The sequence below is a fragment of the Castor canadensis genome, chromosome 15 (assembly GCF_047511655.1).
Source record: "Castor canadensis chromosome 15, mCasCan1.hap1v2, whole genome shotgun sequence".
In the NCBI taxonomy this organism is placed as follows: domain Eukaryota; kingdom Metazoa; phylum Chordata; class Mammalia; order Rodentia; family Castoridae; genus Castor; species Castor canadensis.
The window spans coordinates 94,497,641-94,569,729 of NC_133400.1; the positions used below are offsets into that span (position 1 = coordinate 94,497,641).

General features: G+C 40.2%; 1 protein-coding gene, 1 long non-coding RNA gene and 1 pseudogene across 2 annotated transcripts; 2 read left to right on the forward strand and 1 right to left on the reverse strand.

Moving 5' to 3' along the window:
- Positions 1-5,191: 5,191 nt before the first annotated feature.
- On the forward strand, positions 5,192-7,893 carry LOC141417273 (isopentenyl-diphosphate delta-isomerase 2-like; annotated as a pseudogene).
- Positions 7,894-15,379: 7,486 nt separating this feature from the next.
- Positions 15,380-36,509, reverse strand: Gtpbp4 (GTP binding protein 4). Its single transcript, XM_074056758.1, has 17 exons — positions 36,358-36,509; positions 34,424-34,594; positions 32,203-32,306; positions 31,982-32,118; positions 30,754-30,854; positions 30,115-30,207; positions 29,124-29,315; positions 28,632-28,697; positions 26,048-26,137; positions 24,879-24,989; positions 23,879-23,956; positions 23,427-23,478; positions 22,995-23,095; positions 22,031-22,228; positions 19,353-19,418; positions 17,429-17,572; positions 15,380-16,080 (listed from the first exon to the last, which is right to left on the reverse strand). The coding sequence occupies exons 1-17, from the start codon at positions 36,403-36,405 to the stop codon at positions 15,928-15,930; spliced, it is 1,905 nt and encodes a 634-aa protein (XP_073912859.1). The 5' UTR covers positions 36,406-36,509; the 3' UTR covers positions 15,380-15,927.
- Positions 36,510-36,533: 24 nt separating this feature from the next.
- On the forward strand, positions 36,534-37,119 carry LOC141417553 (uncharacterized). The gene is made up of 2 exons (XR_012442203.1): positions 36,534-36,682; positions 36,966-37,119. It is a non-coding gene; the product is annotated as an uncharacterized lncRNA (long non-coding RNA).
- The last annotated feature ends 34,970 nt before the right edge of the window (positions 37,120-72,089 follow it).

Below are 72,089 nucleotides of genomic sequence, written 5' to 3' on the forward strand. Positions count from 1 at the left end.
GGCATTGACTCACATTGATTTCCTGTGCGTGGGTGTTACCTTCTAGGTTAATTCTTTTGATCTAACCTTTTCTCTAGTTCCTGGTCCCCTTCTCCTATTGGCCTCAGTTGCTTTAAGGTATCTGCTTTAGTTTCTCTGCATTAACGGCAACAAATGCTAGCTAATTTTTTAGGTGTCTTACCTATCCTCACCCCTCCCTTGTGTGCTCTCGCTTTTATCATGTGCTCAAAGTCCAATCCCCTTGTTGTGTTTGCCCTTGATCTAATGTCCACATAAGAGGGAGAACATACGATTTTTGGTCTTTTGGGCCAGGCTAACCTCACTCAGAATGATGTTCTCCAATTCCATCCATTTACCAGCGAATGATAACATTTCGTTCTTCTTCATGGCTGCATAAAATTCCATTGTGTATAGATACCACATTTTCTTAATCCATTCGTCAGTAAGTGGGACATCTTGGCTGTTTCCATAACTTGGCTATTGTGAATAGTGCTGCAATAAACATGGGTGTGCAGGTGCCTCTGGAGTAACCTGTGTCACAGTCTTTTGGGTATATCCCCAAGAGTGGTATTGCTAGATCAAATGGTATATCAATGTTTAGCGTTTTAAGTAGCCTCCAAATTTTTTTCCAGAGTGGTTGTACTAGTTTACATTCCCACCAACAGAGTAAGAGGGTTCCTTTTTCCCCGCATCCTCCCCAACACCTGTTGGTGGTGGTGTTTCTGATGATGGCTTTTCTAACAGGGGTGAGGTGGAATCTTAGTGTGGTTTTAATTTGCATTTCCTTTATTGCTAGAGATGGTGAGCATTTTTTCATGTGTTTTTTGCCATTTGAATTTCTTCTTTTGAGAACGTTCTGATTAGTTCACTTGCCCATTTCTTTATTGGTTCATTAGTTTTGGGAGAATTTAGTTTTTATCTGGAGGTATCACAATACCTGACTTCAAACTATATTACAAAGCAATAGCAATAAAAACAGCATGGTACTGGCACAAAAACAGACGTGAAGACCAGTGGAACAGAATAGAGGACCCAGATATGAAGCCACACAACTATAACCAACTTGTCTTTGACAAAGGTGCTAAAAATATACAATGGAGAAAAAGCAGCCTCTTCAACAAAAACTGCTGGGAAAACTGGTTAGCAGTCTGCAAAAAACTGAAATTAAATCCATGTATATCACCCTATACCAAGATTAACTCAAAATGGACCAAGGATCTTAATATCAGACCACAAACTCTAAAGTTGATACAGGAAAGAATAGGAAATAACTCTGGAATTAGCAGGTATAGGTAAGAACTTTCTCAATGGAACCCCAGGAGCACAGCAACTAAGAGATAGCATGGATATGGGACCTCATAAAACTAAAAAGCTTCTGTTCATCAAAAGAAATGGTCTCTAAACTGAAGACACCACCCATAGAGTGGGAGAAAATATTTGCCAGCTACACATCAGACAAAGGACTGATCACCAGAATATATAGGGAACTTAAAAAACTATTTGCTTTATTTTTTGAGACAGGTTCTCACCATCTAGCCCAGGCTGGCCTCAAACTCATGAGCCTCCTGCCTCGGCCTCACAATGATGGGAATACCAGCTTGGGTCACTATGCCCAGCTAGGTTAAGGATCTTAATTGGCTTTTATTCACAATGCTAGAGTCAAGCAATTCATCTTATGATGAATGAATTTCATGAATGAAAGGCAATGAATTTTCCCGTGATCCAAACTCTGTAGACAAACAGAAAGGCTAAGGAAAGCAGAAGCAGAGAGCAAATATGGACCAGCCATTTCAAAGTCACTTTCTTTATCCAATCAACACAGAAGGTCCTTCCTGAGCCTGCTAGCTTAACCTTGCTTGTTTGGGGATTTGGCTGTTCTTGCTCTCTCTCTCTCTCTCTCTCTCTCTCTCTCTCTCTCTCTCTCTCTCTCATCTTTCGATTTCTTTGAGGGTCGAAGAAACAACTTAGGTTTGACTGGGTGGTGTAAACTCCAACATGAGTGACTCCATTTTGGTTTGGTCTCTTCAGTGTAGAAGTTGGGTGGAAACCCATGGCCTCACCTCATATAAATTTCATTTTACAGATTCAGTTGAATGAGTGATGCCACTCTAAGCACATACTGAAAAGATAACTATGACAGAAGCATTCCGGATAATGTACTTCTGATGGGGAAACTATTAACTATTGCAGAATCATTTCCAACACCCCCACCATGCCTGCCTCCCTACTTACTCAACACGATGACTCTCATCTGCCTGGATCTGTGCACAGCTCCAAGCAGCCCAAACATGTACGTGGGCACATAGTGCATGCTCCTAGGATTGCTATTCAGAACAGGGGATAGATTTAAAGACAGCACTGTGCCCCTAAATGGTTTTAATGAGCGATTTCAACATATTGCTATCCCTGTTTACTTTTCAGCTGAGATTAGGAATAAGGAAGAGGTTGCAGATTTCTTTCTTTTCCAAACTTCAACAAGAACTACACAAGAAGAAATTTCCAAAATTGAGAAAAATCTGTCAGCAGAGATTGTGATTGCATTCATAACTGATTACATAAATTAATAGAATGCTAAATGCATTTCCCCTGAGTTTGCCCAAGGCAATGAGATAACAGAGAGAAACCCTTCCATGTTCCAGAGGAAGAAGCTAGGCCACCTAAATTTACAAAATGGTGTCAAATGCTAGTTTGGGCAAACTTCACCCATCTGCCATATCCAGGTTATTGAAATAAAAGCTGAATCCAGTGAATGTTGGAGGGGAGGTAAGGGCTCTTGGGAGAGTTGCCAATGTGACTTTGTGGGGTAGGCTGGATTTCCTTTGCTCAGGTCAATAGGGTGAATGTTCAAAACAATCCTGGAGAGCTCCCTGTGTCCCCTAGAGTGCGAGGATCACATCATAATATGCCACAAGACTGCATATGGAGAAATGAAGTAGCCACAGGTAGGAGGGGCTGTAATATACCAGGGATGGTGGGAAAGGGATGTGATATGGACAGAGTGGCTCCTCTTTACAGAGTGGGCAGCCAAGTCCCCAGTGTCCTGAGAAGATGAATCAACCACCTGTCCAGAGGAGTGAAGAGGCTTAGCCTCCACACCCTGTCTCTGCTCCAGGTGCTTCTGCTTCTGGGTTTTTCCCGTTCCAGGCTTTGGGCTGGCCTCACATCCTCCCGAGGACCCATCTCTAGATGTGTCTGGCTACCTCCTCCCCAGCTCACCTCTCAAGCTTAGGTTCAGTTTACACACCAGTGCGAATTCCAGGATGGTTTCCAGCCCTCACAGGGCAACTCCTGCCCGTTCCTCCACACGAGGAGGTAGAGGGGACGTTGGTTCTCTTGGTATTACCCCATCTCCTCCCTAATTGGACATCCCTTATTTCTGTGTGTTCTAAAACTTCACCGAACTTGACAATTGTCCATGGATTTCCATGACAACCTATCTTTTTTCTTCATTCTATGATCATGTATATTTTGTCAAACAAGTTATTTAATTTCTCAGTAGTCTTTTTTTTAGTCCTTTTAATATGTTCATCTCTGAAAGCATTTAAATCCCTTGCTATAATTATGAACACACTGTGAAATTTCCTCACTGTTAACAACTTTCTAAGCATGTTCAATGTCATCTTCATATCTCACATTTTTTTTCACAACAGTTGAGCTGTGTCCATAAGTTTTGCTGTGTGGTTTCCATCATTCTTTCACCTGTCCATCTCTGACATGGGGACACTGCTTTTCAATTTCCAACAGGATAGAATGTGTATTTATTTATTTATTTATTTATTTATTTAATTTTCTCTCAGGTGGTGTGGGCTTTGAAGAACGTGTGTTTCTTCTGACTGCCAAATTGCTGATGTTTTGGACTGTGGAGGAGCAGGTGACTAATCCATGCAGTGACTGTTTTAGAACTTGTCAAAGTTCTCTTTAGATAAGTTCTAAGGGTTTCTAGATAATAGACAATGTTTAATTGGATTCAATGTTTTAAACTTAAAGTTTTATATTTTCTAATTAACACAATTCTTCTGATTGGTAAAGCATTTGAAGTGGATTTCTCCTTTCTAGACACATACAACCAAAAAATTTAAACTGATAGCTCATCTAGTTTTAAATTTTGTATTTAATTCTTATTTAATGGATTTCCTTGGTTGCAAGTACTTTTTTTTTGGTGGTACTGGGGTTTGAACTCAGGGTCGCACGCTTGCTGTTTGAGGCACAGCCCTAGCCCCTTATTTAATTAATTTACTTGTTTTGTCCCTTTATGTGTAATCTTTTTGCGTCAATTTTAAGGTGTGTTTTAAAGGTATCTTTATTGTTCCTTTGGATTTAATGTGATCTGAGACTCTTTTTATTGGACAGTTTTATGGTTCTGATTACAGCCTTTAAGATTAATTAGAAGATCAACTATATTGATGTATTGCATACATAAAAACCTGTACTAAAATTTCAAACCTGTCTTTTTATTCTTAATCTTATTCTGACATACAGGAAAATCACAACATCCAGCACCATTCTTGATGAATTAAGATAAAGTGTGGACTGATTTCTCAACCAAGCAAATTTGGGAACATTTTTAAACAGAACACAGACACACCCGCATGTACAGTCACATATGTGTGACCAGCTGATGCTGTGACTGTCCATCTCCACTTGCAGGCTTCAAAGGTTGCACAGAACTTGCATCTTCAGAGGAGGTGAGAGCCTATGTGTCTGTTTGTCCCATGATCATCACTTTGTAGATGGCATTTTAAACCTTTCTAATCACTGCTGTACTTAATTCTCTCCAACCTATGGCCTCTCATCTCCCAACTCCTAAAGCTAACTATCCTCTATGAGGAGTTGAGTTGCTTTGAGGATGTTGGAGTTTTGATTTCTCTTATTTCCACATATCACCCAAGGTCCTTTTGGGAACAAGGCAAGCATAAAACAAAAGACAACAAATTGAAAGTGGAAACAGGCAGTGATAATGATTCTTGAATCCGCACAGATGAGTTTTATCTTGGGCCTCATTCCAAAGAGATTATTCCCACCAGCCAGTGATTTCTAAAGCCCATGGGATGCCATAAATCAGAAATGCTTTAAGGTTCCAGCATGTCACTTAATCATTCTACTTCTATTTTTGTGTAATTTTCATCGATATGAGGGATTTGACTCCATCTTCTCTTCTGCTTTGCATTTTTGCTAACCTGTGTTTGTAGGTATGTCCCAGGTAGGCACAACTCACCTTGCTAAACTGCAGAGGAAACATCTGGAGAAGATGTGTATTGTCATTGACAAGCAGGATCGGGTCACCGGAGCAGAAACAAAGAGGAACTGCCACCTGAATGAAAACATTGAGAAGGGTGAGGCAGAAGGAGGGGCTCATCCTCATTCACCCTCTAGGGTACCAGCTCTGAGCCAGGCAAGACTCTGAAGGAGGTGTTGAGAAAATGTGCCTGAGAACAAGACAGTCCATAGCATGCTGCTACTGAGGACCTTGAGATGTTCAGGGGGAAGCTCAGAAAATGGTATTTACTGTAATGTGAGCCTTTTCATTCCCTCTAATGTCCAACAAGTCCCATGCTTTAGAGTTACACTGCCACCATGTCACTCACCTGACGGGCAACCCGACAACCATAAAGTGGAGGGGCAAGGCTGGGCTTTATACTCCATCAGCCAGGGCTGCATCCTAGACTCATTCCCTGGTGTGGATTACTAACTCCTTACTCTTGTTTTTTTGGGGGTTTTGTTGTTGTTGTTGTTGTTGTTGTTTGTTTGAACCTCTGGAGTGAAATTGCCATGCTGGCTTCCTAGTGTTGTGCATAACCAGGCACTGAATAGCCAAGCATTCAGCACTGGAATAGAATGCTTACAGGGACCCCCCTGCTGCTGGGAGAGTCAACCATCCAGAGCTGGATAGGAGAATGAGAGGGGCGAAGGGGATTCATTTCCCCAGAGCCCCAGTGACACAGTTCTGTTTAACTCTTGCACACCCATTTGTAGGGCTGTTACACAGAGGCTTCAGTGTTGTCTTCTTCAACATGGAAGACCAGCTCTTGATCCAAGAAAGGTCAGATGTAAAGTACACATGTCCTGGCGAGTTTACTCACTGGAAATCTCAGGGACTATGACTTCTGACTTGTGCTTTGGGGGACACATGGAGGAATGATGGGCTAGCAAACTGATAAAGGCTCTTTTTGATTAACCAGTCCCACTCTAACTGAAAGTGGAAGGACATTAATTACCAGCATTTTACACCTGAAACTGTGTCAGGGATTTTGGAGATCCATTTGTCATAGAAATGCAACAACAACAACAAAAAAAGCTGAGGCTTATAATGCAAGCCTGTTATCACAGCACTCAGAGGCTGATCTAGGAGGATCTTGAGTTCTAGGCCAGTCTAGGCAATAGAGTGAGTTCCAGATCAGTCACAGAGATCAAAAAAGAAATAAGAAATTAAAAAAAAAAACTTAAGTAAATGCAACAAATTTGGTACAGTAAAAAGACTGTAGCTATAAAAAATTGAGGGTTTCATCTGAATAATATTAGTAGTATTAAATATTGGACCATATACTTGACTAAGAGAAATGAACTGATGACAAGGTAATAAATCAGAATTAAATCTATTTTATCCACTAAGCAATGACTAGGTAGAAATTTGGCCTGTTTAGTAAAAGTAAACTCCCAATTAAATATACCTTGTTCCAGTGCCAGTGGCTCATACCTGTAATCCTAGCTACTTGGGAGGTTGAGATCAGGAGGATTATGGTTCGAAGGCCAGCCCAGACACATAGTTTATAAGACCCCCACCTCCAAAATAACCAGAGAGAAATGAATGGAGATATGGTTCAAGTGATAGAGTGCCTGCTTTGTAATAATTCCAAAACCCTGGGTTCAAACCACAGTCCCACAGAAAAAAAAAAAAAAAAAAAGCACTTTGCCTTTTTTCCAGGGCATTTTTCTGAGTCCTGTTCTGGTCACCCATTACACAACCCTGAGGAACTGGAAGAGAAAGACAGACACCTTGGGCATGAGGAGGGTGGCCCTCAGACGTCTGCAGGCTGAGCTGGGAATTTCTCAGGAGTAGGTACACACCGATCCCCAGAAAGACATAAACATGGGCTCAGAGGAGCTTTCCAATGTAAATGTGTTCATGGATCTCACTTCCACTCATAGTCACCATGTGCCAATGATGGCACGTTTCATTCTTCATCCCAATGCATTGATTACAAAGTGGCTGCTGACAGAGCTACTACTTCCTGTAATGGAAGTCTTTCTTGTGGAACGGCAGCAAGCTTGGTCTACAGGACAGGCTGAGAAACAAATGACTAGACTAGGGAGCAAGAGGTTCTTTCTTTCCATCACTGTGCTGACAAAAAAGAAGTCCTGTGATGAAACGAATGCGTCCAGGCCCCACAGAGCTTTATTTTCTTGTGTTCTGTGTTCATACGAAGTTCATATGAGTATGAAGAAATGTAATGGTCACAGCCAAGCACTGTGACCACTTCATTATGATCTATCAGTGTTTGATCAAAGTTTAAACTCTGTGGGACACTCAGTAGGGACAGTGTATACATTTCTAGATGAAAAAAGGGATAAACTGTTTTAAATCTAGAATCTTAAGTCTTACTACTATTGAATTAACACTGAATTAACTTTGACACAAATTTCCGTAAAGGACATCATTTTTATGACATGGAATTACTATAAGATTTGTTCAGATTCTGCCTGGGAGAACACGAAATTGGCTATCTTCTGTTTGTGAGGAAGAACCTCCCAGTGAACCCAGATCCCAGGGAAGGCAAAAGCTACTGCCACATGAACCAGGAAGAGCTAGTGGAGCTCCTGGACAGGGCAGCCCAGGGACAGGAGGTCACCCCATGGTTGAGGACCATCCTTGAGGGCTTCCTATGCAAGTGGTAGGATTGTCTAGATGATGTCTTCCCATTCATGGAGACTGGCAAAGTATATGGACAATGAGGTGATGTGGAGAAGACAATTTTCCAAAGTAGGGTGTATCCTCATCCCATGGGAGCTTTTCAGGCAAACAGATGAGGGCGCAGTTACAGAAACTGAGTGCAGAACATCCTTTAATCCCTTCCACTAGGCTAAGCTTAGCTTCTCAGTCTTACCTAATTGCTCCCTTATTTTCCCGTACCCTTTAAAACTGCAATTGTACAATATGTCATTTTTCTCCTAACACTTGCCCTCTTGTGGTTTTTCTCTCCCCCTGAAGTAGTCCCTGCCCATTGCAGGTGTAGACAAGAGTTCATACAAGGACTACTGTTGTCCAGGACACCTCTGCCTGGAGTTGTGATCATCTGTCTTTGCAGATTATCCCATATACAGACACACCCTGCATGATGATAACATATATGAGAAATAAAGGAACTCTGTTTCAACGGGGTTCATAAATTTCACAAAAATTTTACCATTTGATGAGTTAAACAACCTATTAACAATTGCTCCCTGTTTTGTTTTTACATTAACCAGTACTGTCCTACAAATACAAAACATGATCCTGTTTTTATACAATTGTATGATGTCCTCCAAAATAGAGTAAGGTGTGAATCTTTTTACTAAAAATGTTATCATATTTGTATTCATTAAAATATTATCCATTTTGCAATTACTTTGACTTTAATCTTCATTATGGAAAATATGTGAAAATGCAAAAACTTGAGTCATGAGAAAGTTTAGAAAGTACTATTTTAATTAATTGATTGTTCTAAATTATTTTGACTAATGAGAAAACCACTTTTATTTCAATATTTGTCAATCTTTTGTCACTTGTAATGGGACTAGGTCATTGTCTTTAAATAAATATAAAATCGAGTGAAAACTGGTCAATCCTTCTCTGAGAATTGCCAGGCCCTCTAATGAATCCACCAGGTAGACCTTCAAGATAGAATTCATCCAGTTGGAGAGAATGGATTCTGGCCTTAGAACTCAGGTTCTCTGTCCTTTTCCCTGTCCTGTTGCAAAGTTTAGACACAAAGGCTTTCTTCTGCTGGAATTAATGGGCAGAATATATGAGTCTTTCTTTATTCATCTCTGATTTTTCTAGACTGATCTTACATGTTGGTCTTCATACCAACAACTTTTGTGCACACTGTTGAGAAGCACTGATTTACTATTCTTTTCATCCTTCTGTGCAAATGCACTCTTAGGGACATTAATGATGTTTGCAATTTCAAAGACCATAGTTAGTACATTTTTACCTTCCCTACTGTGCAAAATGCTATTTCACATTGATAGAAATAGATCCTACTTCAGATCACTGTACTCAGTACATGACCTCAAACAGAAGGAAATTTGAGATATAAAATAGCGTATGAGCAAAATAGATTACCTATCAACAGCTTTTCACACCAAAATCCCAGAAATGACAGAACAGGTAGTAAAAATACAGTTAAATATCTCTCACAAACACAAGAGATATTCTCAAGAAAACCAAAAAATGGAGGAGACATATCTTTTAAAAATATAGCTAATAATTTGTCAGAAGGAACTTCTCAAATTGGAAGCACCCACCCAGTATCAGCAGGATAAGAAGACCTAAAGAAGTTTATAATGAAATTTGTAATTCTTAAGTGCAAATCTAAGAGGATAAAAAGCTAAACAGAAAGTGGGCCTAGTGACATGCACCTGTTAGACACAGTTAGACACAGTTACTCAGAAGACTGAGGTGGGAGAGTCAATTGAGTCCAGGAGTTCAGGGCAGCCTTGGCAACCTAGAAAGACCAGATCTCTTGAAAAGAAAAATACAAACACATATTAAAATGCATATGTTTGTCCACAATATGTATCCATGTAATGTTATTTTTTTAACATTACTGGGATTAAACCCAGAGGCTCACATTTGCTAAGCAAGTACCCTACCACTGAGCTACATCCCCAAACCCATACTTTGTGTGTGTGTGTGTGTGTGTGTGTGTGTGTGTGTGTGTGTGTGTGTGTGTGTATTTTAGCTACCTGGAAAATGAGCCCAGGGCCTTGTGTATGCTAGGCAAGTGCTCCACCATTGAGCTACACCTCTAGTCCCTGTACCTATATTTCTTGGTGTTTTGTTTTTGTTGCTGCTGCTGTTGCTATTATTTTGAGACCGTCTCAAGGTCCAGGCTAGCCTTGAACTCATAATCCTTCTGCCTCAGCCTCCTGAGTGCTGGGATCTCAGCACAGGCTCAGTGTAATTATTTGGTTTGGTCCATCCACCAATTCCCCCACCACCCCCCCCCGCCCCGCCCTGTGCTTCTGATCAAGCCTAGGGCTTTACCATGCAAGGCCGCAATCTACCACTGAGCTTTATCTATATTTCTGTATCTTGCTCTTCTACAGTATAGAGGGATTGGGAAAGTTTAAATTGGAAATAGTAAGTGGAAAAGCCTGGCACCACCAAGTTTACCTGTGTGACAAAAAGGAACAAATCAACTCATGTAGCTCTCAGATGATGCATGCACTGAGACAACAGTGCACATTCATCTGTGTCCTTCCTTAAAAAACATAACTTGCATCTAGTACTGAGAAAAAATTAGGCAAATTCAAATTAAGGACCATTTATAAAGTAAAAAACATTAGAATTAAATGAAAAGCAAATAAAATCTGAGCAATGTTAGTCTAAGTGAGGCCATAAAACAGGGCCACCAGTAACGCATGAGCTAGGGTGTTCTTTTGCTCTAAGGACACTTTTGGGGCAATTTGTGAAAGCTGAATAGTCTATAGAATAGACAATAGCACTGTATTGTTAATTTTCTGTTTTCAGTAACTGCAGTCTGGTTACATAAGAAAATGCATGTGGTTTTAGGAAATACACACTAATATTTAAGGAGAAAGTGGGCGTCATGCTACAACTGATTATAGCCCAGAAGCAAATACATGTAAACATGCAGGGTTTGTTTTTGTTTAAAAGAAGTACATACAACTCTTAGCTAATAGATATGAGCAGCACTATAGGGACTTTGTCAGAGAGAATATGATTAATACTAACTTTGGAGTAAGCAGAAAACCTGAAAGTCTTTTAACTAGGGAAGTAACCGAGAGTTTGAAATAGTCACCAGTGGTGTGAAACGGGGGTTCAAAAGACAGCCTGGAAACAGTGGGGGTCAAAGAGAGGCAGCAGGAAAAGGAATCAGGAGTACAGAAATGGAAATGGGAGATTCACAGGCGAGAGCTACCATATCTCAGGGGCTGTCCTTGAGTGCCGATGAGTTGACACGGTGGCACATTTTCAGACTTCCTTCAGTGGATGGACACTGCGCAGAGTCACACAATGGCTGCATGGGACCCAGGCCTCCATTCTGCTCCAGCACCAAAAGGTGACTTAGCCAACAACCTGGGTCCAGGCCTGCTCACCCTAGTGGTAACAGTCTACCCTTTGCAGGCCCTATAAATGAGCTCCATGGTGCCTTCCTGCTGATAAGGTACATTTTAACAATATTGTCTTCCAATCTGTGAACACAGGATGCTTCCATTTTTTAAAATGTCTTCTTTGGTTTCTTTTCAGCAATGTTTTGTAGTTTTCAGTACACAAATCTTTTCATTCTCATCCTTTCTTATGCTACTACCAATGGGAATGCTCTCAATTTCCTTTTCAGATTGGTCATTACTAGGGGACAGAAACTGCCTGTTTCATGTTGACTTTGTACCTACAACTCTGCTGAAATTACTTATTAGTAATACTGTTATATGCGTAATCGTTAGAACTTTCTAGATAAAAAAACATGATGTTATCTGAGTAATTTGACTTCCTTTGATGGTTTCTTTTTTCTTCCTCTGGCAATTAGATAAGAGAACAGACAGCAGGCATCCTTGTCTTTCTGCTGATCTTAAAGTAAAGTTTTCAATCTTTAGTATGTTTGGCTGTGGGTTTCTCCGAACCTGATCTTCATCCTGTTGAGGTAGTTTCCTTCTATTTGTAGTCTGCTGACTGTTGAGAGGTTTTTACTAACTCAACTACCTAACAGGTTTATTTAGATTTTCTATTTCCTCAAGATTCAGTCTTGTTGGGTTTTGTATTTCTAAGTTTCCTATTTCATGTTACCTAACTTGTTGGTGTATACTTGTTTATAGTACTTTTATAAACTTTTTTGCTTCTATAGCATTGTGAGGTTTCTACTTTAATTTCTGCTTTTAGTAATTTGTCTTCTCAAATGTACTTGGTACTAAATGTACTTCTGTTAATCTTTTCAAAGAACCAATTCTTGGTTTCTTTGATTTCCAGTTTTTCTATTTTCCTCTTCTCTGATCTTATTTACTTCTGGTGGCTTTCTTAAGTTGTAAAGCTAATCATTGATCTGATTTTTTTTCAGATAAGCATCTCCTGATAAAATTTCCCCTTGAACAATATTGGTTTGTTGTATGGCTGGCTTACTGTACTCTATTCCTTGTTTCTGTCTGCTTGTTCTATCCACAATTGAAAGTGAGGTACTCAGCACCTATTTATTTCAGGGAGTTTTTTATATTTTTAATTTTTGCTTCACATATTTTTAAAGGTCTGTTACTAGGTGCATATTTATAATGGTTGTATCAATATTGAACATTTTATTAACACATAATGTACTTCATTGCTTCTTACAACTATTTCAATCTAGTCTGTTTTGTCTGTATGAGCATAATCACTCTTTTGACTATTTTCTTTTTTCCATTTTAATTAGTTGTATATCTGGATCTAGTCTCTTGCAGACAGGGTATATAGCTGGATCATATTTTAAGTATATTCTGTCAATGTCTTCTGACTGGGGAGATTAATTCATTTACATTTAAAGTAATTACTTAAAAAGAGGGGCTTTTGTGATCTTAGTATTTTTTGTCCCGAATTTCCAGCACTATTGTCTTTTGTGATTTTTTTTGTAGCAAAATGTTTTAACTCCCTTCTTAATTGCTTTTGTGTGTATTCTATAGCTATTTTGTGATTACCATGGAGATTTCACTTAACACTCTAGTTGCTGCACCATGGTTTCACTTATATCAATTTACACAAAATACAAAAACTTGCTTTCTATACAGTTCCATCCTCTGCATTACAGAATCACAAATTAAGCTCTAACTTTGTACATTTTGTGCTCCCAGTTATGTGTTGATTAGAAAATGAAATAGTTACAACCCAGGATATATTAGCTTTTATGATTGTTCATGTATTACTTCTACTAGATATCATTTGCTCGTCTTTTTGTCCAAGTGTCATTTTTTTTTGTCATTGTTTTTGTCCAAGTGTCATCTTTTTTTTTTTTGGTAGTACTGGGGCTTGAACTCAGGGCTTACACCTTGAGCCATTCCACCAGCCCTTTTTTTTGTTTGTGAAGATTTTTTTTTTTTTCAAGATAGGGCCTCACAAACTATTTGCCCAGGCTGCCTCAGGAGTAGCCAGAATTACAGGAGTGAGCTACCAGAGCCCAGCAAGTGTCATTTTAACCTGAATGACTCACTTTTGCACGATAAGAAATTCCTTTACTTTTTCATTACCTAGGTATGTCTTAATTTCTCCTTCATTTTCGCCAGATGTAGAATTGTTTTTTCTTTACAGTGCTCTCATACACCAATTTATTGACCCCTAGACTCCCAGATATCTGGTAAGATATCTACTAACAGTCATATTTATGATTTCTTGCATGTAACACATCACATCAAATTTGGGAAGTTATCAGTCATTATTTCTTCCAATCTCTCTCTCTCTCCTCTATTTTGAGACTGTCATAAAAGTATGTGTTGCTCTGCCTCCTCTGTTGCTCTGCAGATCCCTTAGGCTCTGTTTATTGTTCCGCATTGTTTTTTCCTATCCCTTAGACTTGTTAATTGTTCTACCTACACGTTCGCGGATTTGTTATTCCTGTTCGCATCTGCCTTTCAATTACTCCAGTGAATTTTTCATTTCAGTTACTGCACTTTTCAGTTCTGGAATGGTTCATTTTTGTTTTCTAACTTTATGCCTATTTTATTCATACCCTGAATCCTTGATTTTTCCCATGGCCTCCTTCAGCATTTTGCTCATATTTGAAACTGGTTTTTTGTTTTTTTTTTTATAGTCTTTACCTACTAAGTCTGCCATGTGGACTTCCTTAGAGACAGTTTCTGTTCATTTATTTTTTTTCCATTAATGGGCCATGCTTTCCTGTTGTGTTGAATGCCTTGTGATTTGCTGTTGCTCTTGAAAACCTGTTATTTGAATCTTAAGTGGAGACTCTGGAAATTGTATTCTCTCCTTTCCCAATCCAGGCCTGGCAAAGAGGCTCAAGCGATAGAGCACTTGCCTAGCAAGTGTGAGGCCCTAAGTTCAAATCCCAGTACTGCCAAAAAAAAACCCCAAAACAAAACAGCTCTCTAAAGTCCTAATCCATAAACATCTGACCAACCAAATGCAGAAAAAGACAGGCAGTGGCCTTTAAATTTCTTTATGCTAAAGGACTAGGGACATGGCTAAAGTGGTACAGTACCTGCCTAGCAAACATAAGTTCAAATCCCAGTACTGGGAACAAAAAAAAAATCCTTGTCAGCTTAGGTGATGGAAGTTTGTGACAATGGCAGTCCATCTCTGTGTCTGCACATCTACCATGAGAAGCAGCAAGTAGCAATCGGAACACAGAATTCCAAAATATGAAGACAAGGTCACTGGTACTCACTCTAACTTGGTAAAGATGCATTCCTCATACTTCCTACTCTATCCCCTTCCTTAAGTACCTCAAAAACAGCATCTGTCCATCTCTCATTTGTTTATTTATTTTGGGGAGACAAGGGTCTTGCTATATAGCCCAAGCTGGCCTCAAATCTGCAATCATCTTGCCTTGGCCTCCAGAGTGCTGGGATTATAGATGTGCACCACCATGCCCAGCTGAATATGCCTTAATGTAACTTTCCCAGCATATCTTTACATCCCAACATGAATACAACATTGTAAACACAATTATCCATAAGAGAAAAGACCTCTGAATTATGTTACAAAAACCCTATTCAACAGTCATACTGAGGTTCTATGTGGTATGTGACGTTTTAATTACAAAGTTGGTGGCAATAACCATATTTTTTTCTTTCTGGCAACAACCATTTTGTTTTATAGTCAAGGAGTGGTACTTTAAATCTCTCATAGTCCAGTATGTTTGTTTCACTGTGCCTGAAGGTTTTGAATTCACATACATCTCACAATTTTATCCATGTAAACCTGAAAACAGGTTCCCACTGGGTAGCTTTTGTGGTGGTGTTGAAACATTTTTGTGTTTTGCTGAACATGTGATTATTAGCAATGGTCTACTAAAACAGAGGTCACATTTAATTGCTATAATAATCTGTGCATTTTATTCCCCCCAAAAGTGTATTCTCCTTAAAAACAAAAGAAAGCTCATGTCTTTTTTCCTTTTCCATTTGGTCAAGTCAATGGTGATTTGTAACTAAACCAGAACACAACTAACTACATCAAAACTCTGTTCCTCTAGAGGTTTATTCTGGATAAAACAGCTGAAGACAGAGTACAATGATACATTGTAGGAAAAGTCTAGAAAATAAGTTACTTTAAGCATGGGGCTGTGCAGTCACAAACTTCCAAGTGTGCAGGGCATGGATGTAGCCTTCTGCTACACCCAAAAGTGAAGATGCTTTCTTCACTTGTGATGAATCAAAGTTTTCTTTTGCAAAAGGAAGTTTTTTCTCCACCAAAAACAACCAGTCACAAAAATCAAAACAAAAATAACCAGTCACACCAATAAATCTTTCTAGCTCTGCAAATGTGAAGCAATCATCACTCTATTAAATGCAGAAATACTTTCTATTCAAAATATTTATAGTATATGAAGTGACAAAAATTTCCCACACCTACACAATTTAACCAGTTTTCAATAAAGAAACAAGCATACCTTAGTTATTTCTATTGCTGTTTCAGTTAACTGACCATGATTCCAATTTTATAAAACCATACCAAACCAAAAAAACCAATCACAGCCACCGAGTCAGCCCAGTCAACTGCGAAGGACACTATCTCCTGTCCTTTTTACCAGCTTTCCTCTTTCCCGAGAGTAAATGCTTGGGTTTCATATCAAACACATGTCTATCTGCCTCCCCCTTCTTCCCCAAGCGATTCATCTTCTTCTGAGCATTCTTCATCATAGTCTTGGCTTTCTTCACCATCTACAAAGGAGGAAAAAAAATGATGTTAATCAATGAAAAACAAATTCCCACTGTGCACATTAAATTAGTAGATAATTGTGTTAATGGACAAGGTCTATCTGTAGAGACCATGTCTCTATACATAAGTCTCATTAGAAATTTACCCTCAGGTCCAACACAGTATCTACAAAATCCAACAAGAACTGCATCTAGGACAAGTTTTATTCCTACAAGAACAGGACGCTTTAGACCTAGAAGATTACAAAACCATCTGTTCTAATTCCTTACACAAAGACACACTGAAACTCAGGTTCGTGAGACAATATTATTCACATCTGACTGACAGGTGGCAATGCCAATATTAAACCCCAGATGTCCGTGGTACACACCTGTAATCCCAGCAATTCTGAAGCTGAGGCAGGAGGACCCTGAGTTTGAAGTCAGCTTGAACTATGCAGTGAGATACCATCCCAAAAAACAAAAAGCTGGGTGCCAGTGCTCATGCCTATAAACCTAGGTACTTGGAAGGCTGAGATTCGGAGGATCAAGGTTCTAGGCCAGTTTGGAGAAAAAGTTCATGAGACCCCATCTTTAAAATAACCACAGCAAAATGGACGGGAGGTGTGGCTCAAATGGCAGAGTGCCTGCTTTGCAAGCACAAAGTCCTGAGTTCAAATCCCAGTCCTACCAAAAGAAAAAACAAAAACCCACCACAGATTTCTAGACGGAAATGACATGGTGGGATGAAAGATGCAGGCTTCCATTATGCAGGCTAATTGCCAGTTTATATTTTCAGCTGTATCTGAATTTTCAGTATGTTGGAACTGAAATTTTTGTGTTTATTAAAGACATTTCAGCAAGAGATTGTGGACATCCAAAAGACACTACAAATGATTTGACAATGACTCAAACTACTAATCTGAGGAGGGGAAAATCCCTAATAATGTGAGGACAAACAGGATCCCCTAATGCTCCATCAAATCATACCCTCAGGGCTAGTTCCTCACAGGTGCTTACTGGGACTGAGGCCTCTTGATGTTAAGAGGGCCCATTTCCTAGCACTCCTCTAAATACAGGTGGGCCCTAAGCTCAGACCGCTGGTAATTTTATAAGAGCATGTTTTTGTTTATTCTCCCAAATAAGAAAGCATTAGAAAATGGTCCACCTAGGGCAAAAATTCAGGGGCTTTCGACAGGTGGGGAATCCAACTGTTCCCTGGAAAAAGCTCATTGCTAAAGGATGCCAAGAAACTAGGGATGGAGTGTACGAACAATTCCTTGCCCACCAAACAACAATTACTTGCCCTGGCCTGTGGGTAATAAGCAATGGAGGCTCTTATTTCCTTTAATTACACATCACAGAGACCAACCTTAACATCCCGAAGACCAGATACATCACGTGGAGCCCGAGAGCAACTCCGACTCCGAACTACAGAAGAAGGTGGAACAGATTCTTCCCGCTTTCTTTTCCTAGTGACACTCCGAGACCTTCTTGCCTGCAGTGCATAGTGGGTCTGAAACACACAAAAAGCAAGCTTCAGTGCTCAGGATCCTAGCCCTGCTTCCAGGTTCAGGGATAATCAAAATTACTCCAGTACGGGGAGAGGTCAGTAAGAAGGTTTAAGAGCTAATATCACTCAACCTAAATTGTTTGGATACATGTAGTCAGGTGTGGCATATTCCTATAATCCCTGCACTTGGGAGGCTGAGGTAGGAAGACTGTCAGTTCCAGGCCAGCCTGGGCTACACAGTAAGACCTGTCTGAAAAAAAGGGAAGGGAGACAGGGGGAGGGAGGAGAGAAAAAGGAAGGAAGGAAGGAAACACACATAGTTAATCTCACATTAATTTAGTAGTAAAATATTCTTCATTCAACAAAAACTGTTTTATGCCAGTTTTTCCAGACATGAAGAATTAGCTCTCCCTTAGTCCTCTATTTTGGGATTATCTATCTGAACACAAAGTGACAAGTATCAAACAGAAAGTACAACATTAAGGTTTAAGCAAACATTTAGCCTGCCTAAGATTATCTCACATCACAGCTCTGTCTCTGATTGGTCATGGAACTTTAACTTTGTTCGACACGGTCCCTTTGTCTGTAAAATAAGGATGATACAACTACCTTGAGAGGCAAGGAGGCATTAAGCCTGGCACTTAATCAAATATTAATCTACCTAATCCTATACCTTTTGGAAAGATCTTTAATACAATGTTGTCCTTGGATTTTCTAATTTCATTTCTGGGAATTTATTCTGAGAAAGTAATCCAGAACATGATTCTTTTACATAAAGATATATAGGCTCCAAGTATAATGCATCACAGAAAACACAAACCAACCAACCAACAGATTGTAACAGGTATATAAAATGCCCTCTGGTCACTGGGCTCCCAGGAAGACAATTTTTTTAAGTTCCTGTCATGTTGAGATGCTATTAAGACCTCACACTTATTGAGAAACTACAATAAAGCTAATTAAAGCAGCATGTCGACTTCAGTCACCAAAATAGAAGTCACAAAAAAGTACCCATCTTATGATCTTTAACATTCTATTCCCACTTAAATTTTTTTCCCTGATGCTAATTCTTTTACCTTTATTTCATATTTCTTAAAATTTTCTCTGTAATTTCTAAATTGACTACGTACTCTCAGATTCCCAAGATCTTGATTTTCTATATGAACAAAAATACTCAACCACATGAACACAGTCATGCGCCATGTAACAACACTCCAGACAATCATGGGCCAACACTGTAAAGCTGAAAAGCTCCTATTGCCCAGTGACATACAGCTGACATAATGTCATACTGCAATGAAACACTCATGGATGTGTGGGGATGCTGGTGTAAAGAAACCTACTGCACTGCCAGGTGTACCAAAGTGTAATATATGCAATTTCATACAGTACATAATATTTGATAATGATAAAGAAAACTGCCATCAGTTTATGTATTTACTGTACTAGACCTTTTATCACTAGGTTAGGGTGTCCTCTTACTTATTAACAAAAGGTTTACTGTACATCAGAATGCTGTCACATCAGCAGCCTCAAGTATCTCACATACAATCTCATACACAATGTCTTTACTACATCATGTTCTTTTGTGGTTGATTTGTTCTCATGTGGTTTTGTTCAATGGCCCTAAAAGCAATAGGTTATATCATACATACATGAAACATGAACACACACACCACATAGCCTAGATGTCTGCGTGACAAAATCACCAAAGATAGTTGTCTCAGAATATGACCCCACTGTTAAGTAAAGGACTGTTCGGAAATCATCCCTGCACACCTACATTGTCTTTATCATCCATGTCAATGCCAAGACTACGCATCTCATTCTCCAAATCTGTCCGCTGAACCTGAAAAGGGAAGGAAAAAAAAAGATAAAGATACTTTGTTTTTTTGTTTTGTTTTTTTGAGACAGGGTCTCACTATTAAACCCAGGCTGGCCTGGAACTCACGATCTTTCTGCTTCAGCCTCCCAAATGCTGAGATTACAGAGGTGTTACCATGCCTGGTTCAAGATACTTGTTTTAAGCAAAATTACTCTGATAAATGTTAAAAACAACAACAAAAATCCCAAAAGAAAATGTACATGTGAAACTATCATAAATATTTATTTTTTGGTTTTCACCCACAGTTTCTGCCTATAATCCTCACAGCACTGTTGCTTCCTAAGTAACTAGAACAATGAAGTTAAGGTATCTGGCATTTAGACCTTGGTTCCTGAGACAGCTTCAGAGGTAAAGCAGTCTTTTGTTATAACTGAGGCGATTCAGGCTTCAGAAAGCAAAACTTCTCTTTCTGACCTCCTCCTCCCCTCTTTTATAACTATTCCTTTTTCTCTTCAAGGAAACTATTATTTCTCTTCCCCAAAGCAGGCTGTACAAGTTAAAAACATGCTCTAAGCATATTACTGACATATGCCTATAACCCCAGTACTTGGAAGGCAGAAGCAGGAAGACTGTGAGTTCAAGGCCAGCCTGGGCTACATAGGAAACTCTTGTCTCAAAAAACAAAATCAAAAAGTTCCAGTCTTCTCTTCCCATGACTGTGTGTTTTGGAGCTTGACATCAAGAAATTTTCTACCTACCACCTGACAGTAGATCCTTACTCCCCATTTCAGAGGGAGTCCTGCTCTATACACTGGAGGAAGGAATGCTACACAAAAAGGCCAGAAAGAACCTAAAGAGACAGGATCAGTCTATTAGGACTGCAGCAGACCCTCTTGCCCAAGCTCTACTTATGTAGAGTTGGAGAGCTTCTGGACAACTGAACACATGAAGGATTTTAAGAAAGAGAACAATGGGGCTGTCAGAGTGACTCAAATGGTAAGAGCACCTACCTAGCAAGCACGGGGCCAAGTTCAAACCCCAGTGCTGCCGAAAAATAAATAAAATAAAATAAAAAAGCTGTTGCACTTGGGACCCTTCCAAATCTCACCCTATTTGTCTCTTCGCTTAGCTGTTTATCTGTATCCCTTAAAATATACTTTGTAATAAACTGGCAAGTGTTAAGTATCTAGCAAATGTAGTGTTTCCAAGTTCTGTGAGCCACTCTAACAAATTAATCAAACTCAAAGAAGCAGAATGACTTTGTAGCTGGTAAGCTGGTAAGCCAGGAGTCTGAGGCCCAGACTTGTGACTGCTGTCTGAAGTAGAGGCACTCTGGTGCCTTCAATCTGAGCCTTCAATCTGTGGTTTTACACTACCTCCAGGGAGATGGTGTCAGAACTGAATTCAATTAGAGGACACCTAGCAGTGTCTCCTACAGCACTGTTTGCTCACTGATGGAGAGAACAACCTCCCCCCACCCCCGCAACACACACATCCTGGAGTGACAAAAGTAATCTATAACACACTTGTAAGATGTATTTACTTGGGAACACTTTCATATTTTAGACAGTCCAATTAAATTCCTTGAAAATGAAACAATTACTGAGCAACTGCTATATGGAAGCCACAATGCACCTTCTTTGTCTTTTTATTCCTTACAACAACCCAATGGATAAAAGAGTGACTATCTTCATGGTACAGATGAGACCATTACAGCTGAGGTTAATGACATGCCTTAAGTCAGACTTGGGGCACCAAGTTCTTCCTTTCCAGAGACTACTGAGCACCACAAAGAGAAACAGAAAAATGTGCAAATCTGACAACAACCAGTCATCTACCACATGAATGACTCCATGTATTTTGAAATGTCTTGACTAATATCTGAGGGGCGTTTATAAAGGTAAATTATTTTTCTTTCTCTCTCGTTACATTTTAACTATCTGTACCATGTCTTCCTTCTTTGGGAACCTGCCTCTCCTTACTGCCAACTTCCTGTAGTCCAGGGAGGCAATCTACCACATGACCCAGGCCTGACCCATCACCCAGACCAGAGCATGAAGCAAGAGAGTAACATCCCAATAAAGATGGAGATGAGAAGTGGAAAGAATCCTGCCATTAACTGACAGATTGACACCTAAGGTGTGAGTGTCCCCATGCTCACCACTCATAGGAGCCAATAAATTGATTTTTGGATTTGAAGTTAAGACTAGGTTAGGTTTCTGCAAACTGCAAAAGATTACTGGTTCTGATTAATGCAGAAATGGAATAATAACAAAATGTTAACCAATGGCTTTAAGCTTGTATGAATCATAAATTATAATTTTAACTTCCACAACTACAAAACAATTGGATTTATAATAGTGCTTATTTAACCTGAAGTCACCAAGAAAGGACACAGTACTCCAAATATAAAAGCTCAGGGAAAACCATCTTGCAGGTCAATAAACACCAATGAATCAAAGCATGTGCAATATTATAGCCACAAATGGGTTAAAAAAGTAAGGGCTGGTAGAAAGACTAAAGTGGTAGAGCACCTGCCTAACAAATGGGCATAAAGTTGTATTTAGTAATTATTTACACAAGAAACCAATATGCAACAAATAGGTCCTGCCTCTCTAGAATGACATGAAATATACCTTCTTAGCAGTTCGAGGTATCCTGGGTCCTTGTGTATTCTTTTCTTTAGATTGCAGAATTTTCAACTTCTTTTTTTCTCTAATCTGTTTTGCCAGCTGTCGGATCTCCACCATTTCCTCATCTTCACTTTCAGACTCGCTGTCATATTCCCCAGCAGCTGTTCTGAGCTCTTCTTCCTTTTCTAACTCTTCCAGTTTCTTTAAAAAAAACAGTCGGAGTTCAACAAAATTAGCTTAGAACAACTTCTAAATAGATATGGCAATGTGTTTATGGCATGTTTCCCCTAAGTCTTTGATCTTTGATGATACAGTAATGCACAGCTTATTCAGAGAAAAGAGGTTCTACAAAGAAATTGGAGACACTACGAACACTCACTGAGAGCAAGTTGGTAGTTTTTTGTGTCATGTCCTTAAAATGAACTTCAAGGATAAAAATGTGCAGAAGCCACTCCCCTAATTCTCCAACTCTCCAGAAGACACATGAAATAAATTTGTACAATATCCCATTTACCCACCCTAATTCCTACAGACAATTTCACTGGTTAGAGTTAATAAGATGAAAATCAAATTTAAAAAGTATAAGCATGAACTCAAGTTTTCTTGGTAATATGGTGCCACCTGCTGCACCAGAAGGAAACATGGACAAGAGGTCTGAGAAAAAGCAAAAAAATGTATAAAACGCTGCTGATGACAGGATTGCAACAGGACAGATACAGTCCATTACAGTCTAGTGTAATGCTCCCCTCTCCAAAAGAGCCAAGATACCCCCAGTACCAGGCGAGACAGAGAAGGCAGGGTCACCAGGAGAGTGGTTATGTAGAATGGAAGCGGAGGGATGCTTTAGGGTGGGGGGGTGCAGGTAGAGAATGAAGGGAAAAAAAGGTTAGCAAAAAGTTGTGGCTGTATCTTCCAGCAGTCATAAAAAAAAAAACACCTACAGATTTAAAAGTGAAAAGTGACAGACCTTCATGATAGCAGGATCAATATAATCAGCGACATTATGGCCTTCCCAGATCTCTGGTATCTTATCATACTTCTCAGACGAATTCATTAAATCCCAATATTCTAAAGTTAAAAAAAAAAGAAGGTACTATATGCCCAGAATGAATTATAACTTACACCAAGTCATATCCCCATATAAAATGTTATTGCTAACGAGATAAGCGCTGGCCAGTGTTTACACGCTCAACATTCACACCCTGTGAAAACTGGAAGCAAAAGAAAACGACCTGGAAGATGTTTCACAGAGCTCTATCAACATGCAACTTTTATCTCCAAGAAATTAAAACCTAAAAGATATGCTAAAAGACTTTTACTCATTAAAGTACTTTCTTGCTTTTCTAAAACATTTCACATATATCTGGCATTTCAGATACCTATTACATTCTAGTCTTACTTTGAAGATCCAAAATATAATCATCTCCCATTTCCAGTTCAAGATCTCGTTCCTGCGATGGGAAAAAGAAAATTATAATCAGCTTTATTTCACCTTTTAAGTTCAAAAACACTCAGTCCTCTCCTTGCCAAAGTGAAATAATCTCTTCTCCAATCCTTTCTGTATCTATGGGGTTCAATTTCTATTTCTAGTAGGAGAGCTATTTTTGACCATCGGGTGGTCTACATATTTTATGTATTTGATTTACCTTATTTATTGTAATCTACTATCAACTGAAGAGCAGCACAAGAGCAGACTTTGGTCATGGATTCACTGCTATGTTCTGGAACCTACAGGGCTGGCTCCTGGACACACACACATTGTGTCTGATGCTCCAGGCCCGTCACTGGGGCACACATAACCATTTTGCTCCCCTCTCCACAAGAAACCTAGGCTGAGAGTCAGCAACGCACCCTTTTCTTCTTGGGCTCCTCAATTTCCATCCTCTTCCTACGTGCCACCACTCCTTCTGGAATGAAAGGAGGCCTTTCCTAAGAAGACATTAAAAGTATTTACAAGAAATGCCTGGCTGAATGTGAAAGAAACTTAAAAGAAATTAAAAAAGGAGAAGCAAATTCTCTGTCTGAGAGAGAACTAGATTCATTTAGAAAAAATAATTAGGTAAGGGAGGAAGCGGGGGGAAGGGGGGAGAAATGACCTAAACATTGTATACACATATGAAGAAGAAAAAAAAGAGAAAAAAGAAAAAATAATCAACATTACTGAGAAAATTATGTAAGAAAGAAGAGGTAAGAGATCAACCACTTGACAAGAAACTCAGATAAAAACCCAAGTATGTATGAGAATGCAATGGAAAGATATTCAATAATCAGTTCTGAGACAAATAACTATCACTGAAAACAAAGCTGGCAGCTACCTGCACCTCCTTCAGGATAACAGAGATTCAAGACAGAAAAGACTTCTATCGAAAAAAGAGATAAACTAAAAAACAAAACAAAACAAAACCTCCTGGTGTTTACCCCAGGCTGCATTGTATTCTTACGCTGACTGTTTAGAAAGAGTAAACCTACCTCATAGGTCCTTTCCCTGTTCTGTATTGTGAATGGGAAGACATCAGGGGAGGGATATGGAAATATGGAGGAAAAAGACACTTTTGAAATATTTTTGGAATGCACGGTAGGCCTTTCTATGCAAGACACAAAATCCACCAGTGATAAAAGAAATACATGTTATGAACTTTAGGCCAGGTTCATGTTAGGCAAATACTCTACCACTTGAGCTATATTCCCAACCCTTTTGTTTTTATTTTGTTTTACAGGGTCTTGCTAACTTTGCCTAGGCTGGCCTCCAATCACGATCCTCCTGTCTCAACCTCTTGAATACTAAGATTACCGGCATACACCACACCTGGCTACAATAGCTGTTATCTTACAGGCTCCTTCATCTTCTTACCTTATCGTCTCTTTTGTTTGGCACAGCTAAATGCAATCTGTTCAGCACTTCATTCACTTTATTTCCTTTCATTTTGGTTTCCACTCGATGAGCCAAAAGCCTATCACAAGCCTAATGAAGTATAAAAAAAAGGCAGAGTCACAAAGTCATACTCTGCCACACATTCTAAAGAAGAATCAAACCCCCATTCACCAACTTAGTTTGATTTGGAACTTACTATGTATTTTCCCTCAACAGGTAACTATTCTGAGACAGACCATATTCTTCAACGAAGACCAAGGGCCGACTAGAGGCAGAATCCTGAAGCAGCCCTGCCATGTCCCATGGGGGCCTCCTTCTGCACAGACTTGTGTGCTCTCTACCTGCCCTTCCTGCCCTAGATGTGCTCCCCTCTAGGCCTCTAGCAACTTGAGTAATTAGTCCCTTTCAGGTAAAAATAACATGCCGAGTAGAAAATAAAATAACACATGAAACCAACAGGACAGCTTCATCCAAGCTGTTCCTGCTTTTCAGACTACTTTTTTCTTCTGAACAGGTTCCATGACAGTACTTTCTTTTTTACTATAATTGCTATGGAAATACCAGAAGGTCAAAACACACAGTAGCAACTTTAAGTTAATATTTTCTACTGTGGAAATTATAAAGTACATTCGCCTTCCCTATCCACAGGTCCTGAGTCCATAGACTCAAACAAAAAGTAGATCTAAACTATTTGAAGAATAAAATTACTAACCATGCAGACTTTTTCTTGTCAATATAGTATAGCAGCTATTTCCATACCATTTACAATTATTATAAATAACCGAAAAATGGTTTAAAGTATGTAGACAGAACGCATGTAGATTAGGTTATGTGAAAACACTATGCCATTTCATATAAAGGACTTGAACATTTGCAGATTTTTGGCACCCACAGGGGCAAGGGAGGGGTGGTCTTGGAACCAATAACTGTCTCTTCAAATGCCATTATTCACATGGGTGGGGCAGTGCACAAGTGTTGTGTGGGTGTCTGGATCCATCTTACAGTGCACCACTCTTGTCTGGCTATGTGAGTATTCTGAATATTAGTAACTCCTAAAAAGAAAAGTACTTTTTTCCTCCTTAACTGGCTTTTCTATAGGAAAAGGAAACCAAGAAAAAGATTTCTGCCTGATTTAAGGAAGCACTGACCTCTGTTTTAACTTGAATAACACCTTCCTCAGTCAGGGTGCTGGTCTCTATTACAGGGAATCCTTCAGCCTGCAAATCTATAAATATTTTCTGGGAATTCAAAGGAAAAACAAAGCACGCATTATTGATTTCTACTTGCTTATGGAACAAATTATACTGTTCTGCAAACGGAAGTTGTAAATGTTAGTTGCTCAACATCTATGATTCATTTTTAAGCCTTAAAGAACACCTACAAGTTATTTTTCCCTATGCACCTCTGCACTTAAAAGATAACAAACAGCTAGGAGCATCAAACCAGATTACAGCCAAGTAAAACCTGAAGCTCTATGAACACTCTGTAAGATCTCACTTTCCAAAGCAGAAACTCAGGCAAGGTCTCAATCATTTCTTTTTCTTTTTCCAAGACAGTACCTTGGCATGTATATAGCTCTGAACTATGTAGCACAGGATGGCTTTGAAATCATGAGCCTCCCACGTGTTGGTATTATACATGTGTACCACCATGCCCAGCCAAGATCAATTTTTTTTAAAAAACCGTTTTTAATGTTATTTCTTATTTAAAAAACAAAATCAGCCTCTATTGCCCAAGATAATTCCTTAAGAACAACCAAAGCTTTCATGAATCTAGCAACGTATGAACCACTAAGACTCTAAAAGAAGGGACTTGATTTGTGTCCTCTATTGAATGTCCATTTATACCTAACCATAAACATGACCCAATGATACTGAAGCCAATCATGATTGTGAACAACATCTATTACCATCACCACAGGGACCAAAGCAATAGTTTCAGAGAAAACCATGATAGAGGCACTAATTCTGCCACTTAGCAATGTGTGGCGCCGAGGGAAGCCAGTCCCTAACTCTACCCGTGCATTTGATAATAACTGTTGTGTTGTCATGGTGTGATGACAACAGACATGTTATAGGGCCAATAAATAAAGGGCAGCTCTAAAATAGAAGTGCTAATGAAGCAATGATATTGTTAATAGCATCCAATGTAGACTTGTTTCCCAATTTCATGGAATCTCAACAACAGAAGATGCAAACATTGTCTACACTAGACAAACAGAAAGGTGACCTCACTTTCCTAACACACAGCTGGCAAGTGGTGAAGCTGGGATCTGAAGCCTCAGCACCTGATCACAGCTTTTTTTTTTAACCTCACTTCTATCTTTCTGGCGCCACCTACTCTACCTTTTTCTCCATTCTCCAATATGTTTTAGACTAAAAAACTGAGATTATTTAAAAAATCCAAGGGTTCTTTCAAAGACAAATTAGTTGTCTGACATCAGTGTTCATATAATTAGTAATCTAAAGAATGCACTGAGAGTTGGCTGCCAGTGGCTCACGCCTATAATCCTAGCTACTCAAGGGGCAGAGATCAGGAGGATCACAGTTCAAAGTAAGCCTGGGCAAATAATTCGCAAGACCCTAACTTGAAAAAAACCCATCACAAAAAAAAAAAAGGGCTGGTGGAGTGGCTCAAGGTGTAGGCCAAGTTCAAATCCCAGTACCACAAAAAAAAAGAATGCATAGAGAAAAATCAATATGGTTTTTTATTTAGCCCAAGCCTCAGCCTCCCAAGTGCTGGGATTACAGGTCTGCAACACCAAACCTAGTCAGTATGGCTATTTTAGACAAGCTAATCCTTATCAAGTATTAAATGTCCAAATAGAACAAGAGACACTGAGAAAGAAACAATGTGATCCTCCTACTTCAGAACCTTATACTTTAACTCGGGACAATGAAGAATATTTCCAGAAGACACGGCCAAATAACATTTACCACTCAGATGTAGTGGTTCTCAGAACTTGAGCACACATCAGTCATCTGAAAGAACTGTTCAAGCTCAGACTGCTGCCACAGCTCAGGGCTTCTGACTCAAATTTACACTTCTGACAAGTTACCAGGCAAAGGTGATGAGATGCTGCTGGTCCACGACCGAACTACAGTAGTAGTGAGTGTCTTTCAAGGCATTTATCCTGAAAGCTGCCTGTTAAAAAGGGTTGCAGGGTCAAATTGGTTTGAAAAATTATGCCTACCAGAATTACCTGCCTGGTAGAGAACATTAGCAGACACTATAGTTCACAGTCCTGGAAAGCCCAGGCTTACAAGAGCTTATGGATCCTCGTTCTTTTTCGCTCAATCATTCACTTCCCAAACTCACTTACTACAGATCTGGCCTCTTCTTAGAAATAACATCTATGAATACCCAACCTAATGAGAAAGTTATTCTGGAAAACGCAGCTCCCATATACCTGATATCCTAAGGCCTGGCAGAGAAAAAGCAAAACTCCAAGCATCTAGCTTCCTCTAAGATACCAGCAAGAGCACAGTCCTTTCCTAAGTAATCATATTTTCCAAAGATTAAACATATCAAACACACACATTCCCATAGACCCAAGAATAGAACAGGAATCAGGAAACCTGTGTTTTAGGTTTTTATGTCATGTCACTAAACATTGTGGATATTATCTCAACCTGATCTAGCACTGCTATAACTTCTTCTAAACTTTGGCTATCTGTTAAGAGAATTCAAAATTAGTAACCAAAAAATATTTAAAATACTAAGGTGATTTACCTGATCCTCTTCAGAAAGTTCAGCTATTCGCTTCACATCGCATTTGTTTGCTACGACTATAAGAGGCTAGCAAGGAAGAGAAACAATTGTTACTTTTATACTGCAGAGTACTACAGTTCCCCTTATCTGTGGTTTTGCTTTCTGCAATTTCATTTACCAAGATCAACCACAGTTTGAAAATATTAAATGGAAACTTTCAGAAATAAATAATTCATAAATTTTAAATTGTGCAACATTCTGAGTGTATAATGAAATCTTATGTCTTCCTGCTTTGTTCCACCAGGATATGACTCATGCTTTGTCCAGCTTTTTCACTCTCAATTCTACCAGCCAGACAGTCATTAAACAGCAGTTGCAGTCACAGGCACAGCGGTGCGTGTGCTCAAGTAACATATCTGGTTCAGTACAATCTGTGATCTCAGGCACCCACGGGGGAGGAAGGGGTCTTGGAACATATTCCAGCAGATAAGGGAGAGATACTTTGTAATTTACCTTGTTGATAAAGAGAGGTCTAATATTCTGGAAGAGCTCTAATTGCTCCTTCAACCCATGTCCACACTGCTCAGACAAATCCATCACATACAGGACCGCAGCTCGAAGGTGGGCCAGGGCTGTGATGGCCTGCATTTCGATGGTGTTCCGATCCTCCAAAGGATGATCCAAAATCCCTGGAGTATCTACTACCTAATGATCAGACTTCATTACTACAAAGTACATTTATTTGCAAACTTCTTGTTCAGTACATTCCAAAAGTCATCCTAACACAACCAAGCTAGACCTAATGAAACTAGTAAATAAAATGTAGGTGTATAAAACTGACCGTGATTAAAAAAAACAAAAAATACAGTAGTAAAAGAAAAGTATATATTCTTTACACACTAATAAGATGGTAGGGGGTTGCAGAACTCATTAAAGAGTTAGCCAATGTCCTTGAGAGAAATGACTCCTCTTTTCATTAGTGACTTCATAAAACTTGGAATAATTGATGAACTCTACCAGGTCTTAATTATTTTCTTCATCATTTATAAAGTTAAATTTGATTGTGGAAATAGATTGCTTCATGCTTTTAAACAGTATATGTCACTTCTAATGACAGAGTTAGGAATGATAGATACAAAGAATTATTCATTTCATAAGAGGCATCACTAAGGAAAAAAAAAATCACTAATACTGAACTAATGTAGAAGTCCCTACTGGTAGCTGGCTGTTTTTTGTGAATTATATAAATTTGAACTGCCCTTACTCACCACCCCAAAGCTTAGAGAAGTTTTCTTTATGGTGATGGAGAAATTTCAAATTGTTGGTGATGCCAGAGAATCTATTTTCCCCACCTGCTGAGACTTTCCCCTAGAGGATGCTGCTCACAGATGATGCTGTACTAACTGCATTATGGAATGGACATACACTGTTCTTTAGAGATCATCAAATTCCATGAAACTAAAACCCCAGATGTTTATTTTAGGTTTAAAGATAAGACTCTCACCTGCCAACGCAGATACTTGTAATCCATGTGCCCGACAAACAAAGACTTGGTGGTAAACGCATAGGGCTGAACATCCACATCTGCTCTTGTCACCTTGAAAAAAATAATACCCAAGATCACAGGAGTTCCATACCTCAGTTCCTCTCAAACAATGTACACTGGCACCTCACATTACCAAGACTAATTTTTGCCAGGTATGACGGTGCATACCTGTAGTTCCAGCTACTAGAGAGGATGAAGCAGGAGGATCACAATTTCAAGCCCAATTTGGGCAACTTAACAAGCCCCTGTCTCAAAATACTTTAAAAAAGAGTTGGGGATATTAGCTCAGTGGGAGAGCGCATGCCAAAAATGTGCAAGTACCATACACACATGGGCACACACACACAGAGGAATGGTTTCTGTATGAAAATTTAAATCTAGTTTCAGACAAGTTAAACCTCCATCCAAGAAGAACTTGAGTGTGCTTAGGTGTCAGGTCCTTCTAAAAACTAGGGTAATGTTTACTAAAGGATTAACCAGTCAGCTAAAAATATAACCAAATGCATCTTAAATCCCACTAAGTGAGACTATGATAGCATTTTGATCTAAGGTGCTCAGAGTATGTGATTTATGATAAAAAAAAAAAAACAGACCTACCTTATTAATAAAGCTGGATTTTCCAACATTTGGATACCCACACAAAAGCAGAGTCCTTGTATTTGGGTCAATAGTTGGCAAGCGAGACAAATGTTGTCGCACTATGAAACATTTAAATTAAAAAATTAAGAAACTTAAGACTTGCTTGAAACTTTCAATTTAGTTATGGTCCAGAACTATGGTTATATTGAAGTGATGAAGAAAATTAAGTATGAATGAAAAAAGGAGTAACTGTAGGTACTAGTGCACGTACTTGCGTATGTAATAGCATTTTCCCAATGTGGCTGCACCACGAATCCTATTTCTAGGCCTCCCACCCTGCTATTTTGATTCCGTTAAGTCCAAGGTGGGCCAAACACACATCTCAGAAGTGTCTGCATGATTCTCGCAATGTGAGATTATTAGACAACGGTGCACTATGAAACACACATGCCGTAACCTTCTGGCTTCAACATGTGCTATTCCCATTAATTGCCTCACTTCTAATACAAACACAGCTCCAGAATGGACCCACTGGACTACCATGAGACTCCAACAGATCTGTAGGAAAGCAGTTGCAAAATACCCATGTATCATAAATCGTATCAAACAACATTTGTAAGATGTAAGAGGAACAAAACCAACAGGTCAAGATGATCTGTAATGTAAAACCATGCATTTAAAAAGTCAGGTGATTTTTTTCCATAAAATTTTCTATGGTAAAATTTGTCCTCTACACAAAAAAAGTTTTTAAAAATAAAAATGTCAGTAATGAGCCATTGGGATATGGCTCAAGTGTGGTAGAACACCTGCCTCACAAGGAAAAGGTCCTGAGTTCAAACACCGATACTGTCAAAAAAAAAAGTAACACTATGTCATTTTATTTTTATACTCTGTTCAGTGTTTTTCCAAGATTCATGTCTATGCCTTACCTATTAAATAACATAATCACACATTTTCTGAATAGTGGTATTAATTTGGAAGCATCAAACTGCCAAGCAGGCTGGGAGTATAGCTCAGTGGTAGAGCGCTTGCTAGCATGCTGAAGGCCGTGGGTTCAATCCCCACTACCACCAAATAAAAAAAACCCATGCTAAGCACTTTTTCAATAATAACTAGCCTCCTAGAATTTCGTATGGGTTAGGCTACAAAAAGTAATTTGATCCTGTCATATCTAGAACAAAAATAAATCTCCCAAGATTAAGTTCTCAACAAGAATCACACTTAAAAGAACATGTATATCAAGTACCTTGTTCCAAATATTCCAAACTCTGCCTCTGTCTCTTGATAATAGTGCACATCCGCCCCAAGGCAGCTCGCTTCAGTTGCTTGCAGCGGTAGAGAGAATCACCGTATTTCATAAGTCGCACATAATCTTTAGCAACACTTGAAAAAAACCAAAAATAGGTAAGTTCCTTTTTCTATTTTTGATAGTGACTTAACAGATACTATGATAAGAAAATACCTTACTTGTCCACTAAATTTTTGGCAATATTTATTTGTCCTAGAGCCAACTTGTAATGATCCTTATCATAGAGTATATTCATCAAATCAGCATAAAATGGATGGATGTCCTATAATAAACAAAACACACAGCAGTTATTTTGGTCCGACAATTTCTCATCCTTTACACAGCAGAGAATTTTTTTTCTTCTCTCCTCAAACCTGCAGCTTTGCCTCCCAGTTCCCTCCCCTGGCCAATGAGTTCTAAGAAAAGAGAAACAATGAACAGAGAGACTACAACTTTTAACATCTACTGGCCCTAACCTTCATCCCATTATAGTGACAGAGCTGTGTGGGAACCTAGCTCTCCCTATCCTACTCCTCAGGAACTTAAGTTCCAGAAATTCTTCCCGCCATCTGACTATTTTCATCAGCATGTAAATGTGCTATTTGCCAAATCTCTTTTTAAAAAAATTACAACTCCCTTGACCCCATAATCCTTCTGTCTTGTCAGCAAATGCTGGGAAGAGGCATTGTATCTTTTTTCCTCCCTCTCTTGAACCCACTCTCACCAGAACTTTGTGAGGTCATCAAGTTCACAAATAATTTCTGAGGTCATCAAGTTCACAAATAATTTCTGAACTGACAATTCTCATTTATTCTATCACTAGACCTTTTAGCAATGCAGGTGGGCTGGCCATTCATTGTTTTAAAAGCAATTGGTTCAGTTGACTTCCTCTCTAATGGCTACTCTTCCAAATTCTGTGTGGACTCTCCTCACAGCCCACTCCACAGAACTCTTTATATGCTCATTCTTGGATTGTGTGATCTCTGTACATCTTAAATACCATCTATACTTTAAAATTCTGTTTCTACATCTCCAGGCCTAACCTCCTGTGAGCTTTGGGATTTCTACTCAAGATGCATCACATAAATCTCCAAATTGCTTGTACAGACTGGACTCTTGACCTCCTCCCTCCTCAAAATGCTCCTGAACCTCCTGCAGCTTGGTGAGCAGATTGCTGCTGTCAAGGGGGAAAACGTCAACGTCCTCTTCATTCTTTCAAGAATATCTAATCTAGCTGGTAGAGTGGCTCAAAGTGGTAGAGTGTCTGGCTAGCATGCATGAGGCCCTGAGTTCAAACTCCAGTGCCACCAAAAGAAAAATCCAATCTAATATCCAAGCTACCTTACAAAGAACGGTAAAAGTCTGATGTTAATAACATTAAAATATACTGTGTGCTAAAATTAAGTTTTCCAACACCAAGTCAGTTTAGAATAATCTCATCCATAGTCTTCCCCCCACCCCCCCGGCCCCAGGTATTCTCTAGTACTTGGTCTTTCCCAAGAAATCACTCATTCATTCATTTGACGTCTACTAATTACCTAGAGACAGATATAAAATAAGAAAATAAGTGCCTGCTCTCTAGGGAAAAGGTTTACATTTTTATATACTTCTGTATTTTTAAAAGAAACATGCCAATGTTACTTTTTTAAATATAAAAATATTTCATATAAACCAACCTTTTCTCTGCCTTACCTACCTTCAGGGACCACTTTGGGGCAATGGTCAATTTAGGCTCTAAGACTATAATGATCTCCTATGCTTTGCAACCTCAACCTCGAAAATCCTACACAGACTCTCATAACACTGTTAACAGACTCTACCAAGCAGTTTCTGCTCTTGTAGAAAAGAACAACAATATAGATATGTGAATAGCAATATGGTGCAGGGGTTCAGGAGTTTTGGATTAATGCAGGAGTCACAGCTCCCTATGGTATCTCTTCTTGCCCATGAAGAAAAGTATCAGTGCCGAGCTGACCATTATCAGCTGATGTAGCAACAAGATGGCAAATCACAGACCTTAGACCACTGACTCTACTCAGTCCAAAGGAAAAAAAAAGCCCCAGATGGAGGAGATGAAGCAGATAAACAAATGGGCCATCAGAGGGCCTCAGTGCATAATCCATAGCTTTTATGTAAGTTTACGTTGGCTGTGGCAAGCCTACAAGGTTACAGAGATAGCTTCAGATCTCTTAGGATGGAGTTTGGCTGGGGCAAATGAAAACTATAAGGATTCAAAAAACCTGGGTTGTATTCCTGGTTTAGACACTGACATAGTAAAAGATGATGAATCAATTAATTTCTATTTCTCTTTCTGTCAAAAGAGCACACCAAGCTGACTAAACACTGAGTCTCTGAAGGCTTACATTTACATAACTATACATGTCCCCTAAAGTCACATACATCCAATTTGGGGAAATCCATTAGAATCTGTGAGAGTCTATCATGGTAATTCTGTTGAGTAAATTTGACTTTTCTCATATAAAAATGTCTAATGCGATGGATTTGGTAATGTTTATGAATCACTGTTGGAGTCTTTCGTTGAGTCTTCGATAATGTGAGATCAATGAAGTCCTGCAAATTAAAAAACAAAAAAAAAACATTAAAATGAAACCTGTTGAAACTACTCCAGGAATGGGGGGGAAGATGGAGAAAGGTAAAAGATGGAGGGTGGGAATTCAACTATGATACATTGTAAGAACTTTTGTAAATGTCACAATGGACCAGTACAACAATAATAAAAAAAGATCAAGTCACAATTCAAACATCTACTTTCCAGTCACTTGCTTGAGACCTTCTTAAAACACTAATACCTAACAGCACTACATATTTTAAGCTACAAAATAAACTCTTTTTTAAACTAAGTCCTTTATGTACAACTATGTTACCTTTATTGTTTTTGATAAGAAACACCCAATGACTACTGAAAGAAATTTACCCCATACTTTCAAACACCTAAGAATATTTGAAACATGACAATTCAGGCATGAATCAGGAAAAAAAAATATTGAAAAGAAATTTTCCTTCTATCTCAATATGTATAGCTTTGACTCTAAAAGGACATAAAATAATGGGTAAAACTAAAACACAAGTATTTAAAACTTCCTTTGAGTATGTGAGGCAACTATTTGAAGATTCAAAAGATTTTTGCCTACAGTCACCAGTGCAAAAAGCCCCTGCTTCTCTTCAAGGACTATATCCCATGCTTCCTCAAACCCTTGTACTTGATTTTCCTTTAAACACTTTCATTAATTCAACGACATTGATCACCTCCTTCAAAGAATGCTAGGGATACTTGGGTGCTGAAGATAAAATAATTAACAAATCTTACATATCCTTTAAGAAGCCAGTTCAAAAAGTTACCTAATTCAGAAAGATGGCTGAGAAAGTATCACGAGAACCAAAAATCCAAGACGTGATTCCTATATATGATTTCCTCACTAATACTTCAACCTAATTAGAGATGTACCAGAATGATTGTCAGAAAAAGGAAGAAGTGATAAATGGCAGCAAGAAAGAAGGAAACCAGTGTGATGAATGGAAAACACAAGTTCTTGACAAAGCTTTCCAACGCAAGCTCAAGCCATCGGTGGGACGTTCCATAGACACTGAAAATATCCACACTGCATAATTCCTTCTCCGGGTTGGTCCTCCGTAGCAGTGCCCCAGGACTCCTCCAAAGAAACTCAAATTTCCAGATAAGCGCTTCCGCCTTCATAATCACAACTCACACAGAAGGTCTCCACGTAAGAACTTGACTTCTTAGCAATTCCAACACCCAAAGCTTTTTGGACTTACTTCACTAAATAACGCTACAGATTTAGCCCGGCCGTGTATGAAAACAACTGCGTTTCCCAAGTCCAACAGCAAATTAAATTAAAAAATAATTAAATTAAATTAAAAAAGAAGTGTTAAACCATGACAGCAAGGAGCTAAGAGGGAGAAACTCAGAATCCGAAGCAGGGGGGGGGGTCTAGGCTCATCACCGACCACCACACCCCTTGGCACCACGGGGTCGCCACCACACACCCCACCCATCCACCTCGTCACCTGGATAGCCCCTTCAGGAGTCACACACGCTCGAGGAGACCTTTGGCCTCTGAAGGACCCTCGGGTCGGGAACCCATGGTCGGGGGAAGTGCTTTTACAATGTGGGACTGACGTCTGGGGGTCCCTGATCACGAGAGGACGCAGCCTAGCAAGTGGGGCCTGACCGTGGCTGCAGGGAAGGCCTAAGTGGCCCCCTGTGCAGGTCTCGGGATTAAAGGCGTGGTCCCTCTCTGGAAACCGGCCAAGTAAAAGCACAAGAGACAGGCAGCCCTCTCTCGGCCCCTTACCTTGGCGGACGGTACCACCGTAATCTTCTTGAAATTATAGTGCGCCATGCCGGCTACGGGCTACACGAGGAGACACGGCGCGGTGAACCGGATTTCCGTCGCCAAGAGTAGGCGGGACTTCCGCCATCTGATGCACACTGGATTTCTGCTTTCCGGCGCGAGCAGCAATCGTCACTTCCGGAACGTCTTCTGGGCGCGGCACACGTCAGCCGCGGTGTTTTTCGCGTCGCACAGCGTCCCCGCCCGGCCGGGCGGTCCCCAGCCAAGGAATAGGGACTGCCAATTGAGCTGGTGTCGCCAGGGGCAGGACCGCCGGATTTGAGAGGTCGGAGAAACTAAATCCTTGTCAGTTAGAGGAAAGGGTTTGAACAGGCTACTCTGGAGAGGTCCTTTGGACACCCACCCAAAGCCTAGGGACCCGCGGGTCGTTCGCCGGTCCGAATTGCGCAGTGGTCAGAGCGAGTCATACAGGGGTGAGGGAGCCGCGGCGCGGGGCTTTGGCGTCACTTGGTGTCTGCTCTCAGCAACGCGTGCTGTGGTTTGGATGTTGGGGAAGCAGTGCAGTCTTACTAAAATAAGTAATTTGACCCAGAGCTGGTCTTCTCCAGGAGGATACCGCGCGCCCTGGCGGCCGTCTGCAGATGCAAGGCCTGCACAAGACCTGGGGACAATGGAGAAGCACTGCCCTGCACGGCTGCACTGACAGAACCCAGGGCGGGGACACAGGCGCCAGGTCTTCAACCAATACAGACTCACAATGGATGGGGCGCCTTCTTTCCTTTTTTCTATCAGTTTCATGTGGCCACCCATTTTCTTCTAATTCTTGCCTGTTGGTTCCGCCTCCTCCCTACTGAGACTGACTTTTAAACTGCGGAACCTATTTTTCTCCTGGATCTCTACATCCCTTCAGATGCTCTTTATTCCTGTTGCATCTATTAGTCTGGTTCTCTTCAATGTCTAGATTCAGTTTTCTTTGCTAACTTACTTTTCTCCTGCCTATCCTTGTTGTAGATGCTCATCAAGATTTTGTTCTCCACCTTTTGCTTTTCCTCTGGAGAGTCTCTTCTGAATGGTGGCTTCACAACTAACGCATAGATGACTGATGAAATAGGCTTTTCCAGCTTGATTTCCTTTCTCAAATCCAGTCTAACACTTTCAGTCTTTGTAGAATTCCTAACTACCTGTAGGAGTCCAGATAATGTCAAACTCTGCATATCTCAAAATCAAAAACCTTTTATCCTGTCTTCTGTAAATGAAGCCATTCCCACTGTGCCTTTGACTCTCACTGTGCACTGACTCCCACTGAGACTCCAAGAAGGGACTCAGAGGCAAGAGCAGGGCTGACCATCTACTATGGATGGTGAAGCAAAGGGGAATGGATAAGGTATGTAGAGCCAAAGATGAGGTCAAGAAACACAGCGATGGCCCAAAAAGATGTGTTAAATCCTAAGAGCAAGGACAGGAAGGAAAAGTTTAATCAGCAACTGGTTCATACAGTGCATTAGGAGAGCCAAGAGGGCAGTCGGGAGAGATAGTCCTTTTAAGTCCAGCTCAAGAAGAAAAAAGTGAATAAGAATGGAACACTTGGACACTTTCTACTATAATTTCCATTGCTAGTATGACCACTGTCTCAGTACCCCAGGGCCATATCCCATGCTAAATCTTGCCTAGGGCTATGAGTCAAGCAGCAATAAAATAAGTTGACCCCAGATTAACTCATTTAACTCCTAAAACAACCTTATTATGTAGGTGGAGATGCCAAGGTACAGCAAGGCTGGCAGTAAGCACACGGGTGCAATAGATAGCAGAGCAGGTTTAAACCTAAGTAGCTTGGCTCCTGGAAACATTTAACATCCTACCTTTCCTTCATTATGGGTGCCCCCTCAATTCTCAAATCTTTATTTTTTTTTCTGTTTCATTATTTTCACTGACAAATTTGATAAAACAGTAAGATTTAGGAAGTGTCATAGACCATGTGTTTTGTGCTGTATTCCCACACTGTTCAATGCTTTACTTACATATACACGTATTTCCTTTAATGCAGCCCTCACAGTGATTCTGTGAAGCTGGTCTTATTTCTCTCTCTTTTTTTTAAATTCTTTTATTATTCATATGTGCATACAAGGCTGGGGTCATTTCTCCCCCCTGCCCCCACCCCCTCCCTTACCACCCACTCCGCCACCTCCCTCTCCCCCCCGACCCCTCAATACCCAGCAGAAACTATTTTGCCCTTATCTCTAATTTTGTTGAAGACAGAGTATAAGCAATAATAGGAAGGAACAAGGGTTTTTGCAGGTTGAGATAAGGATAGCTATACAGGGAGTTGACTCACATTAATTTCCTATGTGTGTGTTTCCTTCTAGGTTAATTCTTTTTGATCTAACTTTTCTCTAGTTCCTGGTCCCATATTCCTATTGGCCTCAGTTGCTTTTAAGGTATCTGCTTTAGTTTCTTTGTGTTGAGGGCAGCAAATGCTAGCTAATTTTTTAGGTGTCTTACCTATCCTCACCCCTCCCTTGTGTGCTCTCGCTTTTATCATGTGCTCAAAGTCCAATCCCCTTGTTGTGTTTGCCCTTGATCTAATGTCCACATAAGAGGGAGAACATATGATTTTTGGTCTTTTGGGCCAGGCTAACCTCACTCAGAATGATGTTCTCCAATTCCATCCATTTACCAGCGAATGATAACATTTCGTTCTTCTTCATGGCTGCATAAAATTCCATTGTGTATAGATACCACATTTTCTTAGTCCATTCGTCAGTGGTGGGGCATCTTGGCTGTTTCCATAACTTGGCTGTTGTGAATAGTGCTGCAATAAACATGGGTGTGCAGGTGCCTCTGGAGTAACCTGTGTCACAGTCTTTTGGGTATATCCCCATGAGTGGTATTGCTGGATCAAATGGTAGATCAATGTTTAGTGTTTTAAGTAGCCTTCACATTTTTTTTCAGAGTGGTTGTACTAGTTTACATTCCCACCAGCAGTGTAAGAGGGTTCCATTTTCCCCGCATCCTCGCCAACACCTGTTGGTGGTGGTGTTGCTAATGATGGCTATTCTAACAGGGGTGAGGTGGAATCTTAGTGTGGTTTTAACTTGCATTTCCTTTATTGCTAGAGATGGTGAGCATTTTTTCATATGTTTTTTGGCCATTTGAATTGCTTCTTTTGAGAACGTCTGTTTAGTTCACTTGCCCATTTCTTTATTGGTTCATTAGTTTTGGGAGAATTTAGTTTTTTAAGTTCCCTATATATTCTGGTTATCAGTCCTTTGTCTGATGTATAGTTGGCAAATATTTTCTCCCACTCTGTGGGTGTTCTCTTCAGTTTAGAGACCATTTCTTTTGATGAACAGAAGCTTTTTAGCTTTATGAGGTCCCATTTATGTATGCTGTATCTTAGTTGCTGTGCTGCTGGGGTTTCGTTGAGAAAGTTCTTACCTATACCTACTAACTCCAGAGTATGTCCTACTCTTTCCTGTATCAACTTTAGAGTTTGTGGTCTGATATTAAGATCCTTGATCCATTTTGAGTTAATATTGGTATAGGGTGATATACATGGATGTAGTTTCAGTTTTTTGCAGACTGCTAACCAGTTTTCCCAGCAGTTTTTGTTGAAGAGGCTGCTATTTCTCCATCGTATATTTTTAGCTCCTTTGTCAAAGACAAGTTGGTTATAGTTGTGTGGCTTCATATCTGGGTCCTCTATTCTGTTCCACTGGTCTTCATGTCTGTTTTTGTGCCAGTACCATGCTGTTTTTATTGTTATTGCTTTGTAATATAGTTTGAAGTCAGGTATCGTGATACCTCCAGCATTGTTCTTTGGACTGAGTATTGCCTTGGCTATTCGTGGCTTCCTGTGTTTCCATATAAATTTAACAGTAGATTTTTCAATCTCTTTAATGAATGTCATTGAAATTTTGATGGGAATTGCGTTAAACATGTAGATTACTTTTGGGAGTATAGACATTTTTACTATGTTGATTCTACCAATCCATGAGCATGGGAGATCTCTCCACTTTCTATGTCTTCCTCAATCTCTTTCTTCAGAAGTTTATAGTTTTCCTTGTAGAGGTCGTTCACATCTTTTGTTAGGTTTACATCTAGGTATTTGATTTTTTTTGAGGCTATTGTAAATGGAACTGTTTTCATACATTCTTTTTCAGTTTGCTCATTGTTAGTGTATAGAAATGCTAATGATTTTTCTATGTTGATTTTATATCCTGCTACCTTGCTGTAGCTATTGATGATGTCTAGAAGCTTCTGAATAGAGGTTTTTGGGTCTTTAAGGCATAGGATCATGTCATCTGCAAAAAGGGATATTTTGACAGTTTCTTTACCTATTTGTATTCCTTTTATTCCTTCTTCTTGCCTAATTGCTCTGGCTAGGAATTCCAGTACTGTGTTGAATAGGAGTGGAGATAGTGGGCATCCTTGTCTGGTTCCTGATTTTAGAGGGAATGGTTTCAGTTTTTCTCTGTGAAGTATAATGCTGGCTGTAGGTTTGTCATATATAGCTTTTATAATGTTGAGGTACTTCCCTTCTATTCCTAGTTTTCTTAGAGCTTTTATCATGAAACGGTGTTGGATCTTATCAAAGGCTTTTTCTGCATCTATTGAGATGATCAAGTGGTTTTTGTCTTTGCTTCTGTTAATGTGGTTTATTACGTTTATTGATTTTCGTGTGTTGAACCACGCCTGCATTCCTGGGATGAAGCCTACTTGGTCGTGGTGAATAATCTTTTTGATGTGTTGTTGAATTTGGTTTGCCATTATTTTGTTGAGGATTTTTGCATCAGTGTTCATTAAGGAGATTGGCCTATAGTTCTCCTTTTTGGAGGTGTCTTTGCCTGGTTTTGGGATAAGGGTAATACTGGCTTCATAAAAGGTGTTTGGCAGTTTTCTTCCCTTTCTATTTCGTGGAACAGTTTAAGGAGGGTTGGTATCAGTTCTTTAAAGGTCTGATAGAATTCAGCAGAGAATCCATCAGGTCCTGGACTTTTCTTTTTGGGGAGACTCTTGATTGCTGCTTCTATTTCATTTTGTGTTGTAGATCTATTCAGGTGATTAATTTCCTCTTGGTTCAGTTTTGGATGCTCATATGTATCTAGAAATCTGTCCATTTCTTTAAGATTTTCAAATTTATTTGAATATAGGTTCTCGAAGTAGTCTCTGATGATTTCCTGGACTTCCATGGTGTTTGTTGTTATCTCCCCTTTTGCATTCCTGAGTCTACTAATTTGGGTTTTTTCTCTCCTCATTTTAGTCAGGTTTGCCAGGGTCTATTGATCTTGTTCATTTTTTCAAAGAACCAACTTTTTGTTTCATTAATTCTTTGTATGGTTTTTTTTTTTTGGTTTCTATTTCGTTGATTTCAGCTCTTATTTTTATTATTTCTCTCCTTCTATTTGTTTTGGGATTTTCTTGTTCTTGTTTTTCTAGGAGTTTGAGATGTTTCATTAGGTCATTGATTTGGGATCTTTCAGTCTTTTTAATATATGCACTCATGGCTATAAACTTTCCTCTCAGGACTGCCTTAGCTGTGTCCCATAGGTTCCGGTAGGTTGTGTTTTCATTTTCATTGACTTCCAGGAACTTTTTAATTTCCTCTTTTATTTCATTGACGATCCATTGTTCATTAAGTAATGAGTTATTTAGTTTCCAGCTGTTTGCGTGTTTTTTCTCTTTACTTTTGTTGTTGAGTTCTAGTTTTACTGCATTGTGATCAGATAGTATGCACAGTATAATTTCTGTTTTCTTATATTTGCTGAGGCTTGCTTTGTGCCCTAGGATATGATCTATTTTGGAGAAGGTTCCATGGGCTGCAGAGAAGAATGTATATTGTGTAGAAGTTGGATGAAATGTTCTGTAGACATCAAGTAGGTCCATTTGATCTATTGTATATTTTAGATCTTGGATTTCTTTATTGATTTTTTGTTTGAATGACCTATCTATTGATGATAATGGGGTGTTAAAGTCTCCCACGACCACTGTGTTGGCATTTATATATGCTTTTAGGTCTTTCAGGGTATGTTTGATGAAATTGGGTGCATTGACATTGGGTGCATACAGGTTGATGATTATTATTTCCTTTTGGTCTATTTCCCCTTTTGTTAGTATGGAGTGTCCTTCTTTATCTCATTTGATCAATGTAGGTTTGAAGTCTACTTTGTCAGAGATAAGTATTGCTACTCCTGCCTGTTTTTGGGGGCCATTGGCTTGGTAAATCTTCCAGCCTTTCATCCTAAGCCTATGCTTATTTCTGTCAGTGAGATGGGTCTCCTGTAAGCAACAAATTGTTGGATCTTCCTTTTTAATCCATTTCATCAAGCAGTGCCTTTTGACGGGTGAATTAAGTCCGTTAACATTAAGCGTTAGTACTGATAGGTATGTGGTGATTCCTGTCATTTAGTTGTCTTAGTTGTTTGAAGGTTTGATTGTGTGTACCTAAGTTGAGGTTACTCTCTACCTTCTTGCTTTTTCTTTTCCTGTGGTTTGATGCTGCCTGTCTTTTCATGGTTAAGTGGGTTTCACTTTCTGTGTGCAGAATCCTTTGAAGAATCTTTTGTAGTGGTGGCTTTGTGGTCACATATTGTTTTAGTTTCTGCTTATCATGGAAGACTTTTATTGCTCCGTCTATTTTGAATGATAGTTTTGCTGGGTAGAGTATCCTGGGGTTGAAGTTATTTTCATTCAGTGCCCGGAAGATCTCACCCCACGCTCTTCTTGCTTTTAATGTTTCTGTTGAGAAGTCTGCTGTGATTTTGATGGGTTTACCTTTGTATGTTACTTGTTTTTTCTCTCTTACAGCCTTCAATATTCTTTCCCTAGTTTCTGAACTTGTTTTAATGATGATATGTCATGGGGTAGTTCTATTTTGATCTAGTCTGTTTGGTGTCCTGGAGGCCTCTTGCATCTGTATGGGATTATCTTTCTCTAGATTTGGGAAATTTTCCATTATTATTTTGTTGAATATATTACGCATTCCCTTCACTTGTACCTCTTCTCCTTCTTCAGTGCCCATGATTCTCAAGTTTGGTCTTTTGATGGAGTTGGTGCGTTCTTGCATTTTCTTTTCACAGGTCTTGAGTTGTTTAATTAATAGTTCTTCTGTTTTTCCTTTAATTACCATTTCATCTTCAAGTTCTGCGATTCTGTCTTCTGTTTGTTCTATTATGCTGGATTGGCCTTCTGTTTTGTTTTGCAGTTCTGTTTTCTTTTTTCTGAGGTTTCCCATATCCTGGATGGTTTCCTCTTTAATGTTGTCTATTTTTGTCCTGAGTTCATTTATCTCTTTATTAATCGTGTTCTCTGTTTCACTTTGGTGTTTATACAGTGCTTCTATGGTTTCCTTTATTTCTTCTTTTGCTTTTTCAAATTCTCTATTTTTGTTGTCTTGGAGTTTCTTGAGTGTCTCCTGTACATTTTGGTTGACCATATCCAGTATCATCTCTATAAAATTCTCATTGAGTACCTGTAGTATGTCTTCTTTTAAATTTTTCTTGTGGGCTTCATTGAGTTCTTTGGCATAGTTTATCTTCATTTTGTTGGAGTCTGGATCTGAGTTTCTGTTTTCTTCATTCCCCTCTGGTTCCTGTACTAATTTTTTGCTGTGGGGAAACTGGTTTCCCTGTTTTTTCTGTCTTCCTGTCATTGTCCTTGGTGTTGTTGCTGTCCCTGTACTGTGTGCAATTAAGTATTTTCTAGCTTGTAATAATAACAATGGTAATATTTAGAATGGAAGGGTGAGAGGAGATGGAAAACAAGAAGTTAAAGAAAAGGGAAAAACAAGTAAACAGACAAGTAGGAGAAAACAAAACAAGGAATCAAACAAGAAAGTTTCAAAGGTATAAACAGGGAGTGTTTGTGTACTAATCGACAGTAAGCTGAACAGGCATTATAGAGAGAGAGAGGATTGAAAATAAAAAATAAAAAGAATAAAGATAAGAATAAAAATTAAAAATAAGTAAATGAAAGAAATATATATGTGTGTGTATATATATATATATATATATATATATATAAATAAAATAAAACAAAAAATAGATTAAAAAAAAAAAACCTCCAAGTTCAAATGCAATGAAGTTTCAGTCTCCAATCCTGGAAATGTTGCCTCACATGTTGTTCTGTAGTTGTCTCATCAAAGGGGAGGCATAAAGTAGAACAAAACTTGTCTGCGTTTTCCCAAGCTGTCTGGGCGCCAGTGACTGGAGGCCTGGGGACCCTCCTGGTTTCTCCATTTAACATGAAGTGGAGATGCTCTGCGCCAGCTGGAGGTGTGGAGGGGTCAAAGTTTTGCCTCTTCTCGGTGGTTTTGCCTGCAAGGTGTGTCTCCAGCGTCTCTCCGAGATTTCACTATAGGAGGCACGCTTTCTGCTTCCTCCCTGTAGCCGCCACCTTGGAATCACAATTCTCAAATCTTTTAAGAAGTGCTACTTCTCGTACATGAAAATGTCTCACAGGCCGGATGCTGGTGGTTCACACCTGTAATCCTAGCAGCTTAGGAGGCAGAGATCAGAAGGATCTCGGTTCGAAGCCAGCCTGGACAAATAGTTCACTAGACCCTATCTCAAAAAACCTTTCACAAAAATAGGGCTGGTGGAGTGGCTCACTCAAGGTGAAGGCCCTGAGTTCAAGGCCCAGTACCATAAAAAAAAGGAAAATGTCTCAGAAACTCCCAACATTTCAATATTAAAAATCATATTGAATCATTGTGTTCTCATTATCTTAACTGTACTGCCGTTTTGTGTCATTAACAAGTTAGATAAACATTCCTGGTATATCTTAGTGGTGAAGCCTTAAAGATCATTAGAATTCACTAGTTACAATCATTAACCAAGTACAGGACAGTCCTGCCCACCATTTCTGAGGTTAGTAAAGCTGTTTATTTATTGCCCTTTTCTTCAGGTTCCCATGTGTTCCTTTAACCTCTTCCACTTTCTCTCTCACATGACCAACTTCTCTTTTTCTTTTAATCCAGCATTGAGATAAGACCAATAAGTCCTTTGGTGGGCAGCCATCCTTTCCTTAGCTTCTATTATTTTTGTATTTCACAAGTCCTCCCTGATGTGGTGCTAATGTGATAAGAGGCTTGCTTCTTATCCAAGGTCACACAGCTGTAAGTAACAGACAGGACCAGACCCAGATGAGGCCTGGTGTCCTTTCAGCTATCTCATAAACACAATAATTTATATACATAGTATACATTGGAGACAGATTGTCTTAAAATAACATAAAATGTCAATATATGTGATTTTTTGGATTTATGTAGTGAAGTTGAAGTGTCCTTTTTCACACAAAGGAGGAATCACTCATTAAAAAAAAAAATACCCTTGACAAAGAGAAAGGATATTTACATTGATGTCAGAAAATAAATGTGAAAGAATTTTGTAAATCCTCTTACCAAAAAAGAGGATTTTTTTACTGCTTTCCCAAGAATTTGAAATTATATTTGCCTAAACAACTTCATAACCTTTTCAAATAGCCTGAGCTGTGGCAAAGAGTTAGAAGCCCCCCAAGTCAGGCTCCAGCTCCAATTTATAAGCTATAAAAGCTGGAGCAAGTCACTTAGTTTCTCTGAGCTCTGGTTTCCTCTTTTGCAAAATGGAGGAAATGATTCCTACCCCTAAAGTATTATTTATGGCAGCTTAGACACGAATACAAAAAAAAAGAAATGAATGTTAAAGGAAGACACAAAATGAGTATTAATACAATGATTATCAGTATTTTAAAACTTTTTTGATTTCAAAGTGTGTTGAATGCCAAATTTCTTAGGAGGAATTCCAGGTTCCCACAAATGTCAATCGAGTCATCCCTTAAAGTGCTTGTAACACTGAGGGAAACTCTGAATAAACCCTGTAGCTTCACTTCCTTTTCGTCACTTGCTTTTAATTGACTTTAAAAAATCACTAATTTTAGAGGTCATAAAGTTGAACAAAGCTAGTCTCCCACTGGCTTTGTTGTAGATAACACCCCAATGTATGCATCATGATGATAATGGTTACCTAGATTATTTTTCAGGGACTTGAAAAGTGTCCCTGAAACCTGCTGAACCCTGAAACAAGCTGAACCTGTGCATAACCTTTTATGTCAGGAGGCCAAAAACTGCACCCTCAAATCATGCTAATGCCACCATTTTCTGAACATGTCCTATGAAGAGCCATAAAGATTGATTACACATGTGCAGACCTCTGATTACTTACTTTGAATCACCTGTCTGATGCCTTAAATTAGCCTGCTTCTTTATGCCGTGAATATCCAAATCCCATCCTTGCAGAGATGGGTTTGAGACTTGGATCTCCCATCTTCTTTCTCATGGTACCTTATGAATAGCCCTCCCCTCCCTTTAAAAAAACTCATAATTTCAATAATTGACATGCTGTACAATGGGCAATACAGGTCTGGTTCAGTAACACATGGTCATATGGAAACTGAATTATTTGCTAACTTTTCAAAGGATACAAACTAGCACATGAAAAAGAAGAGACATAAAACACTTTGTTTACCTGTGATTGTGAAGTTGGGAGAGAGGGTATGGGAAAACAACCATTTACCAGGAGCTGTTTGCTTTGAAATTGTTCAGCCAAAGAGAATATCTATGAATGCACAAACATCCTGACTTATTATGGGCCAGAGATATGCCAATGTTGAGAAACCAAGTATCTTATGCCACCTGTGTGTTGGTGAGAATCACCATTCTTCCCTGCTCTGCTTGTAATTTTCCTGCCTCAGTGTGTCTTCTGTGGGCAGATTCAGACTACTAAGAACAAGTTTCACCATGGACATGGTCTCCTCTGGGGAAGCCAAGCTGTCACAGGCCTTCTTTGAGGAGAATTGTAAAAGCCACCAGCAACAGAAGTCAAATTGCCAGTTCTGCACCATATTTTGGAGATTCAGTGTGCGCCTTAAGACAGAGAAAGGTAAACTTAGGCTATGTGAAGGGCACAGGAAGATATTTTAAGTTTCCAGCTACAAAATACTTCATAGTTATAAAAAAAAGTTTTTCAGATCTTCTTACGTTGTGTAATTGGTCTCCTCTCTTTTACTTTCTTGTTGCTGTAATTCTGATTGATGAAAAGTACATCTTGTAGTGAACTCTGTGCCAGGGAAATATGACCAAACTTCTTTCCTAAAAGGATCCTTTTGTGGGGATTAGCTATAGGTAGCTGTTTGGTCTTAGAAGTTGTTAGGAGTGATCCAAGGTGTCTGTAGGTCATTTCCCTGACTCTTCTTAACAGCTGTGCTCTGGCAACTCATTTAGCATGAATTAGATGCTTTGTAATATCTGGATATTCCTCTGTATACATCTTATTTCCAAAAGAGACAGCCAGCTCTTTAAGGGCAGAGACTGGGTCTGTTTAGACATTCCTTAGTGAGCAGCACTACCCTGAGCATATACAATGAGTGTGGGACTCTGTTGACTGAAAGCTGGGGTGAGTAAATTCCTGGTGCAGTTGCTTCTGGAATATTTGAAATCAGTGGCCTCTGTATACTTCAGGTCATCTAACTGAATACTGACAAACACCCTGCACCCAGCCCTGAAATAGGCCAGAACTCCAAACTGCCACAAGGGGAACAAAACCTCACTGGCCCTCCAACCTGCTCCAGGGTGGATGCCTCCGGCCTGAGGCACTTTCATCTCATCCTCTGGAGTGCTGGGAGATGTGGAGGACCTCAGGTTCAGAAGCTGCAACCTGAATCCTCAAATGAGCCTGCTTTCAGAAAACTAACTGCTAATTCTGCACCTTTCATACTGAAGTAAAGACTGTAGAAGTCCTCAGAGCAGACAAGATGACACTTCATTAACCTACAGGTGTGCACACCCCAACAGCCAAGTTCCACTCAGCAGCATTGGTTCTGACTCTTAACCCGACCTCCTGGCATAAATTGATGCCTCAACTCCTGGACAAGGGGCCATAAACTGGGTCCACACAATGTAAGTCAGCATAGGTGTATGTCTTTCCATGTCACACTGCCAGTGGTAATGAAGAGAATTCATGGAAGGATAAAGAGGTAAAAGGTTTACTCATTACAGTCTTTCTTGAATATGATACTGAAAACTCAAGCAAAGGGGAAGTTCACTTGAATGGCATTACTTAGCAAGTTTATTTCATTTATGTGAGCACTAGGTTTGTATAGTATCTTTTGGCCCAACAGATTCAACAGAATCTTGTTGAATCAAGTTTTTGTTACAGGACAGCTAATTTTTATAATTTTATAGGGGAGTCACAGGAAGTACCCTTATTTGTAAAAGGCAGTGGTAGCATTAGAGCAACCCCCAAAAGTAACAATCTAACATTCTCTTCAGAGTTATATAATGGTTTAAGTGAATGGGCTCTGTTTTTGAGCTCTAGTTTCATTCCCATGTGATCCTGGACAAAATTTTCAACTTCACTAAGCCTCTATTTCTTCATGTATAAATTGGGAGTAATAATGTGTACAGAATAGGGTTAGTATGAAGTTAAACTAACAAACATATAGTGTTTCATGCCTACATAGTATGTAAAGAAGATTCCGTATTATTTATGTGTTGTTATGTATTATCCAAGTGCTTGGTTAAAATTATATTCCCTAACTTTCTGTGTGTTCATTAAATTTTCATTGAACTTTACTAATTGCAAAGCAGGAAACCGCTACTGTGTGCCAGGTAACTTATTTTGTTTCTCACTATTTTGATTCTCAGTGAAGTGGGAATGATTTCCTGTTTTATAGATACGAATGCTAGTTATAGAGAGGCGAAGCAGCTTATTCACTGTCACACTGCCAGTGAGTAGCCCAGCTGGAGACTGACTTCAGATCACTGAGTTCCAAAGTTGCTTGTTCTGTTACATGGCCCTCCAGGAGTGACTTTGTCCTTGGCCTCTTAAGAGTTACCACCTTTAACATTATCCAAATGGCAGTGTATGATAGATTGCACGTGGGGTCGTATGTGTCAAGAATCCCACTACACAGGTGTTTCACTAAAGCAGGGTTTGTGTACCAAATATAATTTCTTTTGTGGGAATGCTTGCTTTCTGTCACTACAACGCATAGGATTGTTGTTATCCATGGTAGTGATCTTCTGCCCTTGCTCAGGCTGGCAGCTGTTGATAAGGGATGTTTCCTTGTGTTAAGTACATCACCAATATATGCATCATTCTGTTCTTTTGACACACTGCTCCAAACATTCTTTCCATTTTTCAATTCCCTAAAGGAACTTCAGGTTTAATAAAAATCTTGCAACCTCTTTTCTTAGAGAAAATTTGCGATTATAAAAGACTTGGAATCTTGTACTTGAATGATCAATTTCCAAATGATTGCAAATATCTACAGACAGAATTTCTTAAGATTAGCATCCAGTGTCATATCCCCCAAAAAGACTCAAAATAAGCAAAGACAAGTTTCATGTTGCAACAGACATCTGAATTCTTGGTATTTATGAAAGCTGGTAAAGCTGCTAGTTGTAATGTCTACTCCTCAGGGTAAAAGCAGCAAAAAAAAAAAAAATTCGTTATGAAAGTCTGCATGAGGAAAGCATGATGTTCTAGCAATTTCAGCTTCCTATAGAGAAAAGACTTGAAGTTTCAATCTCACCCCTGCCACTGACTTTTAGAGTACCAGTAAGCTAAGTGCCTTCATCAAAATTGTTTTCTGGTGCTTAGGCAAGAGCTCTACCACTGGGCTAAGTCCTCAACCCAAGGAATTAGCAATCTTTTCCACTTTGTACTCAAATGCTTCATGCTGTTTGTCACCATCTGCTATCATTTAATGAACAAATAAATTATGTAAAATATGCAGCATATTTTACATAGTACAGAAATGAAGCATGCATTAAAAAAATTCCTTGAAGAGTAACAAAAACATTATATGTATGAAAACAACGTTATATATTCTTTAATTATGGTGAACATGTAGGGCACAGTGCTACACATCTATAATCCCAGCACTGAGGCAAAAGGATAGTGAACTCAGGTCAGCCTGGGGTACATAGCCAGACACTGAATCAAAATATGTAGAAAAAAGAATGAATAAGGTGAAATGCACTCAAGTAATTTTCCAGGGATTGATACGGAATAAGATGATATGCCACCAATCAATTGACACACAGTGGCAGTAATATGTACAAAGCTATATATGTAAGACTGTGTGTAGAATATAACATAGTATCTAACACCTTATCAGTGCTCAATAAGTTTTCATTTTAAGTCTGGGCACCTCATGGCTGGGGATATGGGTCAAGTGGTAGGGTGCTTGTGTAGTAAGTATAAGGCCCTGAGTTCGAATCCCAGTACTGCCAAAAAGAGTTCAAAACTGTTAATGATTGAAAAGATAAAAGAAAGAAAGGACAGACACTTGCAATCCTACCTACCAGAGAAGTGGCCATAAGGAAGATTGCCATCTGTGACCAGCCAAGGCAAAAAAGTTAGTAAGTCCCAGTTTCAATCAATAAGGCAGGGAGGGTGGCATGCATCTGTCATCCCAGCTATGCCAGGAGGATATATATGTGGTCTGAGGCTACCGTGGACAAAAAGCAAAACCCTATCTGAAAAATAACTAAAGTAAAAAAGGGCTGAGGTTGTGGCTCAAGTGTTAGATGTTCTGGCTAGCAAGAGTAAGGCCCTGAGTTCAAACCCCAGTACTCCCGCTGGGGAGACAAGAATTGAAAGTGTGACAGTCAGTCTGAGCAAGGCCATGTGTAATTAATTGATAAGTAGCCATAGCTTCACTTCTGTCCTTCTACTCTTTTTTTCTGTCTTCCTGATCCTTTTCCTCTCCCTCCTGAAATCTACCATCTCCTCCTGGATTTCCCCTTTGCATGTATGGGGTGTTCAGTACCCTTAGTACTCTTAAGCTATGCCAACTGCCACTGCCCACAGGTGCTTTTCACACTCTACCCAATTACACAATGAGACATTTTTATTACACTGCTTATGGGAAAACAAATTTTGAAGTCTCCCAGACCAACTGAAAAACTAACAAAGCTATTTTAGCAAAAATCCTCTGAGAACTCCCTTTATATTAAAGGTCAGATTAGAAATATAAACCAGTGTTTTACAAGCTCATGTTATGACACGTTGTCATTGTGAGATTGTTACAAGAAACTTGTTACTGATTATAAAATTGTCAAGTTTGTCAGTGGTTTGCTTTTAATGAAATAACATACATCAAAGACTCCCCCCATAATACTATTCACTGAGAGCTTTTCTTGGCCAGGAGAGGACAGGAAATGCTCCAAGAATTACTATAACCCACACCTAGTTAATTTAGTCTGCAAAATGTCTTTTCTGCACACCACAGTGGTGTCTAGCACTTGTGAACGCAGTCAGTCACGTGCACAGCAGCAAGAGAAAGCTGAGAGAGGTTGGTATGGGCGATCTGTTAAGCTCATTGGCAGGGACTGCTGTAACAGGAAGTATTCATGGAGGAGGCGGGATTCAGTCTACACCTTGCAATGCAGTGAGAAATTCACATAGGTAGAAAGGGGCCATGTCAAGTGAGGGGAAATCACCTGTCCAATAAGAACAGCAAGTTGTATATTGACTTGGGGGAGTGTTCGGGAAGCCAACCGGGGTCAATGGAGGACCATGTTCCATTGGGGGGCGGGCAGTACCAAGGTATGAACTCAGGACCACCCCCCCAGTGCTTTGTAATTTATTTTTCAGATAGGGTCTTGCACTTTTGCCCCAGGTGGCCTTAGACCATGATCCTACTTCTGCCTCACACATAGCTGGAATTATAGATGTAAACCACAACATCCAGTTTGCTTTTTGAGGTAGGGTCTTACCAACTTTTTGCCCAGGCTGGCCTCAAACCATGATTCTCCTACCTCCACCTCCCGAGAAGGATCACAAGTGTGAGCCACTGTGCCCAGCTTTATTTTAGCAATTTTATAGGTAGATGATAAAAATCCCTTGTTTTTTATATTGTATATGAAATCTCTGAGAAAGAGACAGTGTTCATACTCACTGAGTACCTGTTAAGCACCACTGTCCCTGTGTTGCTTCATTTAATCTTCACAATAACTGGGTGGAGGGAGTCAGTAAGTAATGGTGAGCACTATCACCTCTGGAGACTTCAAGTCTCCTACTCCAATACTAACAGGAGAGACAGAGCCAAGCCCAGAGCATCAGACTCCAGAGCTTAGTCCGTCTCCACACTGCACCACAGGTGCCCTGAGACAGGATCCTGGTATAGGCTGTGACACTTCAAGCTACCCACCAAAAGAGGCAGAAGGGACCTGAGCAGTGCGTGTTCACTTATTCCCAAAAGGTACAGGAAGAAGAAATGAGCAAGGTCCTTAAGAAAGTGGTGTTAAAACACAGGGGAGAAAATGGCATGAAATTTGTCCATTTTATCCTTTAATGAATTGCAATTTTATTACTTCATCTTCTACCAATGAGGGGCTGATAGTGCATTGTATTCAACTGAGGGATTCCTTGGTTGAATGAGACATTCAGGCTTCACAATTACTCTCTATTTGGATGAGCAGCTCCCCAAAAGAGATGGCCATCTACTGCTCCATGTATAGACCCTGACCACAGAAAACAGTTCAGTGGAAGCTGAGGCACCCCATATCTGGGGATGATCCCAGCTCCTTTGTTTCTGTTCCTGCAAACTTTGAAAGCATTCGTCTCATCAGTTCAATTTGGAAATAGTTTGCTTCCTGTAAATCAAGCCATGCCAGGGTCAAGGTATGTGTATCCATCCAGGATCCCTTCTAAGGCTGAATGCTATATAAATGACATGGTTCACGTGCAAAGGCTGGTTGATTTTTCATCTCCCTTTAAAGAAGACAACTCTGAGCTCTCTAACTACTGGGAAATAATTAAAAGAGGTTTAAGATAGCACATTGAGTCAGACCATGCTCCCTGATCTGATCTGATGCTGGTTTTGACAAAAGGGATAAAGCAAGTTTAATAATACTGTTATTGGCCCTGCCACAGTAGGTTGCAGAAGCTAGGATGGGGATGATATGTGTTTACAGACTGTGTGCAGGGCACAACAAGGGTGGAGCTCAGCACCCAGGTATAAAATGATTCTGCTTAGAGCTGCACTGGCCTAGTACAGTGCTATGTCTCTGAGAACATGCTAGCATTTACAGTAGTTTTACTCTTTCAGGTTGCTAACTATATAAATGGCTGCTGAAATCTATCTGTACATATTTAAATCTATTTACATAAGGAGATTTATGTATGTAGATATGAAATTCTATCACTTGATCAATCTCACTTCCATTGTAAGAGAGAGAGAGAGAGAGTTGAAATAGATTCTTTTTCCTTCTTTCAAATTTCTAAGGAATTATCTCTATTTATGTAAAGACCAAACATTATATCTTATTCTATTGGGCCAAGCTGTTAAATGTCTTAATATAAAAGTATTTAAAGCTCTTTCATAGACTATGGTTTGCGGATATACTCTAAATTGCTTACAAAAATACTAGAAAATAGAGCCAGGAAACAGAGTTGTGCACAACTCCATTCCCAGTTGGAAGGAGGCTGAGCAGGAGGATCCTGAGCTATCCACTGAGACCTGTCTCAAACAAAACAAAACCAAAAAGAAGTAAATGGAAATTTTTCCTGTAAAATGCAGTCCCATCTTCTCTCTCTAGAAGGTGACATTTGACAATGTGAAATGGAGCTTAGGTTCCTGAAAGAACCCAGGAATTTAAAAAATAAGTGCTCACAAAATTATTATTTTCGATTACATCAATATTTAGCTTATTTATCCTATAAAATATCTGCTTAAGGATGACTGTAGTTATCTCAAAGAGTTAAAAGTATTAAAAACACACACAGTGCCCTTTTAGACACACCCTGAACTTGTGGAACACGCACTCACCCTCATCGTGGAAAGACACAGGAGGTAGTGTCTTGAGGCACGTGGAGGCAGGTGATGCCTCAAGACACTATCTGTGTCTTTGCTGTGCCAGAAAACCAACTCAACTAGATTTCTGGTCAACTTAGTGGTTCAGAAGAAGTGGGAGCACTAGATATTCCAAAGTCCTGGACAGAGGTTCTGTATGTGGAGATTCCACATTTCAATTCAGCAATATTTCTTGAGCAACTGGTATTTTCTAGTCATACAGGGTTTTAAGAAGTCAATTCAATAATTCAACATTATTCAAATACCCTAACATTGATCCATAGACCTAAGTTCATAAGATGGAATCCTCTCTATTAAGTGCCTGGCTGCTGTAGGTCACTTTCATGCATCACAAATCTATTCTTCAAGAATCTCATTTTGCAGATTTGAAAGGTATTCCCTCGAATTAAATGACAATACTAGATTCTCCTAGCTGCAGGCCATATCAGTTTCTGTTCATTCTCTGTCACATATGTGATCACACCACCTTGATTCTGTTACATGAATTTCCTGACAGCTTTGATCTGTGTACATCCAAGCCATTTGCCACTCAGTGGAGATCCCTCAAATTTATTCCTTTATTACAGATAAGAAACAGCACTTTCTTTATTTCAATTCTACAGGTTTGTATGTGAAAGTCTACCAAGGGCCTGTGCCCCTGTAACTGGGGGAAGAAGGGTATGTGAAATTCCACGAGCATATCCTTTGAGTGTTTAGCCCATTATAACTTCAATTCAGTAAATATTTATTAAATTCCAACTGTGTGACAGGCACTGCTTTAAACACTTGGAAGACATTAGTAAATAAAACAGGACAAAATTATTCCTGCCCTCAGAGATTCCATGCTCATGGGACTCCACAGGTGGACACTAATAACTCATTTAAGTTGAAAAAATTAAATAAGAACATAAACTGGAAACTGTCATATAAATCTATTTCCAATTAAAAAACTTGCTCTTTTCCTGACAGAAGGGAAACTAGAAAATCATAAAAATAATGTACATGTATTTCCAGTTTAAATGTCAGTCTACACAAATGGTTTCATTTTATGCACAGAAATCTCTGTGTATAAATTAGTCGAGGCCAAGGCCACTGGGTAAAGAAAGAAATGGGCAGAGGGCATACAGAAGGCCAAGCCCACATTCCTGGGCAAAGAATGATGCTAGATCCTGAGTCTCCTGGCTCCTGGCCTCACCCCACCACCCATTGCTATTTTCCCAGTTGTTGTGACATATTGTACCTGTTTTCCCAGACCCTTTAATGACAGGGTAGGAGAGTCAAATATCTAGTGATGGCAACAACAATAATAGCTAACATTTGTTGAATATATGCTACATGATGAGTTGTGTTCCAAGCATCTTATGCACAACAACTCACTAATCTTTACAACAACCCTTAAGGTATACAGTCACCTGATATTTTGAAGTCGTTGTAAACTGCAACTCCTTGTACTTTTATAAACACCGAACAGAGATCACAGCTGTGTCTTTATGGCTACAAGAGGTCGAACTAGAGCTCCACTGAATGATTTGGAATCATTTCAATGTTCTGAGACAAAAAGGAATATGGGTAGTCAAGATTATTTATTTATTCATTTATTATTTATTTGGCAGTACTGGGGTTTGAACTCAGGGCCTCACGTTTGCTAGGCACTCTACCATTTGAGCCACTTCACCAGCCCTAATCACAATTATCTATAGGTTTGAGGATGGGTGTGCACCAGGCACTTTGCTTCACATAAACTATTTCTAATCCTCACAGCAATGCTTCAAGATAAACTAATTATTCTCAATTACTTGATAAGGAAACTGAAGCCCAGAAAAATGAAGCAACCCATTTGAGATCACACAGGTAATAAGGGACTGAGTTCATAGAAGCTGGCATCTTTGAGTAAAACTCAGACACACTTTCCTATGATGATGCTCCCCAGGAAGGTTCTGTTTTAGGAAGTTCAGTATAGTCTGGAGAAACAGTTAATGTGGGGGAAGAGGGAACTTCCTTGGGGAAATCAGGGAAAGAGAAAAGCACTTGCTTTGGATCTCTCTGGAAGGACTCTCAAAGGTGGGAGCATGCTGTGTGATTAAGTGCTGTGGTGAGTCATTCCTTGTGGGACCTTGACCAGCTGCTCGCTCCTATTTACCCCTGTTGCTTTGTTTGGTGAGTGAATGTAGTGTTTGCCATTCCAAACCAGCTCTTCCAGAACTTTACAGAAAAGGTGTTATGTTTGATCAGCCATGTGGAACCAGGGACATTTCCCATATTCTCTGCCTTTTTAACCATCTTTTTTTTTTATCCCAAGCATTAGACCTTTGAAATGTTGGGAGTTAATTTGATGTTTATGTCAAGGTTGGTTCGTCCTTTGTTGTTTCAAAGGTCATCACAGCACCAATGGCTACCAGAAGGTTAGGATCATCCCAACAGCCAAAGGACTATTTGAGATACTCACCCTTGCTAAAGCTGAACTCCATCTGGCTTCCAGTAATAGATAAGATTTAGGGGGACTGGAAACATGTCATTATATTCCAACCTGAACACTAGGGCACAAATTCTGGAAGACTGTGGTTTTTAAGCTCTACAACATGCTGCCTCCTTGAGAAAGTGGAAGATGATATCTTACTTATGAGCACTAACCTGTTCAAATCTAGTCCACATAACTTATGGTAGCTCTTGATGATAGTATGATAATATCAATACTATGTGATTTAAAATTTATCTAATAAAAACCAATGTGTCCGTGTTGAAGTTCAACCCAAAGCAGATGATGTTCAGATGTGTAAGATCCGAATGATTGTCTCAGAGAGGCAGGTTCTTAGTGTAGCATGGGGCCTGCCTTGCCCAGACCAGAGCAAGGAAGGTTCTGTACAGTCCCTTGTTTATTTAGTTAATTCCCTGCCCCAGTCCTGGGCTCATGCAATTTGCTAAGGTCCCCACACTCACAAGTCCTGCGCCTGTGCCTCTGAAAGCCCTAGCAGGTGGACTGCCATGGACCTACTTAGCCCTGTCACCAGACCATGAGCTTCTGGAAGCAGAATCTCCTTGTGTGGTCCACGAGGAAGGAATGGTGAGTAAATCAGTGACCTGTCAATCATACAGTTGCCCTTTGACTCTCACCCATTGGGCTCCTCTGTGACTGTCAGCGATGTTTAGCCTCCTTGTGTAACAGAGTCACAGTTGGTAATGACTGCCAGCTCCCTGAGGAAATCCAATTCTTACAATACCAGCCAATGGAGCAGCCCTCAATGACAATGAAGTCATTGACATATCTCTGTAGGAAACTGGATGTGCAGAGCATCAGAAAGAGCAGTTGAGTGTTCTAATGCCAAGACATGTGACAGCGCTCATGACATGGAAGGAGAAAATGAAGGCAACGACCAGTGGCCACGTCTTTGTCCTTTCCAGCTAGGTTTCTCTGCTTTTTGTCTTTCACGTATTTACAAAGGTGAGATCAAGGCACGGGATATTTGATATTCTCAATAACTGGTTCTTGGCAAGTGTGCGCTTCATGAGTCAAGGCTTAGATAGAAATAGAGTGCTTCCTGATTACTTGGAAATCTCTAAATACCCCTTCCTTGGATAGGCATGGTAGCTCATGCCCATAATTCCAGCTGTTCGTGAGGTGGAGATTGGGAGGATTGTGGTTTGAACCTGGGCAAAAAGCAAGACCCCACCTCAACCAACAAGTGGGCATGGTAGTGCATACCTGTCATCCCATCTGTGAGGGAGTCACAGGCAGAAGGATGGAAGTCCAAAACTGGCCCAGGCAAAAATGAGAGATCCTAACTGAAAAGTAACTAAAGCAAAAAGGACTTCGGGTGTGGCTCAAGTGGAAGAGCACAAGCACAAAGCTCTGAGTCAAACCTCAGTTACAACCCCCCCCAAAAAAAATCAGTAAATATCCTTTTCTCAGTCTGACTGATGCTATGACTTCTTTGAGTTCTTTGTCTTTCTTTGACTTTTAAACCACCCCTGGTTTTTTCTTTTGTGATGGAGTCTTGCCATGTTGCCTAGGCTGACCTCAAACGTCTGGGCTCAAGGTTTCCTTTTGCCTCAGCCTCCAAAGTAACCAGATCTATGCTTAGCTCTTAAACAAGTGCTTAACATCTTCTGAATCTCTGACACCTTTGAAAATTTTCACTAAGTGACAGACTCTGGCCCCAACAGTGAATACAGGTTTATCCCATGTGTTTTTGCAAACAATCTCAGAGGTTTGTGGACGCTGCCCTTTTGACTTGCCCATCCCCAAAACAAATAAGCAAAACCCCTCTTCTTTGTACATACAAGCTTCACGTGACCAGGTTGGACAGTGATGTGTGTGCAGTCATTTCACACACTGTCTTGTGGCAAACTGGCTGCTGTGTGGCCTAGGGTAAGTGATTTGACTTCTCTGACCATCTGTTTCCTCATATTTAGGTTGTGTTTCTTAATAGTTGTGTTACTGTTGTTAGGAATACAGTAATTTAATAAACAAGTTCCTGGTAAATATAAAAAAAAATTCCAGATGTGTCAACTGAGAGCATCATGGCTCAGTTCTGTTTATCCTTTTTTCTCTCATTATCGTGATTTTCCAGTCCTATTCCAAGTGTCATCTATTGTTCTTTTCACACACCAGAAGTTTTTACTAGGGCTCTTGTGATGTGGAGATGCAGCTCTGTGTGAGAGCTCAGAGCACACTTTCACTGCAGCCTTTATTCCTGGAAGTTCTAAAGTAGCTCTTCCTCCTTCTAATAGGCATTGCAGTGCACCTGCCACTAACTCCTTTTTACAGAGGAAAAAACTCTTTTTCCCACTTGTGGAGCTCCCACATTTTTTCTCTGATCCAAACTCTTAAAATCCCATCATCTGCAGTTTGCCCATGAGGTAGTGACATGTTTTATGGCCTCCTGATTCCAGTAGCAGGAACAACTTCTAGGTTGGATCTAAATTGAAAACAGCACTCCAGGCAACCGTACCCAGAGGGTGTCATGATAATTCACCCACCGCTAGGCTCAGTGTCAGCTACCACGCTGGAAACGCCTTCAGAAGGACCTGGATACTGGTAGACGCAGACATAGACCCTGGAGCTCACTATGTCATTCTCCCTGGCCTCTGAAGTCAAGGTCTTCCTTCTGCTTGCTGAAGCATCACACTAAAACCAACTGTTGTTTTGTCATTCTGCCAGCCTGATGTGAAGATGCTAGTCAGCAAAAACCTCCATTTGGAAATTTTTCCAGTTCTTACACTGCTTTATAAAATGAGGGAAAATGATGGTTTAAATGTAGGTAGAAAGGAGAAATTTCTTTTTTTTTTTCTTTTCTTTTTTAAAACAGGGTCCCATTGCTCACTGCATAGCCCAGATTTTGTAATCCTCCTGCTCTGCTTCCCAAGTGCTGGGATTACTGGCATGCACGACCATTCCCTGCTTTGACACAACTCTCAACAAGATAATACGGTAAAATGTAGATTCAATAAAGTTTGAGTATAAAAGAGTACAGGCAAAATGAAGACCTAAGAAATGAAGTTGTTATTATTTACTTATTTAAGAAATACACTAGAGAGTGAGACTGATTTAAGCACGGTATATTTACAGATAAAATACCAAGGCAAAATTCCCATTGAAAAACAGACACTTGGGGTCAGGGTGGAGAAATGACCCAATGTTATGCACATGTGAGTAAATGAACAACAACAAAAAGAAAAAAACACTTAAACAATGACAGAAATGTTTAACAGGTCATGTTAAGGGGAGGTATTGATGGGAGGGGAGGGTAAATGAAGAGGGTAAAGGAGGGTGAACATGGTTGATATAGTTTCCATACAAGTATGAATATGGAACATCAAAAACTTTTGAAGTCACCTTAAGAAGGGGAAGGCGGTAGGAGGGAGAATAATGGAGGGGATGAACCAATTCAGGGTACAATACATGTATATCTGGAACTATCACAATGAAACCCCCTGTATAGCTATCATATACTAATAAAAACAAATTTAAAAGAAAGACAGGAAGGTAAAAGAGGTCCTATCCAGGAGTGGGTACCAGTGAGAGGGGGGAGGACATAAGGAAGGGATGAGAGGGTGATTATGGTGGATTTTGTATTCATGCATGAAAATAGAGGAATGAAATCTGTTGAAATTGTTCTGAGAAGAGGAGAAGGAGAGGAGGGGAGATGAGGAGAAAGATGAAGGGGATGAATTTAAAGAAGATATATTGTAAGCACATATGTAAAAGTCACAGTGAATCCCCCTGCACAGCTATATTATCTTAATAAAGATAATAATAAGCTTGGTGCTGGTGGCTCACACCTATAATCCTAGCCACTCAGGAGGCAGAGATCGGGAGGATTGAGGTTGGAAGCCAACCCAGGCAAACAGTTCCTCAAGACCCTATCTCAAAAAAAACTTTCATAATAAAGGGCTGCTGGAGTGGCTCAAGGTGTAGGCCCTGAGTTCACATCCCAGCATTGCAAAATAATAATAATAATAATAATAATAATAATAATAATAAAGAACTACACTGTCTGCCTGCAATATCACATATCTGCCTACTGTGTCGCATATTTGTTAGTGTGGCAGGCAAGATAATGGCCCCACCCCTGAAGATACTCACATCCTAATCACCAGAACCCATGAATTTGTTGCCTTACTATGGCAAGGGAAATTAAGGCTGCAGATGGAATTACAGTTCTTAATTAGCTGAGTTTAAGATAGGAAGACCTTCCTGCATTTTCCATGTGGGACAGTGTAATTATAGGGCCCTTATGTTGCAGAAGAAGGAGACATAAAATTCAGTGTCAGTGATGCAGTGTGAGAAGGACCCAACCCATCGTTTCTGGCTTTGAAGATGGAGGGAAGGGCCGTGAGCCAAGTAATGGGGGTGGCCTCTAGAGTCGGAGAAGGCAAGATTTCCCCTCACCCTCCAAATGAATGCAATCTGCCAACACTGTCCTTTAGCCCAGGGAAACCTATTTCAGAATTCCAGTGTAAAGAACTATAAGATAGTAACCTTAATTGTTTTAAAGCAAGTTTGTGGCAATTTGTTACAGCAGTAGTAGAAAACTAGCATACCAACCAATTCATTAATTTAGTCAGACATCAGTCTGTATTTAACCTTTCTAAAGAAAAAACAGCTAAGACGGTCTGGAGAGACAAACACTGATGGTCAATTAGATAAGTAGTTCATGTATGTATGCATGTGCAGGCTTATGGAAGTGTTAAACACAGAAGGAAAACGAGCAAAAGGCACTGTCAGGATGGATTTTTTTTTTTCTTTATCGTGAATCCTATCAGGGACCCAAATGGTTTATATGAAATTCTTAGAAATGGAGTAGTTACAAATAACTCTCTACTGAATACTAGGGTTGGGGTTGGCCACTAGCCCATCTGTCCTTGACTTACCCTGTGGTGGAACAAACTGCAATGTGTCCTTCTTCCCAGAAAAAAGAGTATTTACATCCTTACCAACAATAAAACAAGAGGACTAAAAAAAAAAAAAAAAAGGACAGAGTTCTTGTTGCAAAAGCAACCTGCCCTTCAAGTGATAAATGCAACTCTTGAGTTGAGGGTGGTAGGTGTGGAGCAGAGATAGGCACTTCCCAGAAAGCTCAGGCCACCTGCTGAATGTGACAGTAAGCAGCAATTCCTTACATGACAGTCACAGGTTTCTCTCGTGGGGAATCTAGACACACATACAATATCTCTATATGTATGTATATGTGTATAACATGAATGCAAATATAGGACTGTTTGGGTGGGGGAAACAATGGGAAAGGGGAAAGTGATGGGGTGACTATGACCAAAGTACACTGTATCTGTACCTATGTATGAAAATAGTATTAATGAAACCCACTAAAAGCTGGGGATGAAGGGAAGAGGGACAAGAAAGAGCAATAGAGGAGGTGAATTTGATTAAAGTACAATATATGCCTGTATGAAAATACCACAAAGAAACCTCATTGTAAAATTAACGTATAAGTAATACATGCTAATAAAAAAAGTGGCAGTTCTTCCTAGGTTTGGCTGTTGCTGTTGTGACTGTGGAATTCTACCCCTTCCCTGCATTTTCAGTGCTTTGGTCTGCTAGATTAGGCATTGCTAAGCATAGGGCAACTTTGAAAACATCAAATCTGTCACCATGGAATGTCCCCTATATATTTTCAATTTTTAAAAACTCTTGTTTTCAAGGCCAGCCAAAATAGCTCAGTTGGGAGAGCGTTAGAGAAGAAAAACTCTGTTTTCACATCTAATTTTGCACATACAAATGAAGGTGGGAGAACCCTCTCAGGATTCAGAAAGAGTACACAAATGTGTCTTCACCTAGATAGTTGCCTAACTGGTCACCAGCACTTCCAAGCTCTTCTTGGGGTCCTTTCTTTGTACTCTTGTATGACTTCCACCAGCCACCTAAAACTGTCTGACAGTTTCTGAGCATCATTGGACTGTTCTAGAACATTCTGTCTGAGACGTACTGGTGTGCCTCCCTGCATCAAGAAAGACAGGCTACTCTTTAGCATATCAACCCTTACTCTGCACCTGAAGAAACTGGTTATTAAAGGATCTGTCTCTAAGAAACCTTTAAATGTCTTGTCTGCATTTACCACGTATTTCTGTGGTCCATCTGACGCTCACTGTGGAGAAAGCCAGACTCTAGAACCAACAGCTCCCTCAGAGGCACTAGGACAAGCGGGTTCCGAGCAGAGTCTGAGGCCATCAGACTGGTTTGAGTTCCCGTGCCCACTCTTTCTGCACTGCCCCCCAGCCTGCTACTCCAGGTAGCCTGGGCCCTGTGGTTAGAAGGAAGTGACACTGCCAGGCTGGTCCTTGTCCCTGACCTGCAGGACTGTTCTGCCTCTCAGCATTCCTGGAATGTTGTTCGGTTCCCTCCCTCTTGTCATTCTCTAAGAGGCACTTATTAGTAGATGTTGAAAAGAAGGAAGACAGGGCCTGTGTATCTAGAGCGACTCTCAGGAAGTGGAAAGAAACCACTCTGCAACAGGCACAAATGCCTTTTATGACAAGAAGCGGGTGGCAGCCAGGAAGAAGACGGAAATTCCCTCCTCTGCCAGTGTCCTGACCTTTCCTGCTGTTGCATTACTAGCAAAGCCAATCAGTAAATAGTTCCTGAGAATCCAGAGGGCACCTAGACCAACCTAAATCAGCTCAACATTTACCACGCTCCTGACGTGAACTCACTGCTAATATTTCTCTAAAGTGCTTAAGTGTCCCCAGCAAGATCATATTTAGGCCACAGAGTGAAGACACTCAGGCATGCACCTCTGCATTTTTCCACATCTGATGTCTACCTATCAAAAATAACATGTATGCTAATACCTGACAACCAATAATAATGGTATAATAAAAATAATATATACTGTGGTGGATTTTTACTTATTGTTATTATTTTTTGGCAGTACTGAGGGTTGAACTCAAGGCCTTGCACTTGCTAGGCAGGTTCTCTACCACGTGAGTCACTTTTCATATTGGTTGTTTTGGATATAGGACCTTGGTCATACCCTGGCCAGCCTGGACTGCAATCTTTCTATTTGTCTTCCCAGCACAGCTGGAATGACGGCACTTTCCACCTCTCCAGCCATTGGTTGAGACAGGTCTTGTGGACTTTTTGCCTGGGCTGGTCAACAACCATGATCCTTCCAATCTTTGCCTCCCAAATATCTAGGATTACAGGCTTGATTCACCATTCCCAGCCTAGTGTGGTAGATTTTTTGAAGAGAAGACAAAAATGTGCTTTGAAAGCAGCTATACACCGAAATAGAACAAGGGAAAGCATCATGAATTCAACAAGAAAGTTATAGGCAAAGTGTGAAGGATCTTACAGAAAAAGATTCACTTTGGGGCCACCAGCATGGTCTCCAAGGCTGCTCCCAGCAGTGGATGCCGAGACGCACAGCCTCTCAGATCTGGTTGTGTTTCGAATCCATATTCCAGGGCTGTCTGCAAGCACGACTGGGTGAGATTTCTGGGGGCAGGATTCAGTCAATTTTTAAAGGTTCCTGAGGGACCTCTAACACACAGCCAGGTGGGATACTAACACCGTAAGGGGGTTTTATTTTATAGCGTGGGGTGGGCAGGTAAGGAATGTTGATCCCACCTTCATGACCCACCACCCGCTTAAGAACATCCATCTTCCTCCTAATTCTTTTAAACTACTAGACACCTTGTGTTCCTCTCTTTCCATCATCTTCTACATTCAGCTTTCCCAATTGCAAACCTTGCATGTAGGCATAAAGCATGTCCCTTTCTTCTCTGCAGTCTCTTTGCCTTCATCTCCGACCAGACTGATGCTTTCCAACACTGGATCACTGGCCACAGGTGCCAACTGGCACTCATGTGGAAGGTCCATAGTGAGCAAGGAGTGTAGATACACCACACATTGGAACATTAGTATAAAGAGTGAAAATATCCCATTCATCATTTTATGCTGATTTCATGTCAAAAAGACTATATTTTAACTATGTCTGATTAAATAAACTATACTATTGAAATTAATTTATGGGACTGGAGGCAGGATCAAGCAGAAGGGCACTTGCCTAGCAAGCATGAAGCCTTGAGTTCTAGTACCACCAAAAGAATTAATTAACACTTCTTCTCTCTCTCTCCCCCACTCAGAATAAACTCAGAACCAATCTGGTCACCTCACTCACTGCTCTGCCCCTTGTGTCACTTACATCACCAACAAGTTAAAGTCGTATCACATATCACAGACATGACATGGCATTTGCTTCCTGTTTGTCATGTACTGGGTGCACCCTGTCCTGCTGCAGTTGGCACCTGCCCTTCCCACACCGTTTCCTCTGCTTGGAATTGCGGAGGCGGTTCCCCACCTGTCAGAATTCTGGCTCGTCTTTCAACACCTCCCCGTCTCTGGCCAACCAAGGCAGAATGCTAGTCTCTCCACTCTGCACCTCAAGATCCAAGTACCTTGTATATAGTACCCTTCTTGCACTGATCACATGCACAGTGTCGTAATTGCTTTGTGGCATCTTCCTGCTACACATTTTTGCTTCTTGAACACAGGGACATAGCTGATTCAGAACATCATGCTTTGTATTTTGTAGTGATCAAAAGATATTAATTAAGCTGGGTGGGGGTGGTTCATGCCTGGAATCCTACCTCCCCAGAGGCAGAGATTAGGAGGATTGTGGCTCCAAGCTAGCCTGAGCCAAAAATTCGTGAGAACCTATCATGGTAATACCCAACACAAAAAAAGGGTTGGTGGAGGGATTCAAGTGGTAGAGAGCCTGCCTAGCAAGTGTGAGGCCCTGAGTTCAAACCCCAGTACCACCAAAAATATATATATTAATTGTCGAGAGAAAGCAAATTCATGCTACCACTTATGACTGAGCAGGGAAAAACATACTGGTTCTGATATCCTGTATTTCCACCAAGATTATTTAGTTGTTAACACACAAGGTACTGATGATGCATCAATTTCATTACCTAGCTCCTACACAGTTGTCTTTTTCTAATGGCCCCCATTCATGTGTCACTCAGTCATCTATCAGCAAGTGGCCAAATCACATATGCAATTAACCACATGAGGGGCTACCTGTCCTGGTTCCAGTCCCTCAACAGGAATTGGGAGCAGAAACTGGGAAAAGACCCTGCAGACACACACTTGCTGTGGTGGGCCAGGATGCTCACTCAGGGGGAAAGAACTATGTATGAGGAAAAGAGCCAAGGATGTTTGCTTATATCTCTGTCACACAGTAAGGCAGAAAGGGATCAAGCTCACAGAGAAACAGCTGCCCTCTTTTCACCCTGCAACCTCTCCCGGAAATCATACCTTACACCTGCTTTTAGGTCCAGCCTTAAGCCATCACTTCCCACCACCCCATCCCCTTACACTCTGGCAATAGTACTTCTTATTCCCCTAACATGCCATCTATGATTATGCGTTATCAAAGGACCAGGACTGACATCATGGGACCCTAGAGCCTTGAGGATGGGAGAGATGAGGGGGGCTGTGGAGGGAGAAGAGGAGGCAGAAAGGAGGGCTACAGCTCTCTCTACAACAAAATTAGAAATAAGGGCAAAATAGTTTCTGCTGGGTATTGAGGGGGTGGGGGGTAGAGGGAGGGGGCGGAGTGGGAGGTAAGGGAGGGGGTGGGGGCAGGGGGGAGAAATGACCCAAGCCTTGTATGCACATACGAATAATAAAAGAAAAAAAAAGGAGAAACTTAAAGACATTTTGTGAATTACTCTTCTCCTATTTTCTACCTACCTTGGACTGTTTAATTTCTCACTAGTATTTCTACCCAGAAATTATTCAAGAAGATTCAGTGTAGATGAAACTCATCCAACTTGCTCTTTGTTTTACCCATTCAGTCATTCAAGTGACAATATAATTTAATGGCCAGGAGCCCTCTAGAGCCAAGGAATTGAGTGTGACTCCCACTCCCTCCACTTCATAGCTGTAGAGCCATGGGTAAGTGATTTGCTTCTGCGCACCCCAAATATCTCCTCATAAAATTGAAAGTAGTAATGATATCTACCATAGTAAAAAGAATAATGGCCCCCCACCCTGCCAACCCCCAGCAAAGATGTCTACCTCCTAGTCTTCAGGACCTGTGAATGTGTCATCTTCATTGCAGATTATAGGACTATGAGAGGGAAGGATTGGATTATTTGGTCCCATCTAATTACATAAGTCTGTGGAAGTGGAGGTTTTTTTTTTAGCTATTATTGGAGAGAGATATAACCATGCAAGACAAGCCCAGGAAATTTGATGCTGTTGATTTTGAAAACAGAGGAAGGAGCCAGAAGCCAAGTACTGCAGATGTCTTTAGAAAGTAGAAAGGCGAGGCCATGGCTTCTCCCCTGGAGCATTCAGAAGCAACCAACCCTGCCAACACCTGAATTTTCGCCCAGTGAGACCTATTTTGGACTTCTAACCTACAGAGTTATAAGATGCTACATTGTGCCCTTTTTTTTTTTTCTTTTGATACTGGGGTTTGAACTCGGGACTTCATGCTTGCTAGGTAGGCACTGTACTGTTACAGGAAGCTTGAACAGAGACATGGGACACCAAGGCTTTTTAGGAAGCAATATTTATTAGCATGCTGGCAGAGGCTCAGCGGATTCACATCCAAAGACTGATCCCCAAGAACAAAGAGGTCTCACCTTACATACCCTTGCAAGCAGGTTACAGAAGCAAGAAGCAAGGTTTATCCCATATATGGTTGCATGCAACTCTATTGGTTACTTCACCCCCTGTGCTACTTGACCTTCTTAATGTTTAGATTTTTTAAGTTTTATCTCCTTGCTATGTCATCCCCTCCCCGCTGCTACATTATCAGAACACAGACTTGTTTCTTTTTTTTTTAGGTCCTCTTCCCTGCTACATTTTTCCCCCCTTTGATGCTCACACCCACCTAGGATCAAAGAGCATCATCTTGATTTAGGGGTTTGGATTTTCATAGCATCATTACACGGGCAGCTGTTTTTCTCCTATAGTGGGCTCTATAATGGTCTTTATGGACCACAATACCAAGGGAACCGGCAAGGTAACATCAAATATGCTCCCAAGACAAGACCCATCGCCTGCTTCCCATGACAAATGTAGACTGCATTGTTTTCTTTACTCTGGGACTTTTAGTATCTCTTAGCGGCAACCTGGCAAACCTGTATACTAGCCGATGTAACACCTGACCTGTTGGTGGGTACATGACAGAAAGTATGGCTGTGTGGCTGTCCCAACAATGGCTCTCTTATAACATTCAGTACATGGGGGAAACCTTGCAAGGGCCAACCCAAAAGGTAAGAGTCCAAGTTGTAGAGAATAGGGGTGCTTCCCATGTTTGACCTTCCACTATGCGTAGACTAGTCAGCTTCTAGAGTGATGTCCTCCCGTTGTTCGTGGTCCCCTATTGTCTCCTGGGAAGTGGGATCCTGCCAAGGAAGGGCACATGTGTTCCAGAGGTTGATCTTGCAAGGTGAGGCCAGGTCAGGAACGAATTTCCACCTGGAAGAGGCTTTACTCAGCTGCGGTGCATCCAGGGAGCAATTTTTACTACTTTAACTGAAGTGGGGATAGACAAGATGACAACAAAAGGGCCCCTCCAATGGGGTTTTAATGGTTGGACATTTTATTCTTTTACCCAGACAGTATCTTCTGATTTATTTTTTTAACTGAGTAGAATTACCAAAGCAACAATATATTATCAGTATATATGTCTAAGAAAATACGTTGTTTTAAAAAAGTGAAAAACACCATCTTTAAGTATTAAAGGACATGTTTAGAGCCAGGAAAAATAGTCATTTTGTCTCTATTTAAGTAGAAGACCCTGTCTAAAATATGAGTTTGTATCTAAAAGGGCCTTAATGCCAGATAGCCACACATGAATAAGAACCTAAGAAATGTTTGTCTCTGAGCAGTCTCCTCTGAAGATCTTTTTCCCGTCCAAGTACTAACCAGGCCCGATCCTGTTTAGCTTCCAAGACCAGATGAGATTGGGTGCGTTCAGGGTGGTATGGCTGTAGACTAAAGATCTTTCTTGATTGGTCATTTTTTCTTTCATCATGAGAGTCTGCTCTTTCCTGGATTTTTGTTTGTTTGGTTGATTTTGGTCCCATGTCAGGGGTTGGGGGGACTAAAGAGCAGATTAGGTGGGAGTCAGTGCCAACTTAGATCCTTTTGGCCAAATTTAAGCAACAAAGAGGCTTAAGAGGAGTGGCTCTTAGGCAGTGGGCTTCTAGACAAGGACAATACTAAACAAAATCCAATAAAAGTAAACATCTAAAAAGCTAAACTGGCTGACACATAAGTACTTATCAGAGTCATTTTTTATGGATTTGATTGTAAATGTCCCAGAAGGATCAGAACTGTAGTGACAAAAACTTGAAAGAGCCATGGTTAAAATTTTGATGGACAATTTAACAACTTAACAGAACAATATATCAGTAGCATTAATTTTTTGTTACCATGTTTACCTAAATTTTGTATTTTAGAAAGCTTGATATACTTGAAAAACATAAATATATTTAGTGTACAGGAAAGAGCAACAGCATCACAGCTCTTAGAAGTTATATATACATATTAGTTTACTTGTTGCTCTTAAAGTAAAACCCTAGATTTTCTTATCAGTTGGATACTATCATATGTCAAAGTGCTTACAATAGTGCCTGGCAAATAGTGTTTTAGATATACATGCATATGCAAATGTATCTACACACCCATAGACATGTGGGTTTCCCAACCTCACTACTAGTGAGGAGCTGGGTAATTCTTTCTTTTGGGAGTTTATCCTACACTAACCCCAGTGGTAGCACCCAAACATCTCTAGCTACCATCAAATGTCCACTGGGAGGCAAAATCAGCCTTGGTTGGGAACCACATGTTAACTCTTCTTGTTGCTGTTGATAATATCAGTAACATGTACTTGGTGATATAATTTATTTCCTTTGCTAGCAACCATGATTCCAATAAAAATGTGTGGGAAGGTTAACAATTAAAAATGACCAGAATTCAAAATTGTTAACAATTGTCTGATTGCAAACTGGATTGTGAACTCCAAATCAGTTTATAAATTCAAAGAGATGCTCTTGCTTGGGTGTTGAAACCAATCTCACAGTGCTGGGAGTTTTTTCTGCCACCATATATAATCACTAGATACTGGGTGGGTGGATAAGGGGATGAATGGAAGGATGGATGGGTGGATGGATGAGTGCATAGAATATATAACAGCCTAAAATTAAGCTTATAGACATCTGCATTGCTTTTTGTTCTTATCATTTTTGCCATTTCATCAGCACTCTCTCTCTTCCTCTTTCTCTTTCCTCTCCTCTTTCCCACTCTTCTTGCAAGTCATAAATAATAGAAAAGTTGGCCATAAGTCTAAAAGTAAAACAGTTTCTACTTGAGTTAAATACTGATGTTTAATGTTTGAGAACTCTATTATATATGAACCAGAACATCTGAGGGCCAGTAGCAAGGCTAATTTCTAGAAGTAGAAAGATCATATGTATATATAGATATAGATACTAAAGATACAAGCATATCCATGAACAGTCATGTATCCTCAACACTGACCACATGAGCATCTCACCAGCACAGCATACCTCCACAGCACCACACAGACCCATCTAGATCTCCAAAGGGGGGGGAGGAGTGCTAAGGAAAATTCCACAGTTGGCCATCTGTCACACCAAATGATGGTGACCCCGTGATTGAGATGCTGAGAAACACGTGAATGTTTCAAGACTAATCCACAGGCTTGAAATGGTGGAAGAAAAGAGTGTCAAAAATATTGCCCTTCTAACACAAAGAGATGAGAATTCTCAAACCAGTGGAAAGGGCATCACCAACCAAGAGAAACAAACAATCCAATTCTCCTGGTTTCTGAATCTCCTTGCCAGAGAGCATTGCAAATATTTCCCATCTCTACCACAAGAGTTTATCTTTCTCAGTGTAAGAAACTTCTAATACCACAATTTGTAAAACAAGCAAAGAAATCTGCATTATTGCAATCGTATACATTTTTTTACATAAGGTGTCACCATAGAGCCCAGGGAACTCAGGATCCTCTTGCCTTCACCTCCCAAGTGCTGGAATTACAGGTGTGTTGCCACCATGCCTGCCTTACACATCTATTTTTAAATGTAGGGGGAAAAAGATTTTTCTCTGTCTCTGTTGCCTTGGACTCTGGTGTGTCAGGAAATGTGAGGGTTTCTTTTCAATCCAAGAGAACAAGAAGCATGGTGTGAATAGATGAGGATCAGTACTAGAACCAAGATTCCTCATCAGACAATAATGAACCCTTATTATACCTGTTCCCATGGCAGTCCAGCTGCTGCCTGAGATCACGAGTGCGCCCTTTGCAGTACAGCTGCAAGTGTACCATGTGGGCCTTTATTTTGGTTTTCAACTCTCTACATTCCTACATTCTTCCAGGATTCTACTTGAAACTAATACTATTTGTACCTTGTGTGAGTGCGTGCGCATTTGTGTGTGTGTGTGTGTGTGTGTGTGTGTCTGGGAACAGTGAGAGGTAGAGTCCAAGTTCCTTTCCTATTTGCTTTCGTATTTGCAGAGTTATCCTTGCAGTCTGTGGAAGCCGACTGTCCCCAGAGACAGCTGTGCAAAGGCCATGGGTTACACTGATGGGTTTCCAGGACTGAGTTGCTCGGGCCCTGACTGTGGCCATTGTTCTGCAATGTCGAACAGGAATGTTGACCTTGTGTCTACAATGGGATGCAAACTAGGAAGCACCCCAAGAGAAACTAGTTCTGATGTCCTTGGGTTGGGAAAGGAGACTAATCCTACACCAGCTACTCATGTTGAGGGGATTGGAGGACCTAGGACCCTCCCATTTTCCACAAAGCCAATTAGACTGATGATCTTAGCGAGGAACTGCATGTCGCCTCATGGAGGACTAGTACCTGCTCAGGGAGGAGTCTGGGTAAGAAGGACTGAGGAGTGTGCCAAGTGCCACACAAGTAGCAGAGAGAGAGTCTTGGAGAGACCTCAACACCAAACCACCCTGCTGGCTTATTGTCACAACATATGACAAGAAATCCCTGTACAATGCTTCCTGCTATTGGCCCATTTTCAATACCCAGGTTGAATTTCTTTCTTCGTGTCCTTTTCTTCAGCTCATTAGCTAATTGGCCATGAGTGTAACTGAACATGGAGCTTGGACTCACAGAACAAATCTACACACAGGTGTGGCCTCCAGGAGTTGGACAAAGCCCTGGACCCCTATCTCATCCTGAGCTCTCCCACCAGCCACCCAAATGCCAATTGCCACTGGTGTGACCTGTTCAGCTCCCCGCACTGCCTGTTTGTTGACAGGGACAGTGAAAGCAAGTAAGTCCTCATAGAAATTAACCAAGCTTTATCTGCTCAGAGCTCTTGAGGTGCAACTACTGTATTCCAGGACCTCTGATGGGCTCCAGAGATACAAATG

Bases quoted from the DNA above. Each gene is read 5' to 3' on its own strand.
- Gtpbp4 (XM_074056758.1), bottom strand. From the start codon at position 36,405: ATGGCGCACTATAATTTCAAGAAGATTACGGTGGTACCGTCCGCCAAG. The intron at 30,208-30,753 runs GTAGGTCTGTTT...ATTTTTTTCAAG, and splicing joins AATCCAGCTTTATTAATAAG to GTGACAAGAGCAGATGTGGA. The intron at 19,419-22,030 runs GTATATTTCATG...TTCCCTTTTCAG, and splicing joins TACCTCGAACTGCTAAGAAG to GTTCAGCGGACAGATTTGGA.